This window comes from Pithys albifrons, chromosome 6 (genome assembly GCF_047495875.1).
Source record: "Pithys albifrons albifrons isolate INPA30051 chromosome 6, PitAlb_v1, whole genome shotgun sequence".
Classification (NCBI taxonomy): Eukaryota; Metazoa; Chordata; class Aves; order Passeriformes; family Thamnophilidae; genus Pithys; species Pithys albifrons.
Window position 1 is genome coordinate 16,014,355 of NC_092463.1, and position 63,678 is coordinate 16,078,032.

Consider the following 63,678-nt stretch of genomic DNA (forward strand, 5'->3'; position numbering starts at 1 on the left):
CTTTAGGACTTCTTGCACTTGCAATGAAACGCATGTAGATACAGACTAGGTCCACAATCTGAGATTTGAGACTTTAAAGCTGAACTGATTTCCTCTTTCCTCTTTATTTTTGCAAGGTCAAATAACTTGTTTTGTCTCAGTAGGGCCAGGATTTCAACTGAAGATTGAGAGACCTGAGGCAAGGTTCAGAGTTAGACCCAAAGCAGTAAGAGGTTGGGAACTATCTGCATGCTATTCTTGGCCCTTTCACTGGCTTCTCCTCTGAGCAGGCACTTCTCTGTGTCTTTGTTATCTCTCTGTTAAGGCAGGATTAGTCTGCTAAACCACTTTAATACAAGGCTTTGAAAAAGACTAGAGAAAACCCTTGAAATATTGATGGAAAAACCACAGCAGTTCTCACTTTTTATAAATGTCCATATATAGCTAAACTTAGGCAGTCTCCAAGTGGATTTATTTATCCTAGCAGATTGCATGCTCTATGACTTTCTCAAATGATGCTCTGCTCCTCAGGTTTACATTCCCAGGGGCTGAACCTTGAAAAATCAGCTCTGAAGAACATGTGACATATCTCGTCCAAGAAGTACAAGTCTCCCTGTCCTGGCTTTTTTAGCCTGTCTGTTGTCAGATCACCTCAAAGGTGCTGAATCCACTAACACTGTTAGTATTGCAGGCTGGCAGCAAGATGAGACTAGCAATGTGCTTTGTGCAATGTGCATACCACATATGCATAGGTTCCCATGCTGGTGATGATACGTAGCCCTTTTTATCCCCTTTCCCCCAGTATTTCAGTTCTTTAATGTATCTATTTACTTCCAGAGAAAAAGTGAGAGGTAGAGAAATATTGCTCTTTGTGGGGAAACTGAAGCATGGCATTATGTGACATTTTCCCGGTCTCTCCATAGCTTGCTGGTAGAGCTGAGACAGAGTCTGGAGCTTCTTGTTGGTTGTTTGTACTCCTGCTGCCATTGGCAATACTGCTAGTCTGGGTGGCACTGCATTTGCCAGAGTGCTTTGGTGAGCATGGCAACTCGGCAGGGGTTTAGCTGACTTGGGGGTGTGCCATGCTCAAAGTTTGTTTGTTACTTACCTGCCTCATGTTCAGGGTTGATGGCAATCTCACCTCCTTGTCAGGGTTGCTGTGGTGGCTGGCAGCAGCCTGACTTGCTTCTGGTTCTGCCCCAGCACAAAAGCACTGTGTGAATTTCGGCCCCCTGCAGCAAGTCTTGGATGGCCAAGTTCCTAGAAAAGGCCATTCCTCCCACAGTGACAGAGCAGGGCTCCAGGCCAGTACAGATCCCTTTGGGAGATTTTCTTTTTCTTCTGGCAGCTGCCCAATGACACTGATGCTTTTGTCCCTGTTCCTGTTTCCTCCCTGTGGCTCCATCTGGCTTCATGAAACCTGTTCACCTGCTGTCTAAAGTGACCTTTCTCATGGATGATGTGTGGCTCCACCTCTTTGTTTTTTTCTACAAGATGCTGCCCTTCATCTGGAGTGGGAAAGCTCACTCATCAGCTCCTGGATGAAGAGAGCAGAAAGCTGAGCCACTATTGTGTCTTTTACTTGCAGAATGATTGTCAGCTGTGATGGCTTCCAGTTACCAAATGGCTTTCTTATGACTAGAAGAGTCTTTGCAAATTTACCAAGCCTGCTTCTGGATTTGGGGCTAAGCAGGGACAAGCGTAGGCTGGGTGGATCCCCAAGTGCCAAGGCTCTGCAAGGGGCTGTACAGCTCTGCCTTTGCTGGCAGGACCATCTCCTTCTCTCACCATAAACACCGAGGTAACCCTCTAGTAGCTCTGGCATCATCACCCAGCCATTGCTGAGCAGAAAAGTTGGTGCCAGGAACAGTACCACCTGGAAACAGCCCACACACAATGGGCACCACTGGAGCCTCCCTGGGACCTGGCCTGGAGTATCAATCAGATCCAGGTCAACATTTTGTAAACATGGCTCAAAAATAGGCTTCGGTCACCATGTTTGTGTATCACATGGCCTGGATTGCACTTGGCCTCCCTCCAGGTTCCCACTTGATATCCATGAGAGATTCCAACAGGGAAGGTATCCAGGCTGTGTAGTGGCTGCTGACACTACTCATTTGACAAAAGAGATTTTTTCCTACCCTGTTCAAATGAGTGGGATATATTTTATATTTTTGATCATCAATAACTGGAGAAACACTCCCATCTTCAGCTGTTGTATGTGAGTCTGAGCCCTAAAACATTCTTGGAAGAAGACAGAATTCAGCACCACAAAGTATTTGATTTTTAGGTGGTGTGAGTTGACCTAAATACCACCCTATAAACCATGAATAACATGCTTAGTAACATGTTTTTTGTGGTGTTATGTTCCCATAGCATGGCTTCAAGGTCATGCTGGCTTCTGATAGGATGACAATTCTTTATCAAGTTCTAGTTTGTAGATGAGTCTTGTGTTCCTGCTTACCCTGAGCTCCCCAACAAGTTCCAAATAATCTGTAGAAGGACAGAAGGGAAATGGACCACAAAGCAGATAGAGGTGCCTCCTACCATCTGTCACATATACCTAATGGTCCTCTCTTGGCATGGTAGGAAACAAATTCTACTGGTGTACAGATTTTTTCTGTGGGATATATATTATTTTTATGGAGCTCAGAGGAAGTGACTATACATTAAAAAAATCCACAAAGGACCAGGACTTCTGCATAATAACCTAATCTCATTTCTGGGGAGAAGATCTAGTAGTGGGAATCCAGTCAAGGTGACTAGTTAGGAGCACTTGTATCTTGTATCTCAGCTCTCAGCTTGCTCCCTTGTACTACATCTGGACATCATCTCAAATGTGAAGAATTCCAAAAATAAAAATTGGGATTGCTTTGTAATTGCCAGTTTTCAAATGTGGGAGTTTCACATATTCAGGTGCAACTGCAGATTTCCCTGCAACTTCGAAGAGGCTTGAAACAGACCTGAGAAAAAAACGCACTGTGCCTTCTTTCCCACCCCTACCTGAACAGGAACTGCTGCTTAATCTGCTGAGTCCAAAGCATGAACTAGATTGAGGTGCAAGAAAATTATGTAAAGTACCTGTGCTCGTAAAAGTCTGTTGAAAGGAAACAACCCTGTTCTACTCAGAGGATGTGAAAGGTAAGGAAACAAGGCAGCTGAAGTGATTTCCTGTCACACGGTTTTGGGACTTCACACCTCTGTTGCTGTGGGCTTTAAACTTCTAATTCCAGGGAATCTAATTTCTGGAAAACATAGTGATAAGGACAGAAAGGAAGAAAACTCTTCACCAAGTAAGGTGCTGCACCACCAGTAGAGAATGAATTTAGTGGGACTCTGTATTCCCACAAGGAAATCAACCCAGTGTGAGACTTCACACCAATGAGTGAAATGGTTTTTTAAAAAAAGCTGTTTGGTTTGGGGTTTGCCTTGGGTTTTCTAGGATTTTTTCTGTTTTTGTGGCTTGAGTTTTTTTAAAGTCTGCATGGGGATTTCTGTGTCCTTTAAACAGGCTACTCCTTCAAAGAGACTTGACCTCACAGTGGAAACAAGCCAGTGACTTTTCATGGCTCAAAGTCTAAATGTTGCCAAGAGATAAACTATTTATAGGCTTAACACCTGACTAGGTGTTAAATAGCTCTGCCTCATAAATCTTTTGGTGCAAATTTATCACTCCAGATTGAGACTGGACTGAAAACTCAAAGACCTGGACCTGGAATGCTAGAAAGGATTCGGATAGGATTTAAGATGCCTTTATGAAAATGCATTTAATGCATCTTCTCTAAGGTATGTGTAACTCAGCAGGATCAGTCTTTCGTAATGATAGACAGGTCCTTCATGTGTATGCAAACAACACAACAGGGAATTTACTTGAAAGAAAATCACCTAAGTGTTTAAATATGGCATTAAGATACAGATGTAGATACAGTTTATCTACACCCAACAAGTCTTCTGCAAGCTGGATCTATGTTTAATAGCCTCCACCTGAGGGTAGCCCCCCTCATTCTAACACAAATATTGCCTAGACCACAGTATATTTTTTTATAAAAGCAAGAGAAAAAAGTATCAAAGCCTGTTGGACTGATTTGCTTGTTTGGAGAAGCTGACAGAGCATAGTTGACCTTAGGCTTGTGTGGGAGGAGGTAGGTCAGAGAGCAGGACTGTATTCATTTTATAATGTAATAAAAGTTTTAACATATTACAACCCTTGTGGTTGTCTTGCATAGGGCTACAGGGGTCACTAACAATTTGCTAAGAACTATTGAGCTATAAAACAGTCTGGAGCCTCTTCTACTGCAACTCTAATCCTCTAATAAAGAAGTGGAGAACACCAGACTGTCAGTCACAAAAGGGCAGAAGCAAAAGTTCTGAGCTGTCTGCCATGCACGTTGCTCCCATGTGAGCATGAGCTGTGGAGCCATTTCAGGACAAGATCCACAGTCACTTGGAGGCAGGGAATCCAACCATAGGCAAACCCCAAATACTGGGAGCTGAGTATGTGCCTTTCACCTGAGAAAAGTGCTAAGCAAGGCTGCAATTTGTCCAGGCAGGTTTCTTCAAGTTGGCTCCACCTGAGTGTTATATGGTTGTGTGAAGCCAGGAGCAAAACAGAGCTAACAGCCAGTGATGGAAATGGGGGTCGGGAGGCTTAGTATGCTTACAGTCACTTTCAGTCCAGTCTGTGCTTGCAGTGATAATGTAGCAGAGCCATCCAAACATCACAGCCTTCTTCCACAGGCTTGACGCTGTCTGTGGTACAGGGCATGCTTTAGACCCCATTTTCAATAGCAAGCTCAGCAAGGCAGAAGTGGACCATATACTTTGTGAATCCTTTCAGCAGCTTCATGTCATCTTGGCTTTACCCAATTTCCAAGCAGACAACCCCACCTACTAATTGAGGTGATGCTGCTAAGCTGCAGTATGCAGTCCTGACTTACTTTCTTCCTAAGCACTGGTAAGTTGAAGAATTTTCTTGGTATCAGCTGGATAAATTTGGGCTTCTAGTTCCCAGCCATAGGGCTATGCAAATCCCAAGGTCAAACTGGCCTGCTGCTATTACAGAAGGGTCCTTCATTCTCTACCTACCATTTGACAGTGCTAACCAAGCACACAGGCTCAGCCCCAGTGGGTCTGACACTCTCTGCTGTTCCTGCCATCAGCTTCTACCTGCACTCCAGCACACCTCTGCACAGCTGATTACTGGTGACTGACTGTGTGTACTGGACCCAGCTCAGGAGCAAAGGGAGGCAGTGTCAGTTGCTGTAATTACAGTAAAAGAAACAGCAAGTGCCTTAGAGTAACACTGTCCGGCAATTTGTCCCTGGCTTTCAGCAGTAAATCTTCATATACTTTGTATTTAGCAACTTTCCTCACTAGCTTTTGCTGCCTGCAAAGAAAACATGACTATTTTAGAAGAGTTAGTTCAAAAAGTAAGATTTAAGTATGTGGTTAAAGGGATCTTCTGGTGTCAAAGGAGCTTTTAATTGTGTTATGCTTCATGAGAAGGATTGCCATAATGTTGGAGGAGTATATAAAACAACTATCCTTTGAGAGGGAAATCCAGCAGTTCTGACAGTTCAGCCTCCCAGTGGTCTTCTTAAATAATAGGAATGCTAATAATCATAATACTTAATAATAGCAAGTATAAATCTCCCATGGTACTAGACATTAATGAGATCTACTCCCAAATACTTATTGCGGTGTTTCTGAAAGGCAGACTCGACCACACAGGTGCAGTAGGGAGAGCTGAGCAGAGTAGGAGAACTGAGAGCCTGTCTGGGACAATGGGAACTTGGCTGGCTCACCGCTAGTGAGAAAGTATCCCAGAGTGGATACCAGTGCTTTCTATAAATAAAGCAAGGGCATAACATCAGGGAGAACAAAGAGCCAGTTAAGCTAAAGGACAGAGTTGGCAGCAAAATAAATAAAGGGCCATGAGTCAATTAGAAGACAGCTTATAATCAGTGGAAAAAGGTCTTGAACAATATATTACTGCATATAAGGGGAGCTGGAGCTACAGCCCTGTGTGACACCATCCCTTTGCATACTGTCATTGCAAGTTACAGCCTCTTGAAAGCCTTGCAATGCTGGAGACACCTACATCACTTAGCACTCTGCCATAGGCATTGAGAGACTCATGGAAGCTGCAGGTTCTGCATCACCACATGCCCAGCACTGCTCAGGCTGAGCAGCTTCATTGTTTGCCCATCTCTGAGCCACATCAAAAGTGGCTGATCTCCAACAGATATCCTGGGGGTTAAACCTGGACATCTCACCATGGTCAAGAGGAACAGTGTCTTAATCATGTCTAGAGAAGGGGAGGCAGTGCTCCATCATCCACATTTTTTACACAGATGCTTTATTGAGAAACAGACTAGATAACAGAGATTAATCCCCATTGACTTCAGAAAGAACCTGAGCTCTCAGATTTAAAGTCCCCTTTGACTTTAAATCAGCATTCATCTTGTCCGGCTAAGCAGTTCTTGCAGCCTCTTAGTGTGTTTAGCTCAGATTACCTTGCTCCTTTTTGATGGGTCTCATTATATCCCAAATGAGGATTGTACATAATGTTTACTAACAACAGCAGGGGACAAGACCTAAAGTTGCAATGAGTCCCTTTTAGTACCTTGATCCTATTACCAATACTGTACTATTGTGCTAATTTATTTTACTAACAGGATAGAAGGAACAATGGAGAAGCACAAGGTCAGATGAGGCTGCGTGCAGACAAAGGCAGCCCTGGGTCTGATATTGTGGTGGGGGAGCTTAGCCCTTACCTGGCTCTTCATTTTTCAACTCTGCTACCAGTTTATTTTTCTATCCCTCTGTCATTTCATTTGACTCTACTTCTGCTTGGTAGTTTGTGCTGCGTCATTTCCTCTTCCTGCCATTAGTCTTAGAAAATGCATGAAAATTAAAAATCTTATTCTCATTCTGGCACAAAAGAAACTAAATGCTTCAATTAACAGGTGGATGAGACACCCCACACAGGGACTTGGCAAACTGCAAGATTAGCCACTGTCCTGGATAGATTTATTAGCTTCCAGCACATCAAGTCCCAAAATACTGAAGTGTTCACTCTGGGAATGGAGCATCATGGAGGGGGAGTTGTGCATACAGTAGACATTCATGTAATAGCTGACCCCAGTGTCATTGGACAAACCCAAAGGGTTTTACAGCATGAGCAAAGACCTAGGCTGCAGCATGTGCAGGCTGCAGCACTGACTTACGTCATAGTAAATTATGACAGTCACTCCTGTCACTGCATGAGGGATGTCCCCCTGAGAGACAGTGAGCACACTAGTCTCCCTGGAAGACTAGAATTTGCAGCAATTCCCCTGCTTCAACAGGCTGTGCCTGTTCCTTAAATTTCTTACTGATTGCAGCATGTGCGAATGGGCAAACACTACTCATGAATAGCCAGAAGAGAGTCACAAAGGGATGAACCAGGACTAAGCCCTGATGCTAGGGCTCTCCTCTCTAAGCACAGAGGAGAAGGATGCTTAAGTCTTGATATGCTTGGTGGTCAGCTCTGCTCTCTGCTGGGACACAGCTTTTATCCTCACTTTAATTTCTTGCTTCTTGGCCATGAGCTCTGCTGTGACTTTGACCTCTCTTTAGAAGCAGAGTCTTCTGGAGGATATTTGCACTTCTTTCCAGCGTCTTGCTGGGAGCTTACCAAGAAAACTGGCTTTGCAAGCCAGTAAGGGCACACAGCAAATCCCCTTGTGATTGAATAAAGCCAATTCAGGGTAAAATCTCTTTGTCCTAAATGTGGCCAAAATGTTAAGTTTCAACCCCTCACCCTCATAGTACAGTCATATCCTTTATGTGGTGATCCCAAAGCTGAACAGGATAGAGATGGTTTTAAGAAGTCTCTGTTTTGTTGAAGTAAGTCATGAGACTTCCTCTGAGCATCCAGGGAGAGACCATGGCTCAAGGTTCTATCCTACCACTGCCCTCCAGAAGTGTGAAGTGTAAAGCCACTTTTTGATCAGGGCGCAGTGAAGATGTAGCAGAGGGGAAGGTGGTAGGATGGGCTGGGCTGGGTTGTACTCACACTATTACAACCAGTGAGGCTGCTAGGACAGCCACTGCCAGGTGGGTCTGAGCAGTCCTTGGAGTCTCATACCTTCATGGCTAGGTCAAGTTGGGAAATGCCCAGACTGCATCCTACAGTGCTGGTTTTATGCTGGTTTTGGTGCATATTGATTTAAATTCATAAGGAGTTGTCCACACTGGCTGGTGTGGGAAAAATTTGCTAGAGAAGGGCCTAACCTCCAGAAAGATCTAACTTAGCATGGGATTTTTAACTGAGTAGAGCACATCCTGGACTTCTAGGGCATCTAGACATTTCAAAGAGATGCCAAAATTAGATGATGAAGCAACTCTGAAGCTGATGAACAAAAATAAACATCCTAAGAGATTAGTGTAGCCCCACCAAGCTCTGCTGTGCCCAAGCAGGTAACAGAATCACAGAAATATGCTGAGTTGGAAGGGACACACAGGGATCATTGAGTCCAACCCCTGTACCTGCACAAGGCCAACCCCTGGTATCACACCAGATGCCTGAGAGTGTTGTCCAAATGCTTCTTGAACTATACTGGGAAAGCACCATTTCTGGATCGACTGGAAGTTGATAATTTTTGCAGCCATGGCCCTCCAGCTCAGGGGTCCGAGACACCCTTGGTCCATCTTCTGTGGACAGAGGCAAAGAAAGTGTTAAAAACCTCTACCTTTCCTCTGTTCCTGTATGTGAGGTGATCATCCTCATCCTGTAATGGGACAATGATGTTTCTACACTGCCTATTGCCATTAATCTCTCTATTTCATGATTCACAGGGGTGTAAAATGATGAGACTGTGGAGCTACTGCTCATTGCCCACAGTTACACAGGGTGAATTGGAGCACAGGGCTTGGGCAGGTTCTGAGGTATGTCCTGCTTTCTGCATGGAGGAGGGAATACCTGAGCTAGGACTAAATATGTCATAAACCAAACTGGAATTGTCCATAGTTACAGCTACTACTGTTGAAGACTTGGAAGTAAGATTTATTTTCTTAACAAAGTATGTTTTTCTATTTTGGTTGCATTGCTGATTTGTTGTCTATTTCTTATAATGAATAACTGCTCTGGGTTGCTGTATGTACCAAAAACAAAAAAGCAAAACATATTTTCACATAGAATTTCCTTTGAAGGTCCCCCTATAAAAATGTGGCTCAACAAAATTTCAACAGACATTTTGAATCTTCTGTATACTTGGCTTCCTGCACTCATGACACTGCCTCACCTGGGCTGTCAATATGCCATAAGAAGGTAATTTTCCTGAAGGGCAGATTGACATGCACTCACTTCTCTAGGGGCCCAAACTTGAACGCAAATGGCAACAGAGAAATAGCTGGAAACAACTGGGGTGAGCTTAGCTGACACGCACTGTGCACTGAGAGGGCAGTGGGTTATTTAATCAGTAAAAATTTGCTTTGATTTAATGAAAAATTGCTGTTCCCTGAGATTCTCTGGCATACACAAGAATAAGCAAGGATATTTTTCCAACCTTGTGGATGATGGGGACATGAGTAACACCTTCATCCTCTTTCTCCATGGGAAAATATACAAGTCAACCAAAACATCACAAAAACCATTAATTTCTTACTCTGTGTTCAGTTGCCTGTACATGGTAAAATGACCTTTGGCTTCAGCAGGCATTTTGTCCTCAGCAAACAGTTCATAGCTGACTTTCCCTATGTAAAGCTGTTCAAGAAGAATGTTACCCAAGGATATGCAGGAAAAGCAATGTCATACAGGGCTGCCAATCTTTCTGGTCTCATAGTCACAATATGTGAGTAAGGAGACCAAAAGCTCATCTCCCAGAGAAGGTTGAAGGTGACTAATTCTCCTTCCCTTTGCTGAGGACCAGCAGAAGGGACTATCCATATTTTAGTACTGATGATGCTGTCTATCACCCAGGCCACGACGGGCACAATCACAAGTCGCATTTTTATCTTCTTTCCAGACTTGGACCATCTCTGCTAGCAGGTAACACCATCGTTGTTTGCATCAGCCAGGAAATTGCTCAATTGACATGTTTTTAAAAAATTAACATTACTTATTTGCCAGTAAATACTGATCAGGCAATGACTTTCATCATATTTCTTTTGATGAGATTTCTAGTTACAGATTTACTGTTGAGACATAATTATTTAATTCTTTAGTCAAATCATAAGCTCCATGATGCTGATGTAAATTGAAAGGGAATTGGTTGCATTTGTTGGGGTTATAATCAGGTTACTCAGAAGAGATGAGGATAGGATGCATCTCCTTGTCTCTAGTAGATTTGTTCTTAGAATACAGAATACAGTGATGGTTTTAAAAGTTCTTTAAAAATTTATTAATTGATGACAGGGGAAGTTTAATAATCTGGTTTTTTAAAGCTTGATTGGATTCAAGACACTTTACACTACTTGGAAAATTTTATTTTATGCAGCAAGGTCATTCCAGTATTTTTTTGTTATTTCAACATTACTTTTAGGTTCAATATTAAGTTAAATGGAAATGTAGCAAGAAATCTAATGTATTTTTTTGGATATGGCTTTTTAAATAAATACTGCACTTCAAGTTTACAAAGAAATCAAGAATTTGCATCTGGAATCAGATCTTCTATGAGAAATACCAGCTTACAGTAATGAGATTTTTGTCCTAATAGGCCTGATAATAGCAGTGATATGTGGTGCACTGTCATGGCATACAATCACATAGCTCTGCCCAATAGTGAATGATAGCAAAGATGAGAAAGGGTAATGTTGAGACAAAGAAAAGAGTCTCTTTAATTGCTCTGGCATCAGCGGTTTCAGTGCCAGAGGGGTTTAGGTCTGAGTGTTTACAGAGGTGACTGTACTTTGAGATGTCCTGTGTATAAAATGAATGGGTGTTTTTATAAACATATATATATCTGTGTAGGCAGGGCTCCTTATTGATGACAAAGTGGACCAAGTACAGATTGAGGGAACATAAAAAAGACCTGTCTGACTTCCTGAGAAGTTGGTACAAAGATTATACTTTAGCACTGAACTTAGGGGCCAGGCAGCAAATACATTGCATCATATTGCACAATTGAGAAAGGCATTCAGGAGGCAGACAGTTTCCAACAGCAAGATTCTATCCAAAAATTACCAAATTACAGTCTTCATATTGCACTTTTCTTTAAGTTGAGCATCACTGTGTCACTCCAAAGTTTTGAAATTTTATAAATCTCTGAGCCTGGGTCACAGAATCACAGAATATGCTGAGTTGGAAGGCACACATGAGGATCGAGTCCAGCTCCTGGCCCTGCACAGGATCATCCCCAGGAGTCACAGCATGTGCCTGAGAGTATTGTCCAAATGCCTGTTCCAGTGTCTAACTAAGCTCTGGGTGAAGAACCTCTTTCTAAGATCCAACCTAACCTCCCCTGACACAACTTCAGGGCATTCCTTCGGGTCCTGTCTGGCAAGATTGACTGAATCAGTGTAATTCAGAGTGTGATGGTCTCTTGAATGTATCTTTTGATATGAATGGATGCTAAACAGTTCTTGAGGATTTTCTTCAGATGAAATTGTTGTCCTGCCACCTCTGCAGAGATTAATTCAATGGACACAAACTGTTGTAATACTGAAGAAAGCACCTGATCTCATAGGTTTCACAAAAGGGAAAATTATATATAGGCCCAACTACAAATTTTCCACTGGGCACATAATAAGTCTGGCAATTATGGTACGAAAAATGAAGCTTCTGTTTCAGAATTACTGCTATACAAAATGTCTTATGAGATCTTACACGATCTTATGCAATCTTATGCATTTGATTTGTTTATGGTTATAAATTTTGGAAGTCTAGAGTGTTTTATTACTGGGGGTGGAGGACTTTGAAGACAAATGCCAGAGAATAATCTTGAAAGATGCAAAATTAATGGCTGTTTCTGGCATGTTGCTGTTTCTTTTGAAGAGATACTCTATTGGAAAGAAATGCTGCCGACATGCAGGAAGGACTGTGCCTCTTGAACCCTTTCCACCATTTTGAGAAGGCTGATGGATAATTCAGCTAGAGGTAAGCACCTAGGCAAGTAGGTTTGTGCAGCAACTTTTAGATAAAGCAGGTCAATGCATGTATTTGCCTGAGCTCTGTGCTGTGTAAACAGATACCCCAGCAGTGGTCACATTATAGTTGATGCATGGATTAAATGGACTCAATGTGTGAGCAGCAGCTGCACATACTCAGTTTCCCAGATCTGTCCTAGACTTTTCTGGGGCTGAGTCAACCAGTTGTGCACATATGTGTTGTATTATGCATGGTGTTGTTCTGCCTTTTCATTTTTATTGACTGCATATTATTTGCTATAAATTCTGATTTTGCAATTTTACTGCCTTCTACAATCTTCCCTCCCCATGTTGCAAAACAGCTTTAAATTAAGTCAGTGCCTACTGACTTCTTCCGAGTTTGGTTTTATGTTCTGGGATGTCAACCTTAAATGTACAATGCTAAGTTTACAGATAGAGCTGCTTTACATGTACAGGAAAATTACTGCTCAATCATTCTTCCTTTTTGTCCTAAATTCTTTAGAAACACTGTTTTTTCTGAGAATCTCCAATCACCATGTTCCCCAGCAAGGGTTTTTCTTTTATATTCAAGGGTATGGTGGGATTTTTGAAGTCACTTTCCTGAATTCACCCAAACATTTCTTTGCTTTTTCTTCACTTATAACAAGTACCTCATTTGAGATTGCTGGGGACCCCCCCAGTTACTCATGTCAAGCTGGGAATGCACTAAGAGCTTTTCCCATCACACAGTACTCTGTGCACTTGTCATGTGCATTTTGATGACTTCTACTGCAAAGGGAGGGAGCAGAGGCAGTGGGAAAGGGATATTTAACAGCCTCTGCCTGTATCAACACAATCCAACCTCATTTGTTTTAATTGTCCCAAACTGCAATTTGGAGCAATATAAATTTCAAGATGGATGCAAATCTCCTGCCACTCTCAGCTGGGCAGAGGGGAACTGTGGAGAGCCACGTTCCTGGCCACAGCTGCAAACACTGCTCCCCCAGCAGCTCTAGCTGTGTCCAGGCAGAGATGGTAGGTCATGTGATCAGGCCTGCCCTGGCCAATGTTTCTTCTACATGCCACTATGCTGAGATTTGCCAAGTCCTGTTAACACCCTTATCTGGGCAAATGTCCCTTCCTTGCCACGTGTAACTTCTTGAGGGAATTTTTGAGCCTGAAAGCTTCAAAATCAACTGAAAAAAATCCAATATAATAATTTCACAGGATAGCATCAAAATACAAATGCTACAAAGAGAATTGGAGGGTTAGTATTAATTTTGTCTTTTTAGACTTGCTTGGTGTTGTACTTTTTTCACACAGTTTCTCGTCCTCTCTTTGCAGCTGTAGTGCATCTGTGCATATTTACTGCAGCATGTGCTGAAGTACACAAATTTTATTTCTTTTTTTTTAATCTTCCTCCAAATGGCAGTTGTCTCAGCAGTGTTTTGTTTCATTTTCACAGCAAAGCATGGTTTTCCTCTATGAAACAAGCAAAAGGTGCAGAGTGCCATATCTGGGTTATGCCATTCTAGGTATATGTAATTGCAGATTTATTTTTATGCAATTTCTTTTGGTTCTGTGCTAATATGCATGCTGAGCTGCTAACCCATGATGAATTTTTTCCTGAGGATGCTTAGCCAGTACAGAACTCTGACCTGTCCACCCAGGATAGTAGAAACATATACTTCCTACAATAAACTCTTTTTCTCTGCTTGCTCCAATTCAGCCTAACCACCTGCAAACCTATTTTTTCTTTCATTGATGCCCTGCTCAGACATAGTGGTGGACTCTGTTCATCAGGTCCTTTCCAGGTCTATTTGCAATTGTGGTTGTTAGTAAATTACCCTGAACTATATGGGAACAGCAGAGTCTTTTTTGCTCTCCTCCCAAGAGCTTGAAGTCTTAATCTTTGTTTCACATCAGACATAGGATATTGCTCTAGAGCTCAAAAAGGAAAAATGTTAATTTGTAATGAGAACTTCATGTGGCACCTCAGTGTGTGCCATTTGTTTATTTCACCAATCTGAGGCAGTTTTAAAAATCTCTTGATTGAACATGCACATTTCTCCCTGAAGTGATTCTTGTGCTTGTACTTTGAAAACATTTCCACTAAAATAATCAGAAATGTACTGATTTATAGTACCTAAAAATCTGCTTGTTCTGTACATAAATAAATACAAAAGTCTGAATTCCCTGCCCTCATTCATCAGTTTTCCAGCATACAGTGAAGAACATAAGGACAGATGGAAATTTTTTGGAAGTAGAGATTTAACTATATGAATGATTTCTTTATAGGAAGAAAGCTGGAGAAAGACCATATTTTCTGAAATATTTTCCCCAGCTGTTCTCTTGCCATGCTAATTTGTAATTGCAATGGGTATCTTAGGTAAACAACTTCACTGTCTTTACCTAAGGACAGCAGGTTTCCTGTAAGATATCTGTACATATGCACATATACATATGAAGACAGAGAGTGAGTCCTTATCCATGTGTGTGTTTTGCATGACAGGAAGGTCAGAAGAAAAAATAATACTTTTTCATAAGTAACAAAATATAATTACCCCAAGGAAAGAAAATTTGGTAATGCCTGGTTGAGTTATTCTTTCTTTGCATATTATTTGCATTATTTCTAGTGTGTTATGAGACCCTAGGGAGTTTTGACTCCTCTCTTACTCCAGTGTGACTCCATCAACTCGTCTGGTACTGAACCTATATACCTGAACATACAACTGAACTAATACTGGTTCCCATGCTTTGTTACACAGATGTGATGCAGAACAGAAACAAACTGATCCTGAGACCAAACATGTGGTATGGATTGTGATTAAAAAGATCAGTAATGAGGACAGCACCCTACAGTTAACTTCAGTGGTTTCTGGTAAATCTTCCTTTTTTTATCCTCTTAAAAAAAATAGCACTGGTGAAAATTTACACCACCAATCCCCTATTTTTTTTTTCTGAGATAGGAGTGTTTTGGCTCTTGCCAGACACAAATATATCTCAAGCTCTGCTGCTGCCATGAACTGCACAGGCTGCCCCAGTGAGTCTCCTGACACATTCACTAAGAGCTGCTGCCTGCAAAAGTGAATGTGCATGTATCAGCATTTGGGGTTTTTTTTTCCTTTGACTATGTTTTTAAGCTAGCCACAGTTTCCTGTGCAACCTGAACTCTGTGTTTCCAGAATGCTCCCGTGTCATTTCTGTGTGACTCAATGTGTCAAAGGTAGGTTGGTGCCTGCAGCCTGTCCTAGGGCCCAACTGACACTGCCAGCACACATTGTGGAGTGAGGTCCCTGCTCTTGGTGATCAAACCACATGTGAGTCTTCACTGGTACACAACAAGAGGTTGTCAGAAGTTTAATAAAAGCACAAGAATCTGCTATTTCCTGCTCTGGGACACATTGCTTCAAAATGTCACAGAGATAAAGAATTTAGCAAGATTCAAATATGGGTTCAGCACTATACGAAAACAGGACTACTGAGAAGTAAATAATAAAAAATATTTGGAGAGATTGCAAAGGGCCAAGCTTTAAACCAATCATCATGAACTGTCAGAATATCTCTGAGGGAAACTATCCTGACCAAAGTTTCTTGCAAATGCTCCTAAACTACCACTGTCAGGTTAAAACCTATGGGGTCCACTCCAGCTGACCAATGGCCTGATTGATTTTTAGGTGCCAAGCAACAGAAAAAAAATATTTTATCAGAGGTTAATCCATTATATGTAACAGTGACCACAACTAGGGTGACAGACATGATGTACAATGAACCAGAAAGAACAAAACCATTTTCATGAAAAATAGAATGTGCCAACCAAGAAATGACTCAGTCTTTGCAGCATTTCAAGAAAAGTATCTTTGAAACTCTACATGCACTAACCTCATTCTTACATAGTGTGAATAGTTTAAGACTCCTTATCTTGTCTCACAATCTCTGGTCAAAAGGAAACCACTCATTAAAGGAAAAACAGTAAACATGATTTAAGCACTTTATAAAGGTGTTGTGCTGGCATGCCCTGATAGCAAAGTGCTTTTGTATCTGGAGAGCAAGAGCAATGTAGATGGATACATTTCCCTATGCTGGCATGGTACTGTGCCTTGCTCTCATCTCAGAGCACTGTCCCACCTGAGGGTGAGATTTTTTGCTGAGGACACCTGACAGTACCCAGTGTAACCCAGGATGTGTTTGGTTATCCTGCCCCCACACTGAACCTGCGCAGGCTCCCATCAGCTACAAGGCAATTGTCAGGTACCAGGCCCCTCCATCTGGGCTGGACCAGCTTTAACCCAGTGACCCAGGGAACTGCTTGTATCCCATTTCTACTGCCTTGAAACAAAACCCTCTCCTTGCTCAGCTGTCACAGGCACTCCCTCAATGCTTTTTCAGCAGCCCCGCACACTGTCTTGACACTCTCCGTACACCCCAATAAATGTCTGATTTGCTCATTACAGTTGTTGCCCCTCCATTTGATGGCCAGCAGCATTCAGCATTTACTGTCATCCTGGTGACTTTCCTTCTGCCAGGCTGTAGCTCCAAGGACACGAGTAAAGCTGGGAATCTTTAAGGGTCTTCCAGAAGCGAGGAGCCACAGAGGTTGCCAACTCCTCTAACCCGAGACTTTGGCATTGATGGCCATAACACACACATGGCTGAAGCTCTCACAGGCCCACCATCCAAGGCCTGGTGAAAACACTCTGACCTTTCCTTATCAGCAAGGTGGGTCTAGATAATGCCAAAGGACAGAAGCATGGCAGCAGCTCAAATAGAGAAAATGCATTCTGCTTATTGTTACAGCACTCAATGACATCAAGGCAGCTTGGTTGAAGTTCAGGTCTTTATTCCAGTACTCATCTGTGCTGTTCTGTTCTCATCTTATCTGTAAAGGTGAGATTTTCCATCTTGCTTTGTGGTTTTGACACTTGTACAACAGGTATGCTTTTTCCTGTGCTTGGGTGTTTCCTGGAGCTATGATCTCCAAACACAGTGTAGGAAGCTAATGATGCTTAGTTTGGAGATCTGAGTCTCCCTGATGTTAATTGGTGTTATCTAGCCCTCTTTTTGCTGAGGAAGCCATGTATGTAGCAAGGTTGTTCTTTACTGTGAAAGAATCTGTCCTCTTCTTGGCTTAGGGTGGAGATTTAATAGCCATTTGACTTTGCTCTTAAGGAATCAGAATCTCTCACTTCAATGTGGAAAAACTCTTTTCACAGTTCCACTCTAATTTACTTATTCACATCAATTTTTAAGATAATCTGGATGTCATACTTATATTACTATGGAACAGTACTTATAACTTGACACACACACACAAAAAAAAATAGATATGGAAAAATATTTTTTGTCTTCTTGCTTCTAATGATATCTCTTCCCACAGTATACTTGTAACTTACTATTTCACTGTCTGCTTACCAGCTCAGTAGACAGAGTCCAGAAGTCTGCTGAATTAGGTAAGTGTATGGTTATTTTTAACTGAGTTGAACATTACATGTTCATATGGTATGTTGTGCAACAGATACGCACCGGTGTCATGACATTCTGCCCAGACACTTGTCCTAAAATTAGCTCTGAATTTAACCTGAGATGTAGGGCAAATAATTAAAGGTCAGTGCTGCAAAACAAACCTGCTGCTTTGTGATTTGAACTTAAAGGAGGCATAAACCTCTGCTCTGTCCTGCATGCTCAGTCAGTGCAGGACAACAAGGCTTTCTCCGTAGCAAGCTAAAGGAGAGTTCATTTGACCAAGGCTTAAGATATTCATTGTGTTAAAAGTTATGGACATTTTTGCAAGCTGCTGAATTTAGGTAGGGACATATTTGGTTTGTCAAGGTCTGTTTGTCTGTGGCATGTAAAGCAAAGATAGATCTGTATGTAGAAAGCCTGTTGTTCTCATGTTATTGCATGAAGGGAGCAATGCAATCGGTCTTATTGCATACAGCAGACACAACAGTCAGAAACAAACCAGTCTTAAAGGAGTTAGAGGGTACCAGAGAAAAGCTTCAAAAGAGACTTTGTTCATAAACTAGCCTAAGGGACCAAATGGAGAGGTAAACAGCCATTGTGCATTTCCAAGGACTGCTTTATAAAAATTGTGGAAAGGTTGGTTTCCATAAAAATTAATTTCATCTTTCCATCAATGCTGTTTTGGAGTCACTGTTTTTCTCAGGATCATCACTATTCATGGCAGGTTGTGTCTCAGGTTGCCATTCTCATCCTCCTGCTCCCTTCCAAGAGCCTCAGAGCAATGGGGTTGCAGTGATATCTCTGAATTTTGTGGATTTTGTAAAGGTCAAGGTAAAGCCGAGTCTTTCATTAGAATTTTTACTAACATATATTATAACGTAAGATGAATTATATTTGCACAGCAAAGCGAACTGAATGATAATGTTTATGATTTCTCTATTCCTCCAAGGAGCATATATTTGTTTATAGAGTCTGTGGGTTGTGTTCACTTCATATTAGCATTTCATGTTCCCTCTGACTGATTCTGCTTTCAGTTTGAGTCAGTGGATGTGACCTTACGGTGACATTTGCAGAGAGGCAGTGACTGTAGTAGCTGCACATTCTTCCAAAGCTCACTGGCAGGGTTGAGTCATCAGCCACCTGAAATGGGGCATAGGACCCTGGATCCTGTCTGTTCCCCTTTGTGCTCATGTCATATTTCCAGAAGAGTGAAGACTTCATTTTGACTGTGTCTGAAAGGGAAACATTTTCTGTGAGGAGCCACCGTGCAGAGGTGGAAATTGAGCCAAAGTCCACCCTGACTCAAGGTGTGTGTCAGCAGCCATTAAAGAGGGATAAATACCTCCTGAAAGGGAAATTATATTCTTAGTAGAGTGATCTCAAAACGCCTACATATTTCCAGCAATTAAGTATTTAGGCAGAAAATCAGCAAGGAATAATTTATGTCATATTCATTATCCCTGGGCATGTGTGACATGCTGCACCTTTTCCTGTACATGTACCTCTGGCTCATCACCTCTCTCGGGCCACTATGGCCAAAGCAGTCATTAGAATCATAGAATCAATTGAGTTGGAAAAGATCTCCGAGATCATCAAGTCCAACCCTTGGTCCAACTCCAGTCCATTTACTAGATCATGGCACTAAGTGCCATGACCAATCTCAGTTTAAAAACCTCCAGGGATGGGGAATTTACCACCTCTCTGGGCAGGCCATTCCAATGCCTGATTACTCCCTCTGTAAAGAATTTTTTTCTGATATCCAACTTAAATTTCCCCTGGCAGAGTCTGTGCCCCCTTGTCCTATTGCTGAGTGCCTGGGAGAAGAGACCACCCCCCACCTGGCTAGAACTTCCCTTCAGGTAGTTATAGACAGTGATGAGGTCACCTCTAAGCCTCCTCTTCTCCAGGCTAAACAACCCCAGCTCCCTCAGCCTCTCCCCATAGGACTTATGCTTCAGTCCCTTCGCCAGCCTTGTTGCTCTTCTCTGGACCCGCTCCAGCACCTCAGTGTCTTTCCTGAACTGAAAGGCCCAGAACTGAACACAATTAGTTCTTGCAAAGGAAATTGAAACCATCTTCCCCTGTGGAATTTTCTATATTCTAGTTATTTGAATGTGGGTTGTGTAGCAGGAGAGTTGCTTGTGGTTCTGGTGTCTGCATTTAATCTTTGGGAGTGTCTGATGGAAGCGCAGCATGGCAATACTGAATGCAAAGCTCTGCTCACTGGAATATGATACTAAAATATGTGTGCTCTAGCTTTATGCTCGCAGTGAAATATGCCACTCAAAACATCTTGCTGTCTTTTAGCAGTAAAAAAGTTCAGATGAGGTCTAAGTAACAAGAGAACAGTTCCGTGTAATTGGTGCACAAAATGCTATGCTGTTCTGAGGCAAAGTATTATGAGGATTTTCTGTCCAGCAATTGTTACTATCAAAACTAATCAGCATTTTCTTTAAGAACAGCCACACATGAGCCAAGTGTTTGGATGAAGTATGTATGGCAAACGAAGATTTGGGAAGGGCTGTCCCCACATGGGTGTGCCCTTCCAGGCTGTGCAGGGGATTTTTTAGGTGAGGCACAGAGTGTGCAGAACTGGCCCCACCGTTTAAGTCCTAAGGTCCATTTGCCACTGCTGAGAGAGCTTTGACAGTGACAGTGAAGCCGTTGGGACTGTCTACAGCACTCAGTACTACTTGGGACTGACCCTGCTGAGCATCCAAGATCTGATGGGATTGGATGGCACTGAGACTCAAACTCAGGTCCTTGGGATTCAGAGTCCAGAGTGCTCTCCTTTACACCACAAGACTGCCTTGGATGCAGTAGTTAGTCACCACTGGTAGATACAGGCTGTGGAATACAGGTTGTGGTAATGTCCATTCTCACATGCATTTTGTCATGTGATGGCAGCTCTATGGCAACTCTGCACACAGAATGGGTCAGTAACAAGCTCACTGGTCTCCTGGGATGCACAAATGAACTTAGTTTTTTCTCCAGCCTCAGCTGCCTGATTCGGCTGCATAGCTTACTAGCCAGAAGCACTACTTAATTAACTAAAGGAAGTAGATACCCTGAAAAAAAAATTAAGTTAAATGTGCTTTCCTAACCTGATTTCTGCTGGCTATTTTGAGGAAACATGAAGAATAAAGCAATCTTTCTGTTCATTTTGCCATTTATTTTCACATGGTCATCCTTCTTTTCTTCTCATAAATTCAAATCTAAATCTTTTACCATACCCTGCCTGTGAGACCCTAGTTAACCCCTTCATCAGCCTGAGTTGGCCACTTCCATCACTGCTATTTAAAGAGAAAGCAAAGGGATCTAGTGTGCAGTGTCCAACTTTGAAATTTGTCTCAGAAAATAGTGTAAATTTACATATTTATTTTTTCAGGTAACATTTGTAATCTATTGGAATGTCTTGAGGTTAAGCTGAAAATGCAGATCTGTAACTTTGCATGCCCCAGGGGTAATATTAACCAACCTGATGCAATGCTAATAAATCATAATGATTGTTATTATTGTGCTTTGGGTGTGTTATAATAAAGTCACGATATTGTTTTATTGGGGAAAAAAGATCAACCCCTAAATGTATGATTTCATTTCTGTGTAGTATTATTTCTGTAATTAAAATTTCAAACTTCTATGAGGTCTTCCTCTGAGAATTTCATGGATACTAATTAAATAAGGTCTTATTCAGCAGTCTCTGTTCATATAAGCAGTCCTGTTGGCTTCCCATCTGCAAGGAATTTTTGACTGTTCTCTGAAGTTAATGCATTTGATTATTTCCACTTCACTAATGTAGAAAATGATACCCAGAGGAGTTAAATGATTTACTCAAGACAAAAGAGAGAGTTAGTGGTATCTGAAAATAGATCTTCTGAAGCAGAGTCTTGTGCTTTTATTGGAAAATAGTGCAGCGGCATTTATAGCAGCTACAAATACATCAAGGGGGTGCACAGAGCTCTGCAATGGAGCTGAGGAATATGGGGGAGAAGGGAATTGCAGTGTGCTTGCTTTGAATGGGGTGGGGAACCAACTGCAACGTTCATAGCCAATGGGACTTTGAGCCCCAGTATCTTTGTTCTAATAAAACAATCCGTCCTGGAAGACACAGACATTTTTTCCTTTGCAAAGCATGAATCTGCATCACAGTATCAGCAGTTTTTCTTGAGTTCAGTGATCAAGCAGACCATGGCAGGGGTGTGAATTCAGCAAGAGATTGCCATAAAGCAAGCAGAAGGGTTAAATGTGGGAGATATTCACTTGTGGTTTTAAGCCAAAGCTATTTACAATCTTGAAGAAATATCAGGGGGGAGAAAGCACTGGGTATTGTTTTGAAGTCACAGAGGGTTGGCTAACATCTTTTCAGGGGCAGAAGAATTTCACACATAAGAATGTCACAGTAACTCCCCTTAACTCTGGACAAACCAACAGCCCCAGCACTAGCTATGAGGGGCAGATAGTTTTTTGGACAGCAGGGAATGGAGATGTGTCATGTACTGGTCATCCTCCCATGATGGAGCATGTTGGAGTGAGGAGTAAGCATGGAGAGAAAATTATGCTGGTCCTGAAAGACTCTACAAATCAAGCAGACGAGTTGGAAGGCATCATGTATTAGTGGACAATATGGTCCTGTTACATTTTTTTTCCCTCCAAGATTGTTCTTGCTAAGATGGTGTTTATGCGCTGACAGGGTGCATACAGCTAGCCTGAGGCTTCACAAAGTACTCAGAAAGGACTGCAGACCCACTGCAGTCTAGGCTTTGTTCTCTCTATATGCAATATTTTGCTGTGGGAAACAGTAAAGTGGAAGCTGGAGGAAAAATAGGTATCATTTTGACATTGTATTATAGTTTCCATTCATTAATTGTATTAGCTGGACAAACACATGGAAACCTTCCCAAATGGAGTATTATTATTCCTATGTCCCAGCTGATTGAAATGTCAGTTCTCCTATATGTGCCTGACTCATCTAGCTCATCCCTGGATCAGTGCTATCTCATACAATCTCCTCCTTGGCCAGCTTGCCCCCTGCCAGGTGTGGGGAAGATGGCTATCACTTCCCGTTTATGCCCTCAAGGTGTCTGAGAGATGGTGTGTTCACATTTAGGTGGTACAAGAGCAGTTCTTTTCCACTAGTAAGCTCTTACAAATACTACTTGGAACAGGTCCATAGCTGCTTTTGTCATCTTTTGGAATCCTGAAGTCTCCAACTTGCAGCCTTAAAAATTATGAACAACTCTAAAACATCAGGAAATACGCATTTAATGTTTGGCTGTTCTGTTTAACAAACATCAGCTAAAAGAAAACTAAACAGAGCTCACTTCTCCCCAAGTAAATAAAACTCTCCAGGACAACATATTTTACTTCAAAATTATATGGCAATTTTTTTCTTCTTTAGGTTCCAGAAACATGGCCATATATGGTCTACTTGTCAGGAACAATAAATAATGATGTAATAGAAAGGTCAGCTTTGTGTCATTTAGCTACAGGATGCTTAATGAAGAGAAGTTCTTCAGATAATGCGACAGGGAATAAGAACTTTGGGATCAGTAAAAGTTTCTGCTGTGCATCTTCAAACAGGAAATCTGAGATTCGGAACAACTTATATTTTGGCTTGTATTCGCTGATCATGGGGTGATCCAGAAATAAACTCCAAGCTTCAAAGCGAGAGTGTTTCAAAGCTGTCCTGCAGTTGATCGAAACATCCAGGCAAAGCAGGGAGACAAATACCAGCAAGGATTTTCTGAATTGAGACTTAACCAAGGAGATAACCCATTTCACCTCTATTATTGCCCTTTTATTTCAGAACAAAAAGGTAATGCAAATATGCATGTTTGTAACTTAATTAGTACTTTCAGCTTCTTGGTTTACTATGTCTATGCAAATATTTATTCCTACAGCAGTTTGTAACCTAACACCCTAACCCGGTCTTGAGAGCTTTTGTGATTTGTTTGCTTATTTTGGGTTTTGTTTTTTCCAAATATGCCGTGAAACACTGTCTGGCATTAAGCAGAACAGTAGTTCTGCCATTTCCTTATTTTTCTTTTACTTCCAGGTGATGCTTGTATCTTTGTCCCTAGAATATCTTGCACAGAAATCAATGCTACAATATATTAAGGTTGAACACGGCATGCAAGGCACAGTGTGAAGGAGAAAAATTACATCAGCAAATGATTAAGTTATAAATTTCCAGTTGGTTTGACACAAAGCTAATACTGCACTGATTGCTGTGTGAAATAATGTGTTCTGAGAAGAAATAAAGCTTGCAGGTGTTTAATTTCCAGTGAAGATTCTGCATAGAATCATGACTTGATGCCATCATAGCATATGCCAGGCTGACAGGTGACCTGTTTTGACAGCTGGGGTGAACAAGGGGATTTGTTTGCTCAGAGGATTCCTTTGGGAAGCCTGGCTTTGCTCCTTCAGCACTGGGCTAGAACTTGAGCCCTTTGCATAAGCTGTCACCATAAAGAATCCTTGCCTGTTGCTGCAGCCCGACAGCGTGAAGTGTCATTCTTCTCATGTCTCAGCTCTGGCAGATCTGATGGACACTGAAATCTTTCTGGTTATAAAAAATCATTTTGTTCCCTATAGAAGTCATCCAGTATAATATCCTTAGAGAACTGCAAAGATTTATCTGGAAACTGACCTAAAATGCAGCAAAAATGTGAGTACTTTAAGTGCTGCAGTTTGGTCTGATTTCCATTGTCCCCAGAGGATCTGTCCTGAAAGGTGCCACAGTAAGAAATGAAGTGGAGGCTTGGTTTGCTGTGAAGACATCCAGCCATGTCTGCCTTCCCCCTGTATGTGCTCCTGCTGCTTTCAGAAGTAAAGACAAACACATGGAAAGGCAAACACGTATCTGCAGAAGCTGGAGCACAATTATTCCTTGCAAAAGGCAAAATTATGTACCTGCTCCTCCTCTCACTCTTTTGGAGCCCTCAGTGTCTTGGTAATGTTTTTAGAAATATGGTTTGTCATACCTTGAGCCACAAATACCAAGGCCCTTTATTCAGTTACAAGCTGACTGGGATAAACTCAGCTCAAAGGCAGGCAAAGTCTGGCTCTGTTCCCTTAATGACCTTGTCACTCACCTGCCACCCTCCTCTGACAGAAATAAGTAATTCTGCTAATTCTGCTGCCTGCAAGCTATTAATGGAGGACAGTCCTCCTCCCTAAGCTTTTCTTTAAAGAAGTGCTATCAATGGGGACCAGTTGTTTCAGATGCTAATGGTATTGAACTGTATGGTTCTGCATGTTCAAAGCCAGCTGTAATCCTTGTTTATTTATGTTGCATCAGGGATCAGAGGCCTATTCTCCCAAACGCTGTATGTTGACAGAGCTTGCAGTCTAAATATAATAGCAACCTAATTGTGTTTGTCTGTGGCTTTTGCCATCAAGTAGGTAATTACTAGTAGCCACCCTGGTAAGTGGTACCTTTGGTTTCAGGTACAGCTGCCCATCAACCCAGAACAGAGTGTTGCAGCATGGCCCTGGCACAAGCATTTAATTTCTAACCTTGCTTTCTGGTCTCTGAATGCAGCTAAGTTATCCCTGTACAGCACAGGCCTGATTCCTACAGCTAGCTAAACAAACTCTCGCTGAAATCAGAATGGCAAAATTAAAAATAAGGATCAGACTCTGTGGAAATGGTGGTAAGTCTAGATTACAGAAGGCCTTGTCAAACTGAACTACTAAGTGGCAGCACAGGGAGCAATATCCTAAGACATGCCTGTGGCAAGAGATCACTGGTCAAGCCATCCAGACTGGAAGGCAAAGTACTCTGTAAGGACACTTACAGCACTATACCCACAGCTTTAAAAATCAGGTTCTGTTGTCTCAGTAGATGCAATGCTCTGTGCATGAGGATGGGGTTTTGTGGGCTATCAGAGAAATGCAGGGTACAGCCAAACACTGGAACATTCCCCCAAAACCTGAAGTTAGGGTGAACAATAAACCCAGCATTTAACTTATAAGTCTGATTCCAATACTTTAAACCTACACTAAGCAGGCTTAGAGTAAGCAAATAGATTCAAGCTGCATTTGGAAAGACCACTTTGGTCAGATCCTGCTCATCCAAACTGGCTCAAATATTTCTAGCAACAGAGATTGATTTTTTCACACCTTCATTACAGAATGTGGAAAATATTTACCTTACAGCACATTAGTCCAATGGGTTTCATAAGGCTGTGGTTGGCAGTTCACCGATGGCCTCAGAAGGGGTCACCTTAGCTTCACTGCGTCAGCTGAGCCAGGGCAGTGCCAGGCACTGCCACCAATCTCAGCTGCAGGGATAGAAGGGCAAACTGAACCAGGCTGTGGTAACTTAGCCTCCAGTCAAGGTCTTGTGCTTGGCCTGGCATCACAGCTCAGCTGGCTCACTATGGCTTCTTATAGTCATAACCTGGAGCAGTGCCACTGCCCTGTGGTCCTGCATCTTCAAACAAAAGCATTCCCAGGTGGAAGGGGAGGATGGTAGCTCTGCTGTGCTCCACTTTACTCAGGGCCGTTTCACAGGGAACTGTAGGCAGAAGGCATGTGTTGTGCCTCCTGCCAAACTCAGTCACACCACACAGGTCAGTCTGAGCAGGGGATACAGGCAAGAACAGCTTCAAGCCCAAATAGAACAGTCTCTGTAGGGGTTCAGGGTAGTCAAGGCTGTCTCTGGCTCTCAATAAGGGCCAAAAAGCGCCTGCAGCCCAACGATGTGACACTCACACCATTATGTTGTACAGTTCAGTGAAAGCTTTATTTTGAGACCTATGAAGTTTCTCCCTGCAAGATGAGTCAGTGGCACGCGCTGCAGCTAACACTGTTGTTTCTGCACTCAGTGGAACCCTTGTCAAAATATTTAGATTAGTGAGGCTCACCAACATGCAGGAGAGGTTCTCCCTTTGCTCTGCAAGTGGATTGGACTCATTTAACCCCTACAAAGAATAAGACGAGGAAATAGGAGTGATCTCTACAAACTTAAAATCTTCCTTCTACTCCCTGTGCCTTAATAAGATGTGAAACAAAAGGAGTGAGGGGAGATGTCCAGAAATGGCCTTTATACCTAGATCCATTGGGGATTTAGTGAGGTAGCTAAATCATTTAGCTCCTCCATGCCAGGGGGTGGTGTTGTGTTGCCCATGGTCTCCTGTATTCTCCTCAAACTCCTGAAAGGACTGCAACACCCAACTCAGAAGCACAGCAAGGATGGATTCATTGCTCTACCTCCTGGGCCATAAGGATGCCGGCGATGGAACAGGGGAGGATACAGAGGAGGGATCTGTGTCCCAGGCTGCACTGGTGCAGGTTACCCTCAGAGAGAAGTTTCATCTCCATCCTTGCCTCCTCCAAAGAGTCATTGTGCATCACCTCCATTAAAAGCTTACAGTCAGTTCCTGCCCTCTCCGCTGATGACTTCATTTAGGTTTATGAGTCACCAGTAGGACCAGGTCCCTACATTTAGGCATTGCAGTGCTGGATGCTGCAGACAAGCCCTCAGACTCCAGCTCGTGGATTCCACACATCTCCAATTCACCAGTTACTACGTGAGTACCTAGACTGAGCAACTATGCAAGTGCTGCACAGCATGCCAGGATCTGAGTGAGCCAAACAGCAGCTGAAGCTGCTGGAAAAACAAAGCTGTGTCATGGTTCTTGGCCAGACGCTCACTGGAGCACAGCCAAAGAAAGGTACTAGAGCAGTTGGGGCACAGGGCGGGCAGCACCTCCGTATAAGAGCTACCAATGGATTGATGTCTGGGCTGGATCGTTGGGATGGCAAGGGTCATGGCAGAGTTGAGGCACGCTGGCTCCCACTGGAGAAGAGAACCAACTGCAGCCATGAGAGATCTGGCTGAAAAAAAAGGAAAAAAAAAAAGAGAAAACTATCAAAACTGGGTTGCAGTGTTTACAGCAAATTTTATTTTGTTTAATTTTGGCATTTTTCATGGATGTAAAATACATCCTTTGTTGTTAAAAGTCATACTGTTAATCTGAAATCTTCTGGGCTTCCAATTTTTCCCTTGTTCAAGTTTTCACACTTCTTCTGGGGTGGGCTTGGAGTCTGAGGTGGCTGTTAATGTGGAAGACACCACCATGTCTGAAGAAAGAAGGTTAAATTCAAGATTTTAAGCTACTTAGCTTAATTCAAGCTCTTGCAATGTCTTCAAACTATTATTTTGTGGGGGGTTGTGTTTTTTCTTTTAATTAAGAAACATGAGAGTCTGGACATGCATAGATACAGCCCTGTTGGCATCTGGGCAGATACCATTTCCTCCAGGTCAGGACTGTCTCTTGGCTGTGCACACAACGGCAAGGGCTGTTACAGCAGGGCACTTTCCTGGTGTGAGGCTTGTGGCATGCTGGACCTACCTGCCATGACTGTAGGTGCAAGTGTCCAGGAAGTCAGGCTGCCCTGGGCACCTGTTGAGTTGGGGCCAGAGCCCTGCCTGCTGGAGAGAGGAGCTGCACCAGGAAGGGGAAGCTCCTGCTAGGGCAGGTTCTGCACAGTGGGAAGTTGGGTGGTTCTGCTGTGCTCATGCACATGGCTCTGACAGGTGGCCCAGATCAGTAGGATCTGAACCTGGGCAGAGCAGGGTTGTGTGGAGCTGGAGATCAACCCTGCTGTGGCATTGCTGCGACAGGGACTGGCAGGGTGGGGGAAGGCATCTTTTTTGGGAACCACACAGATGCACTCAGCCAGTCTCTCACCTCTCTACACCTGGGGGACACGTCTCCACAGTCCCCTCCTGCTCTGTCCCTGTCCTCCCCTGTCATGCCCATGTCCTCTTGGCCAGCTTGTTCCCATTGCTCCTCATGCCGGTGTTCTCCATTATTTGACACAGTTCTCACTCTGTGCTTATGAAAAGCAAACCTATTTCGTGATGGCAGTCATCTTCTTAAATAAGGCAAGTTTTTCCTTCTCCTCCCATAAAATCAGCCCTTTGCTCTTCTACAGTGGTGACCAGAGTGCTCTTTGGAATCCAAATGAGACCCTGCAAGAGCATTCATGGCACTAGTACTTCCCTATCACTGCTGGAAATTTTGCAGTATTTTGGATCATCTTGGCCTTTTTAGTACACACTGCACTGGCGGTTCACAGTCATTCTGCGACTGTTGAGCATGCCCCAATATTTCCCCCTTCTCTTATTTCCAGCTCACTCAAGACCTTGAACTTTGGTCTGTGAAAAAGCAAAAAATCAGAAGTGAAACAGAACAGTGTTGTATTGCTCTCCTTGCTGAGTGAAACAAAGTCACATCAAAACAGCTTTGCATGGTACTCGAGAGATCTCCAGATAAGGTGGAAAAAATTGCTCAACGAAGTGTCTTTAGACTTCATGGTGGAGAACCTGTCCTTGCAGAAAATCAGCAAACAGACAAACCTCATCCCTTAATTTCCTGCAATTAGAGCAAGAAATAAAGCCAGTAAAAAGAGATGTCTATTGGTCTTCTCCTAAATAAAATTCAAAACTGTATCTCTTTAATCTTATGGGGATTTGCTTTACCTATTTTCCCTTTAAGTGAATAGAAACCTGCCTTGCTTGCAGCCGCTCACTTCCCCTTTTTTTAAACAGCAGTGAAACTAGTTATTTCTATGTGATAGGAAGGAGTTAGTTCATTGAGTTTACATGCAGATTTTAGCTGATAACATTCTCTCCCTAGTGAAAGATTTCTGAAGGGTTTTCCAGTCAGTCTAATCAACAGGCAGAGCTGAATGAAAGCACAAGATAGTTGACTTTCTTTCTTTCATTTGCCAGATTTTGATGATCACAATTTCCTTTTACAGGAAAGCAAAGAATAATAAAAATGGCTACAACAGCAGCAAATGCTCAAAGACAGACGATAGGCTGTGAGGAATACAGTCTATACAGTAGCCTGAGTGAAGACGAGCTTATAAAGATGGCCATCCAGCAGAGCTTGGAAGAGGACCCTGCAGGTCAGACAGCTGCCCAGAGCCACCAGAAGTCTATGGTGACACGTGCTGGTGAGGTGGCCACCCCCAGCCGAGCCAGCCCCCACAACCCACCCTACCGCATCTACCCTTGGCAAAGGTGAGTGCCTGCCTGGGAAGACAAAACAGCCTCCCCTGTCAGAGCACATGCTCTCTAATTAGCTCTGCCAGGCGGCTCCTCTGCAAGCCTGTCATTACTGTGAAAGCCAGAGTCTGCTATAAATCCAATGAGGTCAACAATTTATGTGTTCACAATGAAAGGAGAATTTGCTTGATGTTGTCTGTTTTAAGCAACAAATAAAACAAGAAAAGGGGCACTGCCATAAGCTTTCCTGAACAACAGAAGCCTTCCCAAGGCCAGCTGCTCTTTATCCCCACAGGAGCACACTATATGCTGAACTTAGGTTTTGCCAGAGAGGGAGGACAGCATTTGTTATGGGAAAATAAAGGAGAGACACAAAAAATAGGTATATAAAACAGAGTGAGCTGGCTAGCTTTTAATACTTCAGCTCTTAGAGGATGTGGCTATTTCACATTAGAGTCTGACTTCAAGCATGCCACTTTCAGCCAAGAACAGCTCCAGACACCAAATCATGGCAGCATCCCGCTCCCTAGCAATGCTGGGCTGTCATCACAGAGACCTGCTGACAGTTTCAAAACCCGGGCATTGTTCCCCTTTCATTTTATACTAGGCAGATTTCTCCTGGGGGGAAGGGAATAGGTCCAAAATTTGCCTCCAAACCGAGGGAAAATATCCTTTTTACTAATTTTTTTTTTAATAAACTAGAAGTAACCAAAATTTTGTTCCTCCTTCTTTGTCATAACTCCACCCTCTGACACCTTGCTCATTACCACCTGTGGTTGTTTGGTTCCAAGGCTGGGAAACTGGGGACAATTTAATGACAATTTGATGTAAGCATGTTCATAGCAGTGGAATCAGGATGCTGTACAGCCTGCAGTCCTACTCCCATCGAAGGCTGTGGTTTCTCAGTGTTGTTACCATGCTCTTTTTCTGACAGCTCTACTGTGGAGGCTGATGCTGGGGACAATAAGGGCTTTCCTGACCATTTGGTCTTGTCCTCCTTGGGGGTCCTTTGACACCTGCTGATTTGGCAACAGGCAGCATTAGCATTTCTGTGCATTAACCTGTCCTGCCCTTGCCTCAGCCTAGCAGTGTTTGACCTCCCCCTGGAGCGAAAACCTTTGCAGCTTGTAGCACCATATCTGTACCATTGCTGAACATTTCTGACCCCTGAGAGAGCTCAGTTGAAATGGAGCTGACACTCAGGCACTCTGGGTCCTCCTGTACCCAGCTCTGACCCACTCACGTGGCACTTTGGAGGTGATGAATGTCACCTCACCTCGCCTTGTGCCTGCTTCCTGTGCGGTGCTGGCAGGGTTAACCACACTGTTGTCTTATATGGTCATTTGAATCCCCTGACGCTTCCTCAGAGGGCCAAAAATAAACGCGAGCCGAGTGAGCAGCTGAATCCAGCACAGAGCAAACCGTGGCCATCTGCTTTTATTCAAAGCCCTGACTGGCAGGCTTTCTCGCTCCTTTTCTGTGGATGTGTGTCTCTGTTTCTGCCTCAGCATGACCTGTTTCTCCTATTCGGAGTATTTCTCCTTATTTCATTCATGTCATCGCCACTCCAGATTGGCAGCTCAGCAGACAGGCCGTGCTCAGCCATCCAGCTCGGGGGCAGCCTGTGGGGTCAGGCGAAGGTACGACAGCAGCCTTTGCAGCACATCCCAGTCCGTGTAAGTGTCTCCCTCTCCCTCTCCTGCTTTATCCACCAGTCAAAATAAGCCTTGCTACCCACTCTCCCCCTAAGACATCTCTTCTGTGTGGCAATGGTGTCTGATGGGGGGAGAAGGAGGAGGAAGTCTTGCTGACACCTGCACTGCACTCTTGCTGCACTCCTACTCTTCTTTCCAACTTTCTATCTGCCCAGACCATGTCCAGGCTCTGGCAGGTGACCCACCTCAAATCTTCCTTCTTTTCTTCTCCCTCTTCATCTCTCTGCATCCCTCCAGTGCACATGTCCTGGGAACTCTGGGTCAGTCAGTAGTGCTGAGGTGACAAGGACATCAGGGAAGGGATAAATGCCCTGTGGTTTATGTAGACTGGCTCATTTACCAACATGGTAGATGAGGCAGACAGGTGCTGATAGTAATTGCATTGGTATTAAGTTCAGGGTTCAACAATGGGGAAGAGTGGGGGAAAAAATGTATCACAGTATATAAAAAAGATGAGAAAGTGCAGTCCTTCAAAGCAAATATTTTATAAATGCTCCCAAGATGCTGTGCCTTTTCCCAGCTGTACCTGTGCTGTCCTGCCACACTGAAGAGGGTTTACTTGCCCAAAGAGGAAACTAGCTTGACTGACACTAATCCTCCTGGCCATGCTCTGCTGTTGGCAGGGCTGCAAATAAGCTTAGGTGAACAGAGTCATGGATGAGGAAAGCAGGCAGGCAAAGGGGTGGCTGAAGCTCTGCCACAGTGCTGTGTGTAGTGGAAATAACTGGACTATTACGGGTTTATGACAGCTCTTTGCAGGGCAGAGTAGATGCATGCACCTGCCTTTAGCTATCAGATGACAAGAGAAAATTGTTGTAGGCAGCACTTCTCTGTATTCTGCAGAAAAAAAAAATCTCTGCCTTTTTCATGTACTCATTTCAAATCTACTTTGTTTTATCTGTATTGCAAGTCCCTCCCTGGATGCCCGATTGCAGGGACTACCCCTCCAAGACTCTTCTTTTCATCCCTCCCCCAGCTCTTCCCCACTTTCCCCCGCATCCTGGCTAATGCAGGGTCTATTCCTTGCCCTCCACTGCCATTGCCCTCCCTGACATTGTAATAACCTCTCTCCACTGCAAAATGAAGCCGGCCTTAAACATGTCACCTGCCAGCTCCCCTTGGTCACACTTAAATCACAACCTCTCAGTACGTGTTCTGCACTCCTTGCATGCCTCTCTGATGCTCTGGGTCCAGCAGCAGGCTGGAGTGCACGCTGTTCATCAGGTAGTTCAATACATGGAGGGTGGGATAAGGCTGAAAAACTAGCCCTCCTCTGCTGCCAAGTGAGAGCAAAAATATAGCTGGGAAGCCACAGGAGAGCATGATGGCAAAACTTTTACCCTAGCCTCAGAGCTAGGAAGGGATGATACTTGGCTTCACCTGGGGAAGTGCTGTTGCTTCATGCTGCCTGCATCACTCCAGGTTGTCAGGAAAAGAAAGAGCTTCCTGAACTTTTCCATGTTCCACTGAACCTCTTCTGCAGCACTCTGAATTGACCTCACCATACATCTCATCTGCAATGAGTATTTATTATCTTGGCTACTGGCCTCTGAAATGCAGTAATTCTTTTGAGTTGCCTATAAGGTTAAGATTTCATGAGATATTAAGACTTACACTATAGTTTAAATACTTATTTTTTCTGTATCTGATGAAATCCAGGCAGAAGATATGTTGGGTTTTTATAACAGCCAACCACAAGCCAGGCAGAAAACAAGGATTTCACATGGAGATTCATTAAACTTTGTGTTCTGATCTGGAATTTGCTTGGCTAAAGCATCTGCAACCTTGTCCAGCAAACCCCCTCATCTTACTCAGGAATCATTTAAGGTCAAGGAACCCAACAGAAGTTTGTTTCATTCAAGATCTGAGGGCTTAAGCAGAATAATAACTGATTCTTCACACATTTTTAACCCTACCACAGATCTGAAGTACCCTCCTGCTTTCACTTTTGGTCTCAGATAACGTGATTCACCTTGCATTTGTTGTGTGCCAGCCCCATGCACAGCCCCCTGCCGTGGCCCACCTGCTATGCAGTAACTCATTAAGCACTGGTAATTCTATCATGTGCCCAAATCCTGAGGTCTCAGTACATGTGTAACATGAACCTTTGCACAGAACAGATGGTTTCAGCAACCTTGTGCCAGAGGCGTTGAAAGACGAAGATCCCCCACCTCCACTCCTCTCCCAGACAAACGTGCCAACAGTTGCTTGTCAGCTGACTTCAACAAAATACTCAAACATCTGTATAAAAATCTATTATCTGTACAAAATTAGCAATTTTAGGTTTAATCCCCAGGGTATTCTAAACAGTATGGACATAAAGCAGTGCCTCTGGGACCTTAGCCTGGCAGTTATCAGAAAGTCAGTCTATTCCTCCTGGGAGGGCTGTGGCCAGGAAGGCAGCTGCCTCCTCTAGCTGTTATCTTCTCAGGCAAAATGCCTGGCCTTGTGTCCCATGTATCTCCCCATTCCAGTGTTGCTATTTTTGTGACTCTACTGCCTTGCAATCACTGCTTCCATCTATAGAGGAGCAAGAGGCACCAAATACTTTCTCACCTGGGAAACGGTGCCTTTTCCCTTTTCTCTGGCATATTTGTTGAGTTCACCTCTTCCGCTTCAGTCCCTGAGTTTCTCCTCAGAGAAGCAGCCTGGTGACTATTCTTTCAATGCTAATGTCAGTGTTTATGGCACAGATTGGGTACTTTTGGACAAACTGAAATTAGTGAGGCCTGTGTGAGTGTCAAGCTGTTGGTCTGTCTAGCCCCTGCAAGGCAATGACATCCAGTGCTGCTCCTGCAACACACTAAATACAGAGGCTGTACCAGCGATCTGCTTCACAGCTCTCTGCCTCTGCCATGGTCCTGGCAGACTCAGATGAGGAGGAAGGAAGGCACCAGCTCCTCCTGCAGGTACTGCTGACTGGAGTCATGGTGACTGTCAGGCAGTGTTGCGACTCCTGCTGGGTGGGGAGACGCACTGGTAGTAGCTCTCACTGTTGCTCTGCAGAGGGACTGATGTGCCTGGGTCAGCCTTGCTCTGCAACCACTCTGACAGAGCTTGGAGAAATAGGTTGCTGCCCAGAGTGTGTGGAATGCATCCTTGACAGAGGGAAGGCTTGTGAGGGCAAAGCAGACTTGTAGGCTGCTCATTGTGCCTCACTGCTGGGTAGCATGGAGCACACTTCATGCTTTTTATACAGTTTCACAGTGAGTTTCTTGACAGTGTCAGAACTAGGTATCACCAAAAAAGATTTATATATCCAGTGATTATGCACATTTCAATGACTTTGAACTCCAAGACTTTTTAAATATTTCCATCTTCTCCAATATTTTTTTCATCCATTTTACTCCTTGTGTATAGAAGCTATTTGGCCCTGTGGAGCCTGTCAGTGGTTTGGTGGATTTGAATGGACCAGACCATGAACCACTTAACAGCTAACAACCAGATTTTCAAAAGTATCCAGCACCTCCTATGTCTTACTGAGACACTGGAGACATATTTTTAAGGTCTATAGTGTCTGAAGTAGTTACCATTTCTGAAAATTTGAGTGCTCAATTCTGCAACAACAGCTGTAGATCTCTGTGGTGTCATCATGAAGGGCAGCTTGGAATTTCATTTGGATAGGTGGATAATTTTCAGTCATGCCTGGATGAAGGAAGGAGAGTCAAAACCAACACACTAATGTTCACATGGACCTGAGGGAATGGCCTAAAGTTATGTCAGGGCAGGTTTACGTCAGAAGAAAGCTATTCACTCAGAGAGTGGTTGAGCACTGCCCAGGGAAGTGGCCATAGCACCAAGTCTGACAGAGTTCAAGGAGTGTTTGGATGATACTCTTGGGCACATGGTTTGACTCTTGGGGATGATCCTGTGCAGGCTTAAGAGTTGAACTCGATTATCTCTGTAGGTTCATGCCAACTTGGCATATTCTGTGATTCTGTGATAACTGGACCAGCTAAATTCTGAAAATGGGATTGTGTAAGGAAATAGGAAATATTTTCAAAATAGAAGAGTAAGATTTATTGATAATTTCTGCTAAAGCCACCTGCAAATCAAATCTAAAAATTTCTTCAGGGGAGAACAGGGGCAATTCTCTTCAAAGTTAATCTTATTTAAAAGATCTCATATGGAAGCGCCATGTCACATGGGACAGCAAGGTGGTGTAATGATCACAGCTATGGACACTTGGCAGTGTACACAGCACATGCAGGGCTAGTGTTCCTTAACTCCAGATATCTAAAATAAGTGTTTAGGTCAGAGATTAGTTCCACCTCCACTTTCCTTACCCTCCAGATAGTGATTCTTCTGATCTGCTGAAATGGTAAAATTAAAAAAGACAAAATTTTACTTTTCCAAGCCCTGTAGCAAGGCATCTTAGGGCCACAAACACATGCTATATAAACTGAAGGGGTTCACTATTTTGGCCAAATGATAAAGTAATATTGCTGCAAAAAGCTCCTCAGTAATAAGGAAGCAGTAATCAAGCTTTAATCTTGTTTTAAAGAGAACTTGACCCTGTAGTGGCAGCAATCAAGGATGGAGATGAAAAAGCAGTATGCAACATGATGAAATCAGGAAAAAACCTTTCACAACCTAATAAGGATGGATGGATACCCCTCCACGAAGCTGCATACTATGGCCAAGTGGGTTGCCTGAGCCTGTTGCAAAAAGGTCAGTGAACTTAAAACTAATTAATTTCAAAAGAGAAAAGAAGAAAATAAATAAACTTAGGCAGAATCAGCAGCATCCCAATCCTGACCTAGGACTGCATATGAAGCTTTTTTCCAACCTCTCTGACAGTATATTAATTTCACCTTCTCTTAGAAAATAGGTTTCCAGACTGAAGCCTTAGAAGTTAGGATATTTGGGAGAAAGTGATATTGGGATAAATCCTGCCAAGCCCTGGATTTCTCACACTAAAGCCTGGAAGCTGAGCTTTATACTATTATGAGCTGCTTGGCTGCCAAAGCTGACAGGAATTACCCCACTTCTCACGGGCTAGATATACAACCCAACACTTCTTTGGTGGTGCTTGAAGGGAGTCAACTCTTGTAGTTTGTTTTTTTTTTCAAACTGCAGCTGAAAAGAAGTTCCTCAACAACTTTCTGCATCACTAATGACCATAGTTGAACATTTTAATCTAAACTGCTGACAGATTTAGATACTCCATCTGAGCTATAGTAACTTTATAGTATATTCCTAACTTATATTGCTCATGGAAAAGGAAAAGAAATAAACAATAAAAACTTACTTAAAACTCCAAGGATTTTGGAAGGTGATGATGCTGTAGATACTTGTGCACTACATGCCATAATGACTTTGGGCTCACCATTCCTACACAGCGTACCCCAGCACCATCGATCAACGCACCCTCAATGAGGAGACAGCTCTTTACCTGGCCACCAGCAGGGGCAACCTGGACTGCCTGCTCACCCTGCTGCAGGCTGGGGCTGAGCCCGACATCTCCAACAAATCCAGAGAAACACCGCTCTACAAAGGTGTGTAGTTGTTTTTCCCAGGATGCTGAACTCTTCTGGCTCCACTAGGGCAGAACTGCAGGATCATTTGTGATGAAGGGCTGAAACTCAGTGATTAGATCCTGTTTTCTACTTCCCTGCTGTAGTCCTCTATCTCCTATGTCTGTCCTGCCGTGACCTTTCTCTCATTCACAACAGAGACAGGATTAGCAGCTGCCTGGCAGGGTGCAGGCTGTGATGTGGTGCTGAGGCGGGAGTATGAGATGTTCAGTGGGGCCTTAAGCACAGGCTGTCTACACAATGTCCCAAGCTTACAGAAAGCTGGAGAGTACTGGAATATATACACTTTTCTAAACAGTAGGACGTAAGTAGCTGTTAGATGTGGGAGTACAGTAACTGTAGACATGCCAGTGATTCATATACTATGTGGGTCAGGCCAGGCTGTGTGCTATGGAAGAGGCATAAAATTATAAACAATTCAGTGAGGCAGATAAAAGTATTTAACATGGACATACTACTTTGCTGCTGATTGGAGAGAACAATTTTTTTCTTTAGCAGAACAACAATACGTCCATGATCTCACAAAGATTCATAGAGGGAGACAGTCTCTCACACCTTCATGTCAATCCCTCTTTGCTCCTGCCGTAACAGTTTTTAGCACATTAAAAACACATATTACGGGCTAAAACAGCAATCTCATCTCCAGCTTTGGATACCTGACATTAGAGCTGCTCAGTTTAAAATGCTTTTTTTTTTTAATTTCTGGCTTTTACTTGACTAAAGGAAAGCTGTTCTGCTGTGCATTAAACACACAGTAGTGGTAGTAGTAGTAGTATAGTAGTGGTGGTGGTAGTAGTAGTAGTAGTAGTAGTAATAGTAGTAGTAGTAGTAGTAGTAGTAGTAGTAGATGCACTCATAGTAACAGTTATAACAACAACAATATGAAAACAGCCTTTAGCCAGGGAAAAACTCTTAGTAAGAATGTGCTAGCCTTGATGCAGCATCTTCTAGTCTGCCTTCCCACAACAAAAAAAAAAGAGTAAAAAAAAATCTATCATAGCAAAATAGTCATCCCTCATATGTGAACAAATTCAAGGCTTCAGAGCAATAGATAGGTAATTACAGAAGTGTCTAATTACATAGTTACCTTCAGTACATACGAATGACACCTGTTTATGGGGGAGGAAGCCATGGAGATATCCTAAGGGAAGAATCAAAACCAAAAGGTGCAACCTCTGTGAGAAAAAGATACTATTATCTCAAAGAAAAAAAGCAATTGCTATGAAATGTGCTAGCCTCTCTTCTGTACATGGTATAACAAATGCTAATTGGAGTTTCTAAATGTTCCTATGTACCTTTGATTTGGGATCCCACCACAAAATTGTATAGAAAATCTTATGATTTACGATTCAAAAAACAATGGAACAAATTAATAGAATAAAAAATTAACAATATGGTCTTGAGCTATAAATTGCTTCAGTCTGAGAAAGTGCTACCAACTCACACCATTATTGTTTTCTAAGGATTCTTTCTAAGGATCCTTTTCTAAGGATCAAACTGTTGGTTTGAATTTTTCTTATTTTCTTGTCTTTATAGAGCTTTGCCCGCAGTCCAGAACAGTAAGATAATGTGTCAGTTTGCACACAATTTGGATAGAAAGTGTTCAGGTCATGTGATTTCTGTTATATATTTGCTCTTCATAAATTATTTCCTGCACCTTTATCACCTCATGTTGTCACTATGGTGTCAGCTTGGTACAAATGTGCTGGGCTGGATTACCCCCAGTACCAGGCTTGGCACAACCCTTGTACAGGACACTTAGATCCCACCACCTTCCAGCTGAAGATTGGTTTCATTGTCACATCCTTTATGAGCCCCAGACAGTGTCATTTGGCAGCAGCCCTGGCCCTCGTGTTGACCTAAATGGGTATTTGGTCTTACCATGGCTCACTTGTATTACATTGCCTTAGGCTACATGAAATAGATATACCAGAATATTTTCAAAAGCCTGTCCTAGTCTCTTCCCTTTTTTCCAAAATAGCTTGTGAGCGCAAGAATGCAGAGGCTGCAAGACTCCTGGTACAGTACAATGCAGATACCAACCATCGTTGCAATCGAGGATGGACTGCCCTCCATGAGGCTGTCTCCCGGAATGACCTGGAGATTATTGATATCCTTGTGAAAGGGGGTGCCAAAATTGAGTCAGCAAATGCCTATGGGATCACTTCTTTATTTGTGGCAGCTGAGAGTGGGCAGCTGGAAGCTTTGAGATACCTTGCAAAATGTGGTGAGTATAGCTGTGCCACTACATGCCTTTATTAATTTCATTCTTAATGATTCAAAGTTCCCAGTAACTCTCCCTGGCTCACTCTTGTGTCTCTGGAGACAAGCTCTAGCCTGCAGAGTCACTGAAACCCTGTTGCTCCAGATGGCAGAATTGGGTAAGGTGTTTCAGAGCATGGTCTAGACACAACACACTTCAACATTCATTCATGGTCATCTACTGTGGGAAGTAATATGGTGCTGTCTAACTGCATTTTCTTGACAGCTTTCTAAATTCATATTGCTGAAAGATGTAGCCTAAAATCCAATCAGTCATAAAAGGCAGCTGTAGATGGTAATAGATGACAGAAGTTGAACTTTAGCCAACCCCATCTGCTCATGAACATGTGCAGTGATGGGCAATGTTAGCCGTCCTCCTCTTAATGTATTCTGCTGAAAACAGATAAAATACTCTTGTACAGTTAACGCATTTGCATCAAGTAGAAGCAGTCCAGCTCTTCCTATGTGTAAATTTTCAAATATATAAATCGAGTGAATTTTAATCTAGCTTACACTAAACATACCTTTTACAGCTCCACTCATGTGAAACAGCTTTACACTAAGCAGAACATACTTTACTACTATTCTGAGGCATATTTTATTTTCACATTGGGTAATATCTTCAAGGCAGGTAAGATTTGGATACTGCACTTGTGAAACAAGAGCTTAGCAGAAATGAAGTAAAACTTCTGAAACAGTTACTATGGCTAAGAATGATTCAAGAGTTGGGGAATAAAAAACGTGTTCTGCTGCCCAGCTAGTCTTGTCAAGACAATTTTATATGATCAGTTATTCTGTCATGCTGCCTATAATGTTGGAAACTAAGCCAGAATGTGATTTGTGTTTCAAACTAGATAGATATTAGGATTTCCTTAAAGTTCGATTTTGAGAAAAATACACAGGAGAAAATCCAATAAAACTGTCTAATTGTTTCAGGCTCTGAAAAGCTCCTCTTAAAATTCCAGGAACGATATCATTCATAGTTTATGATGAGCAATGTTCATCATAAAAAGGGTTTCTTTCTTGTTAGGAATGCAGTCCTTTGTTATGTTTTGTCACTGCAGTTCTCCTGATGTTTACAGCTACAGCATCTTTAAAGGGCCAAACACAACACAGATGTTTCAGCTTAGAGTGAGAGAACAGGGAAATGTTCTCTTTGGAAGAGACTTTTCATGATCAAACATGATTTCTTTATTAGAGTTTAGAAGCAAAACTCCAGTGAACTGTCATTCCCATTTAGGATACACATAGAGCAGCTGGCCTGAGAAGACCATGATACAGTATATAACAGTCAAAACCCAGTCTTTTGGGCCACAAATATCTACAACAGAAAAAGCTAGGTTCCAAATTGTTCATGGCAAAAAATGTATTGTCTTGGTTTATACTTGCGTGTTGTTTATTAAGCCAAGCACACATTAGAGAAATATTCCCAAATAATCTAGTAGCTCATTAATAATATTTCTCTTTTTTTACTAAAATCATTTGGAGCCTAACTTCGGGCCCCGTAAAGTGAAGAGTTATGGCCCCAGGTGCTGAGTTTTGATATGGGATATTCATCGATTAAGACATGCCCAAATAAAGTCTGTTTAGAACTGTTGCTTGGCACCCACCAGATGTCTTTTCATAGAGTATTATTTTGGCCTGGCTATGTACTAAAATTAAAACATAGTATAAATTCTATCAATGTGAATATATAGAGTATAAATGATACATATAAATATATATCATAAATACATTTCCATAGAATTTTTGAAAGCACCTATTGAGATCATCTAGTCTGAACTCCTAAACAGGAACAGCATATATACATAGTGAAAACACACAAATATTAATGGGATTATTGCGTTTGAAGGAAAGGCCTTGCTATATAAAGAACAATTCATTTTAAAGGGTTTTGTCTTTGAGCTACAGCTAAATGGAGTTTGGATTCATGATTAGGACCTAATGGTCATAAAATTTCTATCATATTGAAAGCCAATGTAAATCTATGATATAACAGTATATAACTGTTGACTACATCACCTCTGATATGACCTCATTTAGAACCCCATCCAGCACATTCTGTAGCTCCAGTGTTATGGAGATGCATGTGTTCACTCAAGTGTGTTCTTTCCATCTGATTTTAAGCTTTTGTTGCCAAAATTTTTCTTCTTTCCTAGGTGCTGATATAAATACTCAAGCCAGTGATAATGCCTCTGCCCTTTATGAAGCCTGTAAAAATGGACACATACATATTGTGGAGTTTCTTTTGTCCCAAGGAGCAGATGCTAACAAAGCCAATAAGGATGGCCTTTTACCTCTCCACATTGCAGCCAAAAAAGGAATCTGCGAGTAAGTTTCATAGTTTCATCTTTTAGACAATAATCTAAAGTCCTTATTGAAAGGAGAGTGTAATGTTTCGGATCTATTTCTAGGCATTTTGAGCAAGGGAGCTACCAATTGAGAATAGGGCTTTCTGCTTGCAGAGCTTGAGCTAGAAGATACTGAGGAATGTGTTTGTAATTTGGGATGGGATGGGGTGAGCAGGAACATGGGGTGAAAGATTCCTTTTCCTTTACCAAGACATCACCTATTACAGCTAAATAACATTATGTTTCTTGTAAGTGGATTAAACTGAGCTCTTCAAAACATTCTTGAGATGAAATAAAAAAGCATTGGTGGGGAGTGTTAGTCCTTCCTCAGTAGCTTTTGAAGCATAGTTTGAAATCATTTTCCTACATGAGTTCTTTGTGATTCTTCTGCACAAGCAGAAGATGTTGGATTCATCTCTGATGTGTTCAGGTTTTATTGACAATAATTCAGTTGCTGACAGCAAGAAGTGGGTAAATGAATCTCTAAGGCATTAGTGAGATTGTTACTAGAATATGGTGTCCGGTTCTGGTATCCTCCCTTTCAGAAACTTTTCAAGAAACTGAAAAGTCTTCAGAAAAGGACAAGAATTGCTTGTGGTCTGGAAAATATATTTTATTAGTGAGTGATTAAATAACTCTTAATCCTAATGCATAAAAAGACCCGGTGGTTTCTTTCTAAAATGAAATGTGTTTAGGATAGAGCTGAGCATATTTAAACAGTGAGTAAAGTAACTAGTGATAAAAATAATAAGAAATCAGGTAGACTTTCCAGTTCTCTGTTATAGAGGTGTTTCTAGGAAAGGGACAAATTCTACAGTCTGTGATAAAGGTTATCAATTTAGAAGATGCTGTCTAGGGATGGGATTATTGCACTTCATGTAAATAGCATTTACCTGGCTCTTTCAAAACTTGAGACATTGCAGCATGCTTCTGAGCCTGAACTCCACAGCATGTACTTCTGATTCTATAGCAAATTTTAGTTCCTGCCTTTAATCCCTTGCTGCTGGAAGGGTGAGTGGCCCACAGCTAATTTTGCAAAGCCAAGTCACATCTTGCAGTGACAGACCCCTTTTTTGTCTGTAGAGGACTCTTCTGACTACTGCAATTTCTATCAAAATACTACTAGCAACAAGGAAATGAGAAAGTCTATCCAACTGCAATGGCTGTTTCTGAGCAGTACAGCTCTCTCTGCAGACAACTGATAGAGTGGATTCTTACATATTTCACAGTATCTGAAGAATAAAAGCTTTTGACATCACTACACTTTTGCATATCAGTTTTCATCCAAGCATTTAGGTTTGCTTGGGAATGCAAATTAACCATTTTTATAGACCTGAGGATATTAATTTTTTTTAGTTGGAGTAGGCCTGCTTCCTTGGGCAAGCTGTGTATTCCAGAGGGCAGCTCAATGTCAATTTATGTAACAGCTTCATACACTCACAGCATGTACATGAATACCCCACACAGATTAATGCAGGCATGATTCAAAATTTTCTCCAAGGTTTGACTTACATGTTCCAGAGACAGAACCCAGATCAAGTTGTTCATTTTCAAAAAAGTTTATCTTAAAGTAGAGTAAGCTGATCTGTATCCAGCTTGTGTATAGAGTCCAGCCCAGCTCTCTGAATCTTTTGCTCCACGCAACAGTCCCACACTCTGACCTGAGAAGGAATTTACATATTATGAAAATCCGGGCTTGATTCAGGTCTCATATCTGTTATTCCTGACAACCATAAATAAGACCAGAATTTAGGCCAAAGTCTAAGTTCCTTCACTTGTAAAAGACTGAGTACAAATTTGTGTGCACAACTGCTGCAAACTAAGTGCAAGAGAAAGACAAAAGAAAGTGATATTCTCTTATAAATATTTATCTAAATGACAAAGCTTTAGCCCAATTGGCTGATCATTCTTAATTCCTTTGGTATTCAGTAAAATAACACACTTCACAGTGACCTCTGTATTCCTGCAAATTTAGTATGTAATTCTGCAGGAATTCCACACTTCAACTTTTTGGCAGAGCATGAAGACTCCTTACCATCAAAAGGCCAAGAATGGTTCCAGGGCTCAACTGTCAACTCCTGTTGCTCGATGTTTGTTTATGTTAAATGACACCTTGTCAATACTGAGCTGAAATTCATAAGGGTCATCTCAGGAGCTGTAGGAAAATTGCAAGCAATCATTTAACTCTTTCCCTCTCAGAACTGAGATGCTGATAAGGGAAAACTTTGTGAAGGGTGGGCAGATTTATTAAGTAAATAAAAGTCAGTAAACTCTTGGCTCACTCCTACTAAGGATGCTCTTCTTCCTGCTCCATATAATTTCTAACAAACAGAAATCACAGAAGCAGGTGTCAGGGATAAGAGGAAACTTGGCACCATTTCAAAACAGTACAGACACGGATTGTGGTTTGACTTCTCTGGTCTTGGCTGCTTTCACTTGAGCTGCATTACACCTCTAGAGAGACAGGAAAGCCTACAGAGGTAGAGGCACCACATTACTGAACCAACCCACTTTGGAGGGTGAGAAAAAGTGCCAATTTCAGCTACACAATTAAATTGATATGAATTTGACGCTTCCTGCTTATCATACCAAAATAAATGTGGAGTACAGGGAACTTTACTGAGCTCTAAGGCACTGCAACATTTGGATGCTGAGCCTCAGCATGGCACCCTTGTGGTGAGGTTCAGGTCCCCCTTGCAGACAGAAATGATGCAGTGCCTCTTTAACTCAGATGTGAAGAGCTGGCTGAAGCACATGTGCTGGAGGGAAAGAACAAAACAGACCCTTAAATCTTCAAAACATTTGATCATGGGATGACTAATGCTGGTACTTGGCATGGTGTCCTCACAGTGCTCTGTGCCCTTTTTGTTATTAGGCTCTTAGAGAACATTTGCTGATGGTGGGAAGTTGCCAACTCACCAGCACCCAAACCTCCTGCTCCCTGGAGAGTGTCACAGTGCTGGAAAACTAGTGCGGCTGCTTGGAGAAAAGAAAAAAAGTGCTTGATTTCCCAAGATATTTACATATTTTATAAAGCCTTTTTGTTTAAAAATGAGATGTAGAAGTAGCTTGGAGACATCAACAGTCCATCATGTAAATAGGAACATAATCCTGTAAAGTGCTAGCATCTTCAGCTCTTATTTCAGCTCCTGGGAGCGTTGGCGGCTCAGTCTTTCACAGGATCATTTCACAGGATCACAAGATTGTAACAAACAAAGGTTTTACTGAGACTGGCACTTATATCTGGCTTAGTTAATTATGCAAATTTATGTTTGAGGGCCCAGTGTTGGGACTGGCCATTGCAGTCAAGCTGAAGATATGCTGCATTTTAAAAGAGACACGCTACATGGTAGGAAACTGGGCTTTGCATGTTTGTATGTTATCGGAGCTTTTGACTAGATAGAGGAGTCTACATGGGAGGAAAAGAGAAGGAGAAGGTGTGCTTGGCTTGCTAGCTTCCACAAGTTCCTATTCAGATATGTCTCTCTCCACAGACATTATATAGGGAGCCTGGGCATCTCCAGAGACAGCAGGCAAACTTAAGCTGGATGGTCTCTATTCTCTTTCTGAAAGTACCTTAAGATGACTTGTAATGACAGAATCAACCTAGTGCCTTGGTTAAACCACCCAAATTTATGAACAGGAAATGAAGGTTTAACCCATAGGGTTGGTCATGCAGATCCAATGACACCTATGCAGACATAAAAATGATCACAGATCTGTGACTATGGGGCTCCTGTATATCATATATTTGAAATTCACATTACATAATGAGAGCAGCTTGATTTATGTTGTGGTGTTTAAGCCCGCATCATGCTTTACAATAGCAATCCCTCATTACTAGGGTTTAGGACTTGGCTGTACATTTTTGCACCTTGGCTAAAACATGGAAACCAGTCTGGCAAATATTTTTATTTCTTTTTTTCCCCTTTACTAATTTTTTTTTGGCTCCTCATGATCTGGGATGGTCAGTGATAGCCCCATGAATTTGCCACAGACAAAAGCCACACAGTGAGGACCTCCAGGATAGGGATTAATGCAGGGCAATGACTGAATTATCAAATCTGTCAGGGGAGGCCTGGAAACCAAATATGTAGTTTATGCTAGCTCAGTTGTAGAAAGGGGGCTTCACTGTAGCATATGGATAGTAGAAACCTGCTTTTTTAGTATGTCCTATTTCACTCCCTTTCTGATCTCAAGCCTCTTGCTGTGGCTGTGATCCTCAAGACCTGCCAGCCCTTCATGTTGGTGCCCTTCTCTGCAGAGCAATAAAGCAATCCCAATGAAGGTGGGGAGATACAGGCTCTCTGCCAGCACCTCAGGCTGCAGGGTGTGTGCCTCTTCCTCCAGTCCTACCCACAGCACGATGATGAAGGTGCAGGACATTCGGTCGATCCTGGCTTGTTGTTTGCCATTTGGGCTGTGGACCTAAAAGGGCAGGTGAATGCCAGCCTGTAGCTGCCATTACTTCGCAGAAACTAGGCAATAATTAAAAAAAATATGTTCCTCCATGAAAGAGGGAAGTCATACAACTCATATTTTTGGCAAGGTAGGAGCAGAGGGAGTTGTTGACATGTTTGACATTTACACTCTGGTTTCTCCCAGAGTTGTTCCTGTGCCCAAGTTAGCAGGCTCTGCCTCACAGGTACAATCATAAAGCTATGATTTGATGTAGGGCTGCAAATCCCCTAGAGCTCACTGCTTTTCACTGACTCTCCTCCTGACAGGATTGTCTCCATGCTGATCCCTGTGACCAGCCGCACTCGTGTCAAGCGTAGTGGCATCAGCCCCCTGCACTTAGCAGCCGAACGGAACAATGATGACATCTTGGAAGAGCTGATAGATGCTGGCTACGAGGTCAACAGTGCCCTCTCCAACGAACGGTCCTGCCTTTACGAGGACAGACGCACCACTCCCCTCTATTTTGCAGTTTTTAACAACAATATCTATGCCACAGAGCTCCTGCTGCAAGCTGGAGCCAACCCCAATGTTGACCTCATTAATCCGTTACTCATCTCCATCCGTCATGGCTGCCTGAAGACCATGAAACTGCTCCTTGACCATGGAGCAAACATTGATGCCTATATATCAAGTCATCCCACCACATTTCCAGCTACCATCATGTTTTCAATGAAGTACCTCTCTGTGCTGAAGTATCTCCTGGATTTGGGCTGTGACGCAAGTTCCTGTTTTGAGTGTCAGTATGGAAACGGCCCCCATCCCGCCTTAAATTACAGACGGGAAAGACTTAATGATCCTCAGCTGACCACAGAGCCAACTGTAGTACAGGTAAGCACTGTAAAGTCTGCTTGTAGGAATTCTGAGGACACCTACCCATGGATCTTGACAAATTTAGTATATTTTTTTCTCACAACTTTCTTGTGAGAGAAGTTGCCATTATCCCTACTTTGTTTATAGAAAAAAAGGCTTAATAAATATCTTTGAATGTTCCAATTTCAAAGTCAATGACAGTGGGAATGTAGGCAACAGCCACTGTAGCCCCAGCTTGAATTTACAGTGAATTATAGCCATCTTGACAGCCTTACAGTTCTACAATGTTCTTTTCCTCTGGACATGAGGTGCCAGGAGTGAGGCATATTTTTACCCTGGCAGATGTATGGGTGGTAACATACAGATAGTAGAAACCTGCTTTTTTCATATGCCCTGTAAGATTTGTTTTGCCTGATATAGAATTTTAGCTACAAGTTACATTAAAATTGTCTAGCACTTCCCTTTATGAGCGTGAACTAGTGAATGTAAATAGTTGCAATTTCTAAGTCTGCTGGCTAAGCAGTCATGGAGCAAGAGTATAAATTATTACATTAGCTACATTTGAAGTTTTCACAAAATATTAGGAGATTTAGATCCATGATTTCATAGTTTCAAAGACACTTATAGATTCTACATATCCACATTTTACGTATGTATCTTTGCAGTCCTTTCCAAAGTGCAGCTGGGCTCAGCTTCCATTGGGCTGGAATTGGACTCTCAGAATTTTGCAGAATCTCAGATTACTTTTTTTTTCTGATTTCTGTATGTTCTCTCCTTCCATTATATCCCAAGCAAAACATGATCATCCAATCAAAACTTGCTATCCTTCAACATGCTATCCAAAAAAGAAATCTCAGCATGGCAAGTCTTTCTATTTTGCAAAGAATGTGGGAAGAAATAAACTATCTTCTGTCTAGTTTAAGTGTAACTTTGAGGGGTTCAGAAGAATCCCAAAGACATGGTTACCAATAAAAGTTCTTTGGTGGTAGATATAATAAAGGAAAACATGAAAAGATTCTAGGAAATCTTGACCTTTTTATCAGCCCTGTCTTCCAAAAGACATCACTCTCCAGTAATGTCTGGAGAAACAAAAAAACCCAACCAAACAAACAAATGAATCTCATAAAGAGGATGGTAAGAGTCCATCACAATAATCTTTTATCCCAAACAGAGCTGACTCTTCCCTGAGAATGTTTGTCACAGCAAAATTCTTCCAGGATTCCACTTTTTTTTTCAAAGAAAAATTAATAAAATATATCATCTCTAGTCCTTGATTCATTATATGATAGCACATAGAGTGAACAGAGAGATGGAATTCCAAGGCATGGAGAGAGGGTTTGTCTGTAGCCCTCTGTGGTATCCTAGCCACTAAAAACCAGTTCCCTCTGGATCTCACCTAAAACTATTGCCTAACAAAATATTAGGTCACTCAAAGGTCATCTCCTCAAAGACCACAGAAGGCAGAGGTAGCAAAAACTATGTAAAATTTTATCTGTGCCTAGAGAGAGAGTAGTGGGGGACAAATGCATACAGAAAAAAAAGCAATTCCTTCCCTTTAAAATTCCTTTTATTGCTAGGATTTTGGTTAATATAAGTAAGGCATGTGAGATGTGGCTCCAAGATATATAGTTATGCTATGGTTTGTATTCTGAAATACAGAGGATCTTAGGAAACTATAGCCTTCTCCACACAAAGGATGTGCATTTTCTATTTTCTTGCATAAGATTATGTAAGGATAATAAATCTGAATGATTAGTCTTCATAACGACTATGAGCTACTGTGAGTGGATTTGGAAAATGTATAACTATAAATCATTACCAATGCTACTGAACTAACATGTCATGGAGAAAGTGAATGCACAAAAATGGTTGCTGCCTCCCTCTGCATTTCCAGAATTGCTGTCAAACCTGTGAAGGTGGGGAGAGCAGTATCATACTGCTGTAAGAGGGCATTCAGGTTTCTGCCAAGGATGCAGGCTCAGAGCCACTTTGACCCTCGGTCAGTCCCATTGCCTACAGCTGCAGGCATGCATTATTCTGCTTCGTTTTGTTGTGTTTATTTTCCTGGAAAGTGTTTTGAAACATGCTTATTCCAGAAAAAAGTTTTTGTAGACTGAGCTTGTGAACAGGGAAGAGAGAAAAACGTGGGCAAGGTCTCTAGGAGAGACAAAAGAGCAGGTATGATCCAGTATTTTATTGTCCTACATGTGTCTTCATTTAAACTCTGATAAAGCTGTGGCTGCATGGAGGTGGGAGTGCAGATTCCCAGTTGGCACATCCTGTGGGTAACTGAGTGGCCATGGTATATGCACTGGAGGATGAGAGCCAGATTTACTAACTGAACTTCCTATAAGCAGTCTGGGTAGGAAACTGTGGGTTGTCCACTGCAATCCTTTGACATTACTGTATCTAGTTGTTCTGGAAAACACTACACAGTAATGTTCAGTGAAAAATAATAGTCAGAATGCTAATAAACACCTCTGTGAATGCTCTCACCCTGAGCTAAATAGCCTTATTTTCTGCAGCTTTATTCTTTACTAGGTGAGCTAATACAATTTTGTATCTGAATAAGAGTATCCATACAACAGTTCAAAGCATTTTGAGGTAGGATTCCTGCATGTATAATCAAATTTGATCTAGTTACAGAAGCTTAGGCTGAAAGAGGTTTAAGCTGCATGTTCTTTGCCACTTGGTGTGGGCTTGGAGGGTGTTTGCAGACAGTCTCAGTGACTAAGCTGACGCATAATGCTTAGGCCACCATCATTCAATTGGATTCAGCCATGTGCCTGAGTTCTTACACAGCATGATTAAATGCAGGTTAAACTTTCTGACTGTTCACATGCAGAGACGTCCAAGATATCTTCACCACATGCAGAACCCTAAAAGAGACAGATGAAGATGACTGGTATAATATACATATTTAGATTAAAGTGGGAAGAAAAGTCACTAATTTTTGAAATGAGCTGCTTAAAGTCAGGTCCTCAAGTCTATTCTTCAGTATCTCTATAAGCAGCCCTCCATGCAATGGCTCAGAGTACTCTGCAGCTCACACTGGGGGCAATAGAAAATTTTCCTGATTCAGGACTGAGTAAGGAAGATGTCGTCCTATTAGGCCCAGGATAGTTCTCCCATATGTGAGTGAAAACTGCATAGGATTCGTCTATGATAAGGTTCCTGCAGACTTCTTTCTAGTAAGGTGTTTGGTCCCCAGAAGCTGCAGACACTTGTGAGTTCACAAGAAGCAGAAGTTGCTATGCTCTGCTGAATCTCTCTCTTTGCTTAAGCCTCCTTTGTGCACAGTTGTCCCATAGAGACCCTCCAAGAAGGGAAAAGAACCCACCATGCTTGGTCACGGCACCCCAGGCTGCATGAATCTTTCAACGGCCCCTCACTGACTTGGGGCAAACTTCCTCTGCCCCACTTCTGTAGAAGTAGGGCTTTTGGACTTGTAAACAATTCAGCATTCTGCCATGCTCCAGAACTAAGACCTCACCAGGCATTTGTGTCATCCCGGGATTGTAAAGAGGAGGCTCTACCCTCAGCTGGAAGAAAACAAGCTTTAGTTGAAGTTTTCTGAAGAGAAACTGGTGATTTATCCTCACAGCTGGTAGAAGGGTGGTACCATCAAAGCTGTCAGGACCATTGCTATTGTTGCTGTTTCCACAAATGCATTAATGTCCCACTGACTGTAGTCAATCTGTTTTCCCCTGAAGTTTTGTGAAATGGTGTCTACTCCAGAGATAAGTCGCTGGGCTGGGCCGATCGTCGATGTTCTCCTGGATTATGTGGGTAATGTGCAGCTCTGTTCCCGGCTCAAGGAGCATATTGACAGCTATGAGGACTGGGCTGTCATTAAAGAAAAAGCAGGTATGATCAGCTAGGAGAGAATTTGGCACAATTAGTCTCACTGTTAGATTCAAAACTTCAGTCACCATCTCTTCTAAGTATTCATCTCATAACATTGAATAGATTTCCCTGCTGTGATTGAATTACACTTTGAACCAGGTATGAGGCACTATAAATTTCTGGGGTGCCACTGACTGTGATGTGAAATGTACACCAGCCATGGATGTGACTCACTGGGAATGAGCATTGAAGTGCAGAAGGGCCTATTTGGCTGTGCCTGGGGTGGAGTCAGGTCAGGACAGGTGGGCAGCATGACCATCCCCACAGCAGCCTAGCAGGCACCAGTGGCCTTTAAAGCCTTTATTTATATTCTGCTCTCCCAAATATCCTTTTCCTCAGGATACAAAGCCTTTTGTGGATATTATCAGACCTAGTTCTCTGGCACCAAGCTAAATTTGGTACCTACTGCATTATTTTAAGTGGGAAGGCTGAATTCTTCAAAGTGGCTCGTATAGATCCTCCTAGAAAGCCCATTGCTAAGGTTGAGAGGTACAGCACCCCATTCTCCAACCCCACTTCATTCCCTGTGTCATGCCCCAGAACAGATGACCTTCCACCATTCTCAGTCACCTAATCCTTTCATTACAGAAACTCCCACCCTTTCTTTCATTGCTTTTTTCTCCCATTTTCCTCTTGACACTGTCTTGGCCAAGCTGAGCTGTCCCTCTCAAGTTAAAACTTATTCTGACCATTTTTCTGACCTTCCTGTCTTTCAGAACCTCCACGGCCTCTTTCCCATCTGTGCCGCATCAAGGTACGAAGTCTGGTTGGAAGGAACCGCATCAAACTTCTTGACACCTTGCCTCTCCCAGACAGACTGATCCGATACTTACAGCACGATTACACACAGTGACCCCAGGCACACTGGACATGCAGTGGCTTCCCGGCTGGCACTCAGCATCACCAGCATGGTGAGGGCCCACAGCAGGGAAGACTTGCTGCTGGCTTGGTCAAGAATCCTCCAATGACTAACCTAAGAGAAATATGCTTTTGAAGCATGAATGAGAAGAAAATGGAGGAGATGGAGAGCTAAACATAGGACTGTTGTTAGGTTTTTCAGGAGAAAACACATATGATTCACCTCAGAGCTTGATCTGCAAAGAATAAGAAATGAAAGCCAACACTAACAAATGAGTAGTAGTGAAGCAAGTATTGGTGAGGAATGCAAATCGTGGGGTTGTGGTGAAGCTTAACATCCTTGCTCTGATCACAATTCAGAAATTATCGAGAGTCAACATATTTGGGAAAACAATCACATTTCCTTCACTGACTGAGACTTTTATTGTGGTTTCTATTCTATGGTTTGGATTTCTCTTAAGTGTGCTGGTTGCTAATTGTATTACTTTTACACCACCTTGCTAACACTGTTACTTTCTTTTTTTGTACCTTCCTAATTAGTAGAATACTTGATTTCTGAACATTCAAATCCCAGAACTCTTCAACAGACTATCATTCAGAAATGCTAAATCCTTTGAAAGTCAAGGAAAGGTTTATTTGAGGAGGGTGTAAGAATCGTATTTGCGCATAGTGAATACAGTTCACTCTGTATCCCATTTGCAACAGGAGGTAATTCTGCTTGAAAGAATTTCCTAGACTGGGGATTTGAAAGCAACTCTGAGCTCTCTTTTTTATTTTTTTTAATTTCTTTTCTTTTATTTTTTTGTTTAAATTGGAAGTAGCTGCACTGTAAACAGTAAGTTTATATTATCATGAATCTGGTTTCAGAACACAACAAATCACTGGAGAACTAGGAACAGAGAGTGATGTGAAGGAGAGAAGCAACATTGCTAAACCAACTTAATCTTCCTTCACTAGAAGATATTATCTTCACAAACCCCAGCCTCTCCTACCTCCTTGGGCCTCTGTTCAATGGAAGAAAAAGAAATTATTTCCAAATTATGAGTCAGACTTCAAAATTTATGAAAATGAATACCCAGAATTAGGCTTCCAAACCCTTATTCAAGGTGCCTAAACAATGTTAAGTTGCTTGCACCAGGTGTAGTTCCACTTAAAGCAGAAGGATCACATTTAGTGTCAGATACTACTGAAGCAGACTGAAAACCTTAGGATTTAGCCCTAAATTTTCTGACTTTGGAAGTCTGAATTATCTATTCACTCCCTTTGACACCAATAAAAGTTATTATCTCAGCTTCTTTGAAAATTAGGTCACCTGTTTACAGCTCAGATCCACAACTGATTTATGGCAGCCTAACAAGTTACCATCTATCTGCTGAACCACTATAATTGTCCATGAAATTCTTTTATTGAAGTTTTTAACAAGTCACATTCCCTCACAGCTGGGGAGCCTAAGGAGCCTATGAGCAGTTATTGGCAGTGACTACAGCTCAGCTGACAGGTGTGACTTGCTGAACTGCTTTGATGAGTGCTTCATTCCTGACTAGTCATGTAAAAAAGTATGAAAGAACCTACATTTAGAATGACATCTATGCAGATCTTATGCTAGAAGCACGCTCATTCCTACCTTAGGTGACAAAGGAACCATGCACCGCGGTCTGCTTGGAGTCCTCACCAGAGGCATGACAGATCTGGGTATGTTTGTTGGTTTGCATACTATACATAGAATCAGATAGAAACCTAAGTAGGGAAAATGTATTGCACTGAGTTTTATTTGTGTGGAGTTTTATACCCTAACATGGGACTAAAGTGTGTTGCATGCATACAAGTCTGTCTGGGCACACAAATTCAGATTCTGTGATAACTTTGTTTGAAATGTGTTCATTTAGTGATCTATTTGCAAAGCTTTGGAAAGTTATGTGAGATTCTTCCACCGATGAAATTTCATCCAGTGACTTCCTTTACTGCCAGTTTAGGATATACCCCCTTGTTTCCTGCAGTGTGAACAGGGAATTGCTTCAGGTTAGAAAAATATTGAGTGGACAGAAAGGGATGGGAAACAGAAACTCTCTAGACCAGTTTTGCCAGTGAAGGCTGTGTATTGGCAACCACTACCTTGAGAGACAGAAAATCACCTGTGGAGTTCATGCATCTCTCATTTTTTGAGCCTGAACACTGAAGGTCTGGGTCTTAATCCCACTGATATGTCAGAACAAAAGTCCTTGAAATTAAGTAAATGTAACAAAGAGGGTGATGGCACAGACGCAGCTTGCTGGAGACCACTTCAGTGTTTGTTTGGTGTGCAGAGACAACCCTGGAGACTCTGGCTGATAGAAGGATTCACATTCACCAACTGTATGTATAACCACAGAAGTGGGATTTCATAAGCTATCCAAAACCAGTAATTTCCCCTGAGCCAACACTGTTGTGTCCACAAAAGTCTAGCAAGTTGCAATTTCTTTTTATGTCTTTGGAGAAGTTGAAACTATATTTGAATGGGACAAATATGGAAATCCCATTTCTTCTTTCATTCCTTTTGGGAGACCCAGGTCCTGGTTTGCTGTCAACCTGCTGTCCTGAGCAGGAGTTACTGAGCTGGAGAGCACTGGTTTGATAGGAATGTACCACAGCTGTGGGAAGGATAAGTGCACAGTGTGCACAGAAACTGAGATGAGAAGAGTCTACCTATTAGAGGGGGAATCTGGTAATTACAATGTTATCAGTTCCTTTCTGCTTGATGATTACACCAAATCTTCACACATTCAATTTACAATTATTTGAACTGAACTGGAGCCCACTACCTCTCCACTCCAGTCATTGACATACTATTTCGTGCACAATACTCAATCTGCACAAAATCAATGTGCCTTTAACGCATCTATCTGAAAGTTACTGTGAAAAGAAAAATAGCCCAAAACCCAACCAACCAGGCTTTGTAAACAGATCAGTAGTTCTAATGCAAGTTAAGTGGCCTGTTCTTACTGAGTGTGACAGACAGACTCCTTCAGAGACAATGACTTTGTTCTAGGAATATTTCATGATCAGGTTACTGTACTTTTTTACTGAAAAATGTGCAATTCACTTGATGTTCTTGTGCACTTTTTTGATTTTTTTTTATTTCATTTTGTATGAAAGCTTTTTCATTTACCTCTCCCTTCCCATTATTTATAAAAGCTATTGTGGTTTTAAAAATTTAAATTTGCATTGTTCCAGTAAATAGCAGCTCTCAAATGTTATGTTTCCATCTTTCAAACAAAGTATGAATAAACAATTACATTCTGAAGGGCTATTAGCTATCCTGAATAACACTGACCAGCCAAACACAAAAATTATCCAGGAAAATTCTAAATCAATCCAAACTTGAACAATTAATAATTCTGATAATCTCAGGGATGAGAGAAGCAATATGTTAAGTATATACAAGAGAGTTGCTATTCTTTGCAAATCTTTTGGAAAGTCTCACACATTCCCATTCAGTGATGTTGAATATACTTAACATATTGTCTTGTGTTCATTTGTGTTTTACTTCACTGCTGCTCCAGTTCAAAGCCCCAGCAAGGGCCAACTGCCTGCCCTGGGCTGGGGGAGAATGTCCCATGTCACAAAAGATTTTTAAAAGTAACGTTAGTTTAAATCTGAGAGTAAGAGCATAAATATTTGAGTCAGAGGTCATTTGGAATGGTCTGGTTCAATTCTTCATCATAACTTTAAAAACCCACTAATCTACTACATGGAAAATGTGCAGCAATACGCATTCAAATAAGAAAGAGTTTAAAAGAAGAAAAGGAAAACAAAGAATTTAATATTCAAAAGATAGAAACTTGATTTTAACACTCTTCTTTCTCTGGATTTCTTCAGAAATAAAATTTATACAAAGGCTATCCACTTTGCTCAGAATTTTAATTTTGATAGAAATCTATAGTCTGGTGTGATACGCAGCACCTTGAAATTTCCTTGTGAACTCATGCAGGAACACTTGTGAATGGCAATCTCTGCAATACCTCTAGTTCGTTCCATGACCTGCTCTGTTCACCCAGATGAAAATCCAGACCAATACCAAGGAGGTTGCTCTGTACTTATAGCATCGAGACAGAATTCAGCATCTGGCTTCATTTGGATTACAACAGTGACACAGAGCTATTGATGTGAGAAAGGACTCCTATTTCCATGTAAAAGATTCCTTGCCTACAGCTCTGTAAACTAAAAGCCATCATTCCTCCATTAACTTCAGTGGGCATATTGCCTCAGGTTTCTGTTAGCCTCCTTGAGGAGAGAGACAGTTTTCTTAGGGATTTTTTTCAAAAAAAGGAAAGACATCTAAGTATGTTCCTGTATGTACTTCTGGATCAAGAGCTAACCTGATGTCTTTAACCCCTAGATCAGCTCTTTATCACCTCACACCTTGCATGTAGTTGCAGGTATGTGCTACCAAAGACAGTTCCTTTCTCTCTCCTATAACAATAGTCTATTCAGGATTGATAATTATATATTAAGTGCTGGTAGCAGGGAAAAAGCAATGAAAGCCATCTCCAGTTCTACTTTTGGCCTGCTCTACTAACATATTGCAGACAGTTTCCATAAAAGTGAACATTGGTGGTATATATAAAGCTTGGGGGAAGAATTAAATACTTTTACCTCAGAATAGTTCATATTCTAAAGAAAGTTGCAACCTGGTTGTATAAGACCAAGGCCCATCAGAAGATCCAAAATAACACTCTACACTTGCTTCAGATGATGATTCTTTCACAACGGTATTGTTCTTGAACAAAGTGTATTGCCTGTTTTTCCCCTTTTAGAGACACCAGGAGTCATAGAGAGCTACACTACTTGGAGACTAAACCGATCAACATCACTTTTCATTGAATCTGGGAGAAGTTCCCATTATCTTCAGTAACAGTACAGGTGACCATTCTCTGGACCTTTTTTACCCCAAAATATACTTCTCTTGACTTCACTGATATACTCCAGAGTAGCTGAATAGAAATATACACTTGCAATATTAAACCTCTCAGATCTCATGTTCTGTGTCTTAGTACCACTTTCTCCATGGGTTTAAGAGAAACATAACTTTAAAACATTTCCTATTGAACTCTTGAATGGCAATTTGTGGAAATGATTAGGAAAATACTAAGCAAAACATTTACAGCCAGGTCTTGTGATAGCATGTTAAAAACAGGCACAATAAAAGATGCCTGTGAGCTGGAAATCAAGGCAGGCTATTCTTTACACTTTTTTCCTTCTGTCATACTTTATGGTTTTGTATTAAACTAACACAATTCTTCATTTGTTCTGTTGGCGCAGAGCAATTCCTGATGTGGAAATACATCCTGCTTCTATTTGCACCAGGTTAATGCTAGCTAATTTTCCAGCATCAGAAGAATACTTTTGATTTATATCAGTCTGAATAGGCAGAGATTTCAGCCCTCACATCTCCCTACCTGTGTCTACCCAGTGGGGCAAAACTAACCAGACTGCATTTGCAGAATCACCAAAATAAAATTACCTCCTTTCTTTCTTTTTTTAATTCTTCCAATACTTACATACAATAAGAGCTTAAATCAATCACAAGTGTGGTTTCTACATTAAATACTGTTCTTCCAGTCTCTTGCATACAAAACAAGTGACCCAAATATCTTGACTTCTCTGGAATTATTTTAAAGTACAAAAACTTTTTGAATGGGTTTAATTTATTTCATTTCACTGCTGCTGTCACAGGGCAGCCCCAGAAAGATGTTCCCACATGGAAGAGGTCTCCTAGGTGTTACAAGTGAGGCTATGAATGGTCCGCAGCCCGGCTCGCTGCAGCTCAGACAATGCCCATCGATGAAAGAGCCCTGGTTTGCCTCGTGCTCCATGCCACTGGCTTCGGAACGTTTATTCCTGATTTACACCCATGAGAGGAGAGTGGAGCCCAAGCAGCCTCCCAACAGTTACTAGTTCCCTCCAGCCCACTCACAAGGAAGAGGGTGTGATGCCCAGCCTCCTTCCCCTGCCGCTCCACACTGCCAGCAGCTCATGCCTGGTGGCTGACCGGGCGTTTCAATTCACCCTCAGGAGCTGTTGTGTTCAGCAAGACCCCGACACCTGCCGCGCTAAAGATAGCCAAAAACATTGAAGATGGGTGGGGGAATGGTGGGCTTGGTGGGGATGGGTTTCAGAACCGTGGGCCTGTAGAGTTTTTGCCCTGTGCCATCAGCCTCCTTGCAGAAGTGTGGCACCTCCACTGGCAGCGTGGCCGCACTCTTCCTCCATAGCCCCAGCCCCGGGAAGGGCGATGGGGGCAGCACGCTTGGGGGCTGGTACACCCCTGTCCCGGGGCAAGAGAAGGGGCAGCAGGTCCAGGCACCCACTCGGCCGGAGGGGACCCCGGCAGGGTCCTTCTCCCTGGCATGTGGCGCAGGGTCAGGGGGGCTCTCTGCGCCAGCAGCGTCTGGGCTCCGTTTGCTTTTCTTCCCCTCGTAGGGGGGAGGGTCTCTGGGTGCTGGGAGCCCCTCGGGACTGGCAGGAAAAGCCCTGGCCGTCAGACTCTGGGGTGGCCGTGGCTCTTCCCAGAAGGAGGCAGGGAGCTGTCGCTTCCTCATGGGCACCTGGTCTGGCCGGGCAGCCTCGGGTTTTTGCTCCTGCAAAACCCGTTCCCCGGTGAGGGTCTCCTCTGCCTCGGCTGTGTGCATCACTTTCTGGGCAGCAGCCCCACCATGGGGGCTGAGGTCAGGCGCCTCGGGCGGGGGGCCGCGACCCCGGTCCTCTGCCCCCTTGCGCCAGCCACATTCGGGGGCTTTGCTGGGGTGACACCGTGGGATCCGTGAGTACTTCTGAGAAAAACGCTTGAGCTGCTTCTGCAAGTATTTTCTGTGGTCAACTGACCGGCGACAAGGAGCCGATTTATCCAGAGCCGCTTTGATGTCGCTGGAGGCCAGGTTGACGAAGTTCAATAGGGTTTTTACCTCGCTGTCCGATGCCATCTCACTGGATGCACCGTGCTGAGTTTCCCGTAAAAAGTTTATAATCCTCCTTCGGACAAACCTAGGCAAACCTGCAAAACATGACGGCCAGATTTAAGAACGAGAAACAGCACCAAGGAAATGGAGGGAGGGTGGGTGGACATGTCAAACTTCTCAGCCAAACAAACACGTTGTCCCTCAGTTCACCTCCGTGCAGGCAAACTGCTGTCGGAGTGGACGCGCGCCCGCAGCCCACCGCCCCACACCGCTGCCCCAGCACACACCGGCACGGGCACTGGCTCATGAACGCCAGCCAGCTCGGTGCCTAATCTTGTTAGATAGCACTTAGGTGGGCAGAAGCCGGGGTGGCCTCCCTGTGAGCAAGCACGGACACTCACCCGGCTCGCTGCGGCAGCTTTTCTCACCGGTGCTGGCGGCCGCGTCGCTGCAGAGAGGAGCCCCTTCCCCGCTAATCTCGTTAGGCAGGTTACACACCGCCAACCTCGGCGGAGGCAGCCAGGGCCCGCCAGTGTTTGGATGCAGTTTAGCAAGCACTTGAGCAAGCTGAATGAATATCGACTCCGGCGAGTTCGGGGCTCTCCCAGGCCAATCAGAAGCCACTTTGCCAAATACAAAGCATCCCAATCAGGCATCAGCCTCCCCTCCTTGCATTCTTTGCCATCACAAATTGTCTCCATGGGGACAGTCACAGAAAGACAGCTAATAAATACAATCATTTCCCCACGATTTCTTACCATTCTTTCTATCCTCTTCACTCCTACAGAAGCCTTTCTTTTAAAACCAATACTCTGAAGTGAAAATGCTGAGGATGAGTTAGGAAAGTTTAGACACCCTTTTCCCTGCACTCCCCAAAGCTCTCTGGGGGCTGATACTAACCACGCTTCATTGGCACAGGACAATGTAATACGGGGGACTGGACTAGCCTACTTTTAACCGTTCCTCATCAGAGCCTTTTTTTTTTTTTTAAGGGGAGGATGATGTCAGAAAAAGGTAGGAAAGGAACAAATCTCTAAAGAGATGTGCAGATATCCATGGAAAGGGAGCTTGAGCGCTCAAGAATCTTGTCTTTATGTTTGCCCCCTCAATTGAGTTACACAAAAGCTGAATTACCCATTCAAACCACCCGAACAAAAGGATGGAGTTGGATAGTACTCTTGCATCTGTAGTCAAACAGTTAGAGACTTAAATCGAGTCGTCATGATGGAGAAAGAGTTAGACAAAGCCCATAGAATTGCCATCAGCAAACATTTTCCTGTGTCATATTAGTGGGTCTCCATGACTCCCCCTGGCCTGGGGACAATAGCACAAGTTTGCACACTCGACTACTGTCACCCTGCCAACGCTGGCAAGGAGCAGAAACAGGACAATCCTTTAAGGGGAAAGCATGCCCGCTGCAGGGAAGGTAAGAAGAGAGGGAAGAAAAGGCGTGTGAAATGCTAATTGAGCTGCTTCCTTTACTGATCCAGAGTTATGCGAGCCCTCTGCCTTCTCGAAGGCTTATCCCTAAGGGGTGGCAATTACTTAATAGCACAGTAAAACTTAGAGCTGGAGGAAAGGAGAGCAGAAGAGCTGCCCTTGGTGAGCACCAGACACACTGATGACACAGAGCTGGCTGTAGCCTACATGCCAGCCAGACCTGCTGCCTCCAACAGATGGAGCAGCATTGCTCCTACACTCCAGTCCACAGCACCTTGGGGATGGGAAGACTGGAAAGGGGCACAGGACCTGTGCACCCAGTGTCAGGGAGATGCTGCCAGCTCTGAACCAAACACACACACACCCTGGGGAAAGCAGGGACTGAAGTCAAAGCCATTCTGCAAGTAAAATCTACCTTACTGATGTGAGGCATCAAAGGTCTGTGCATTGAGGGTTGAAAACAGCTACATTTTACAACTATTTTACTGACAGTTACTTTATTTCTATTGATCCAATTTTCGTCAGAGGAAATCAAGATCCAGACTGTGCCATTACACAAAACTCTGGGCAGAGGCCTTAGGGGTGATTCTTCACCATCCCTGTACTGGTACACTCAGCACTGCCATCCCTATTCACATCATTTCTCCCAGTCTGGCCTGAGCCATGTGTGATGGAACCCAGACTCAGCTGTTTTGGGTCTAGAAAGACCCTGGGGTCAGCACATTCTGCAACAGAATGTGCTACAGAGTCATTGGCACCACAGTGGGCTGTAACATGGTGGCTGATTTGCTACTCGCAGACATCACTCTCTCCTCCAAGTTTCTGTTTCAGAAGCAGTTCATTCCCTAGGAAACCTGGAGTAGCAAGCCCTGCCTGCACCCTCTGTAATCTACTCATTACAGCATTAAAACCTCTGTTCACTTTTTGGATCATTTGCGAGGGGTGATTTCCAGTCACCTACTTGAGCATCTATTTCAGGGTTTGCTAGCTGGAGCCTGGCCCCTTTGTGGCCCGACACAGACACTTTTGTGCAGCTGAGGCTACAGTGAGAGGTTATTTCCAGCTCATTAGAAGAGATGTACACCAGGGGATCATGTCTCTGTTTGCAGGAACAAACTGTCTCCTGAGCTAGAGCTTCCAAACCCAGCCTAGACATCACATTGTAGAGTGCAGTATCCCAAAAGAGCTAGTTGATTTCCCAAGGGGCTAAGAGGAAGAGACAGTGACATGTGACAAGTGCCTTGGAGTCAAGGATGGCCTCAGCATGTTAATGAAGTGTGTCCCCAGAGGCCTGGGAAACTCATGCCATGTATTATGAGATCTACATCCAGTCATAGTGTCTCAAGACCCCATGGCTGTGCTCTGAGACTGATGGCTAAGGGGTCAGTTAGACTGAGGAGGGTGGATATGGCTTGCCTGCTTACTCCACCATACCCTCTGCAGAAGCCCATTCTAAGCTCACAGACTACAGCCATACCCATCCTCTCCCAGAAGAATGCTTGTGCAGGATGTGACTCCTCAAGCACCACATTGCAGGGGTGAAGGGGCTCCCCATGCCTTGCTACGCTCAGTGCTCTGGCATCCCATTCTCCTGCAGCTGGATAACAGTGGGGCGCCAGAGGAGAATGAACCAGCAAGCAGGATTTAAAAACCAGAGCAATCCACCCTTTCAAGGTCAGACTCAGGTTGAGCTGCACAGGGAGGCCACCGGAGCCCTTTTGTTCCTCGCTGCTCTCACCATGTTCATCCCAATGTACATGTGAAAGGAACAATTAACAATAGGGCACTCCTCTATGAGGATCCAATGCACTTTGAAGTGTCCACCAACCAAAGGCTCAAGAATGATACATCATTTTCCACTGTGAACGTGTCAAACTAGTACAGCAATTGAAAAAATGTCTCCACATGCCTTCCCAGCATGCAGACAGGGACCAGCTGGAGAGCCACTTCATATCCGACATGTCACCCCCTGACAGCTGTCTTCTTGGGAATTTTTGGTATGTAAAGTTTTCTATCTCCTTTTTTAAAGTAAAGCACAAGAATAAATCCATTCACTTGAAAATTGCAGCCAGGCCTCTCCTAAAATGTGGTATTTCCTTTGAAAATGAATGAAGAAGAAAATATTTTCTTGCACAAAAATACCTGCAAAGTATTTTTACAGTGTCACTCATTTTAAGTGATGTCAATATTTAATCACTTCTACACCAAAATCTCCCACAGATTATTTCCAGTCTGAGGGCTCCATTTAGCAAAGGTATTCCAGCATCAGGCTGTCCTGCACTATGTGAGCTAATGCACTAACCACAATGCACACCATTAACTGGGGCAGGGATACCTCTCCCTTAAGTGCCACAAGCATTTCAAATAACAGGAACATCCAAATCATCCTGATAAAGAAAAAGCAGCTTGCTGAACAGCTGAGCAGTACAAAAATGTCAGAAGTCACTGTTCTGACACTAGTTAACTCAAAATTCTTTTCCTCTCCACTCAAGCGAAGATTTTTCTCCATTCTAGCCTGAGCAACAGGTTTTGTCACAGCGTTCACCCCACTGTCAAGATAAGAACCCTGTGTTCACATAGTACACTTTCTGGGAAGGCCTGGAGTGAATCAGCTCTTGATGATTCTATCTGTTTGTCTGAGGTACACACCTGTATGGTAAGCACCATTATCCTCATCTCTTTCCCACGGGTGTTAAAACTAGGCAATATCCATTAATTACAAAGGAAAAGCCACAAAATAGATCAAATTGTTATTTGAAAAATAAGGCTTCTTAATAATGGTCAAAATATTTTCTTTAGAAACTCCATAGAGGTTCTGCTTGCTTGTATTGAGAGTCGAGAGAGGAGAGGAGGAGAGGAATTTTTTTTCCATTATTTTGTGGAATTTTTAAACTATTTTTCCTCATTTGTGTTACAATCCTGTGACCCCTTGTTAAGCCTAATGGATGTGCACTTTGAAGCAAAGAGAAAATAGAGCTCCAACTATTTTGAAAAGTAAGACAATAAGCCGGGAAATTCCCAGATGGGCCACATGTGAATTGTTCCTTTTCTTTGTCCACTACAGGCAGTTAAAAGTTATTTCAGTTGCACATTATTTCTTCACTCATCTTCTGCTTCCCAAGTCTCTGCTTTGCCTCCACACTTGAAAAAGAGAGCCAACTGCCTGAGGGGAGGTGATGATAGTTCATGGTGAAACCAGAAGTATTGGCCTGGAGTGGAGTAGTATTGGGATGGAGGAAGACCACTAATGCTCTTAATCAAGGATCCTGGCTTTAGATTTCATGTTAACAGCGACTGAAGTGGAAAGCTGTTAATGATGACATAACAGTGGAAGATGTTGTTTAACATCATACTGGAAGAACCGAGTGATCTTAGAAGTAAATGCAATGGGAGAGGAAAGGATTGCAGCAACTCTGAGTCATCCACCTCAGGAACTGATAGCAGGAATTTCTGTCATGAGGAAAAATGCCACTGCCTGGAAATGAGAAGGAAAAACAGCTCATATGATGAAAATAAATCTCCCTCTATCTAGTCTGACCTTTAAAGTGGTGGGGCAGGGCAAAGGCTGAGGGAGAGGGGTAGTGTGGTACTGATTACATTCAGGCCTCCAAAGAGCTTGTTCTCTAGTTTTAGAGCCTGGCCCCAGCCTGGGATGTGTCTGCGCATCTCAGGACCTGTGGGTTCATATGAAAGGGATATCTGACAGCATGTGCATAGGGGTGCAGCCAAAGTCCTTGGCATCCCTTCCTGCATCTCAGCACACAGGCACTGCAGACAGCAGCAAGGATGTCTTGAGGCGCTGACCCTCATGCAGCCCAGTCCTGCCCCAGAGCTCAGGGAAGGAGAATATGAATGTTCTAAGTTCAT

General features: G+C 42.8%; 2 protein-coding genes across 3 annotated transcripts; one reads left to right on the plus strand and one right to left on the minus strand.

Moving 5' to 3' along the window:
- The first annotated feature begins 30,954 nt into the window (after positions 1-30,954).
- On the plus strand, positions 30,955-54,720 carry ASB2 (ankyrin repeat and SOCS box containing 2). Of its 2 annotated transcripts, XM_071557616.1 has the most exons (8): positions 30,955-31,212; positions 35,756-35,922; positions 36,594-36,749; positions 38,770-39,015; positions 41,210-41,381; positions 46,129-46,690; positions 50,386-50,539; positions 51,295-54,720. In XM_071557616.1, the coding sequence occupies exons 1-8, from the start codon at positions 31,046-31,048 to the stop codon at positions 51,429-51,431; spliced, it is 1,761 nt and encodes a 586-aa protein (XP_071413717.1). In that variant the 5' UTR covers positions 30,955-31,045; the 3' UTR covers positions 51,432-54,720. The 2 variants fall into 2 exon arrangements, with proteins under 2 accessions (XP_071413717.1, XP_071413718.1); XM_071557617.1 differs by lacking the exon at positions 50,386-50,539.
- Positions 54,721-57,525: 2,805 nt separating this feature from the next.
- FAM181A (family with sequence similarity 181 member A) lies at positions 57,526-58,810 on the minus strand. The gene is made up of 2 exons (XM_071559405.1): positions 58,773-58,810; positions 57,526-58,466 (listed from the first exon to the last, which is right to left on the minus strand). The coding sequence occupies exon 2, from the start codon at positions 58,393-58,395 to the stop codon at positions 57,526-57,528; it is 870 nt and encodes a 289-aa protein (XP_071415506.1). The 5' UTR covers positions 58,396-58,466; positions 58,773-58,810.
- Between the last annotated feature and the right edge of the window lie 4,868 nt (positions 58,811-63,678).

Bases quoted from the DNA above. Each gene is read 5' to 3' on its own strand.
- ASB2 (XM_071557616.1), top strand. From the start codon at position 31,046: ATGACCTGTTTCTCCTATTCGGAGTATTTCTCCTTATTTCATTCATGT. The intron at 36,750-38,769 runs GTGTGTAGTTGT...TTTCCAAAATAG, and splicing joins AGAAACACCGCTCTACAAAG to CTTGTGAGCGCAAGAATGCA. The intron at 50,540-51,294 runs GTATGATCAGCT...CCTGTCTTTCAG, and splicing joins TGTCATTAAAGAAAAAGCAG to AACCTCCACGGCCTCTTTCC.
- FAM181A (XM_071559405.1), bottom strand. From the start codon at position 58,395: ATGGCATCGGACAGCGAGGTAAAAACCCTATTGAACTTCGTCAACCTG.